The 72089-nt window shown below is 36.4% G+C and overlaps 2 protein-coding genes and 1 pseudogene across 2 annotated transcripts in view; all 3 read right to left on the bottom strand.

Moving 5' to 3' along the window:
- LOC120269935 (WAT1-related protein At2g39510-like) overlaps window positions 1-690 on the bottom strand; it is a 2227-nt gene extending 1537 nt beyond the window's left edge. Inside the window, exons 1-2 of the mRNA XM_039276913.1 lie at window positions 456-690; window positions 1-367 (exon numbers count right to left, since the gene is read on the bottom strand). The exon at window positions 1-367 is cut by the window's left edge and continues 22 nt beyond it. Coding sequence (XP_039132847.1) covers window positions 1-367; window positions 456-635 — 547 coding nt within the window. The 5' untranslated portion in view covers window positions 636-690. The remainder of the gene's footprint in view (window positions 368-455) is intronic.
- A 30530-nt stretch (window positions 691-31220) lies between these two features.
- LOC120270244 lies at window positions 31221-37677 on the bottom strand (annotated as a pseudogene).
- Window positions 37678-56495: 18818 nt separating this feature from the next.
- Window positions 56496-58158, bottom strand: LOC120270245 (WAT1-related protein At5g07050-like). The gene is given in 8 exon segments (XM_039277264.1): window positions 56496-56688; window positions 56820-56972; window positions 57041-57202; window positions 57300-57360; window positions 57363-57523; window positions 57605-57721; window positions 57814-57876; window positions 57953-58158. Coding segments are annotated over 8 exon segments (1116 nt in total).
- Window positions 58159-72089: the final 13931 nt, after the last annotated feature.

The raw sequence follows: 72089 nt of genomic DNA on the forward strand, positions 1-72089 counted from the left end.
GAAGCATGATGAAACCGGAAACAGCATGCCGATATGTTATGTAAACATGAGGATTCAGTCCTTCATTAAACGAAGCTTCTGTGATGAAGTTGAGAAATGTGTAGCCTAATTGAATTAGAACCATAAGAAGATGTGGCTTGAACTTCCTGTACATGCTTCTAACATCTCCAATTTTCAAAACCATTGTTGCAATTAAGGATAAGGATGAAGCTGAAGAAACACAGAGAGGAGAGAAGAGAAGAGAAGAGAGAAGGAAGGGAAAGTATTCTCTATTGATCATCTCCTTCATTTCCTTACATATATAGTCTATAATGACCCATAACAAACTCAACCAATTCATCCTTGCATCCTTTCCACAATATTTCAGCTGATTTCATAACAACCATGCACACACCACAACCGAGTCATTAACAGACTTAAACATAACTAAGATTCCACAAAGTCCGTGAGCTTACTATGTTTCTTGGGCACTTGTCCGCTTCGCCGGGATGCGTCACTTGATCGGGATCATGTTGATATGCAACATGTGCACTCCCATCAAAAATCACCTTGTCCTTAAGGGGATAATCCGGAACATCATGCCATATGTGCGAAGCGATTAAAAGGTTGCATTTGTAGGGGAATGGTGCTCCCATTGAACAAGCACTTGTGTAACTAGATGCTAATTGATAAATTTGGTGCTACATCAAAGCAAATGGCGGCTTCACCAATAGCTAAGTGATTTGTTAGTAGCTGCCCCCCATTAGAACCCTTCACAATTGGTAAAAGTTTGAATTATCGGTGATAGCATATTTTTGAGTGCACAAACAGTGGTTGTGTATGTGGTCTTAGCGCCCATGCATACGTGGGTCCCACCCCACTTGCTCCGGCAAGACTTGTGCATGCCCTTTTTTATTCTTAACAGCCTAGCCGCTCATCTTGGCCCTCAAAAAGAGAAGAATGGCTTCATGATGGGATTTTTTTTATAAGAAGAACCACAAGGGCTAATATATTGATAATAAACTCAGAAGAAGTACAAAGAGCTAAGCAAGAACAAAGAAATAAGGAAATCAGAACAATTGAACAAGGAAGCTAATATATCTAAAAAAGAGACCCAGACTCTTTGAAAGCATTCATAATCCAATGAGGGAGGTCTCTTCCAAAGAGGAAGAGACTTAAGGAAGAGAAATTGATTCCATAAGAGGCTAATTGGACAGTCGGCTTCATGATGGGATGTTGATCAATAAAGTCTGGAGATAATGGAGCCACCATGGTACAAGGTCTCCGTGGCACTTAATTAACTTGTATGGTAATGAATAATTGTATATTAATGTTATGAAAGTTACAAATATATAGCTTTACATGGGACTGATTATGGTAGGTATAAAAACAACAAAAAATAAAGCTAATTGATAGCCTAATTGACACACCATACAAGGCTATTTTAGGAATCTAAATCATAAACAAATCTCCCTAAAAATGAGCCCTAATTAACCATGAATCTTGCAACACTCCCCCTCAAGTTGGCTTGAAGATGTCTTCCATAGCTCACTAAAATTTTGAATTGTCCCTTGTGTAGCCCTTTGGTAAGGATATCTACTATCTTAATTGTAGTTGGTACACAAGAATGACAAATCAACCCACTTTCAATTTTTTCTTTGATGAAATGTTTGTCAACCTCAATATGCTTGGTTCTATCATGTAAGATCCTGTTGTGAGTGATTGAGATGACTGTCTAGTTATCACAATATACTTTCATCGAATGAGTCACAAGGATTTTCAAATCTTCAAAGAATCTTTTTCAACCAAATTACCTCGCTAATCTTATGAGCTAGAGATCTAAACTCTGCCTCTACACTACTCCGAGGCACAAAATTTTGTTTTTTAATCCTCCATGAAACTAAATTTCCCCCAACAAATGTATAATAGCCTAAAGTAGAATGTCAATTAGTAGGATTACCAACCCAGTCTGCATCATATAGACTTCTGTTTATAGAATGTTATTCTTCCTAAACATAATACTTTTTCCAAGACTTCCTTTTAAGTATCTTAGTATTCTATAGGCTATATCAAAATGTTTTTGTCCAGGTGAGTGCATATATTGAATAACCAAGCTCACTGCGAAAGCTATGTCTGGACGAGTATGTGATAGATAGATTAACTTTCCCACAAGCCTTTGAAATTTCTCTTTATCAATAATGTCTTCAGCTTTATCAGGATCAAGTTTCAAATTAGCATCAAGGAGAGTATCCACCACTTTACAACTGATAGACCTCTAAGGTGTGTGAATATATGAGTATAAATATGCAAATAATATTACAATTAGGCTGTGAATACCGCAAGTATCCAGGTTATCAAGTAATACCTTATAGGTGAATACGAGGGTCGTATTTCCCCAGGAACGGTGAGAGGCTCCTATTACTTCCTTTTTGCTTAATTAAAAGTCTAAACGTTTACGTTCTTTCTTTAGTCTACTTCTATAATTTATTAAACAATACAATGGAGGATAGTTAAGTGTAATTGGAAGGAGTTTGGGAGATAGTATGAAGATTCCCTTAATGATTACTTGTGAAATAACATTAAAAATAAAAGACTAGAAAGAATAAAGAATTACCAATAAGGAATCACAAGTAATAATCAAGATGAATTTATATGAAATTCCCCTCGAATTGGGGTCCTCTAATGGATATACAAGTATAGATCAATGAATAGCAATCATCTAAAGGAAATTAAATCAAAAGAATTCCTGGACTAACTCCCTCCAATATGGTCTCCGATGATTGAGGTTGAGTAGATCCAAGATCGTCAAGGGAACGTTGAATCTCTTCGCGCACACTCAATTATTGATGCACGTTGAATTACCCTTGGAAAACTTGCAGGAATCTACTGAAATCTTAATGGAATTTGTCTACAGCCATGTAGGTCTCCAGAAATCCGGCCACCTCCTTATTTGGCAAAAAAATCCTCCTCGAAATAAAAAAAACCTAGGGTATTTATAGGATCAAATCCGCTACCGCCTCACCACGAGTGTTGTGATGCCCGTGGTGAGTAAGTTATTACTTTGGCTCCAAGTCGGGTCTTGGCATGGTTCTATGGGCGTTGTGTGGGCGGATCATGGGCGTGATGGGTTCACAGTGACTATTGTGAGGCCGTTGTGGCTTCAGTGTTGGTCCTAGTGATTCCACGCTATCACAACTTGATAATGGCAGTGTTGAGTGTGGACAATGGCTGTGGTGATATGTCACCACGGCCGTTGTGAGTAGTGGTGAAATTTTGATTCAGCAATTTGGTCCAGGTTTAGGGTTTAGGGTTTAGGGGATAAAAAGAGGTGTATGAGTGATAGGTTTTATTATTTAGGGTTTACTTTAGAATGCCCCAAATTTGCTTCTTTTGCCCTAAAACATAAATAAAGGCCGTGGTGAGCAAAAGAATGAAATTTCATAACAATTAGGTGCTAAACATGTCAAATTCCATACCAAATGTAGTGTAAATGATATCGAAAATATGGACTTTCTAGCACTTATCAAGAACTAAGAAGACCAGTCTTACTAAGGAGATCAAGGATATACTTTCTTTGGTTAACAAAGATATCCTACTTTGACCTAGCAAACTCCATACCAAAGAAGTATTTTAAAAACCCTAAATCCTTAATCTTAAAATCCTTGGCCAACATCCCTTTTAAATCTGCTAATTTTTTAGAATTATCTCATATCAAGATTATATCATCCACATAGACGATTAAGCTAGAGATCTTACTCTTCTCCGATAGCTTATAAAACATCATGTGATAAGTTGGCCTTGATGATAACTATGGCTATTCACTTATTTTCCAAAGCGTTAGAACCAAGCTCTCAACGATTATTTGAGACCATATAGGGATTTTTTTTTAAGTTTCCACACTTTTTCTTATCTCAACATCTTCTCAAATCATGGAGGTAAGCTCATAAACACCTCTTTCTGTAAATCACCATTCAAAAATGCATTATTGACATCTAACTAGTATAATTGGTAGTTATAATTAGCTGCTAAAGATAGTAACACTCGAATAGAATTTACTTCTACAAAAGGAGCGAAGGTTTCTTGATAATTGATTTCGTAGGTTTGGGTGAAACCTTTGGTGACTAATCTCACCTTGAATCTTTCAATACTCCCATCTAACTTAAACTTCACAGTAAACCCCCATTTACACCCAACTGTTCTTTAATCTTTTGGTAGGGCAACAACTTCCCATGTCCCACTTTTCCTTAGAGCATTCATCTTTTCCATCACTGCTGATTTCCAGTTAGGGCCATCAAGTGCTTCTTGTATGTTTCTAGGAACAAACAAGTTAGACAACTTAAATATAAAGGCATTATGTTTCTTAGAGAGTTTACCATGGGACATATACCTAGTTATAGAATGAGAAGTACATGAATGTTTTGCTTTCCTGATAGCTTTAGGAATATCTAGGTCATTAAACTCAGTATTAGGTACTAATTGAGAAATAGGATAGATATTTGATTTATTATGGACACAAGAAGTATGAACAGGAGGGATGTTTTGAATGCATTGAGTAGTTTTAGGTTCTGTTATTGGAGCAGATGATTGAACTGGTGCTAAAGGAACCATAACTTTCTTGCCCTTTTGATGAACCTTCTTCCTTGAATACGTAAGGAGCTCTTTGCCATGTTCAGTTAAAACCACAGGTATTATTCTCCTTTGTCAAGGATTCAGGAATGTTTGGTAGAATAAGTTTAGGATCACTTATTTCCTCTCCACGAGTAATCTCCTTTTTATTTAAAAATCCGTTTTCAGATGTAGAACTAGTATTTGATGTAGTAGTAAAGTAAAAAAAATTAATAGTTTTAGGTAAAGGAATAGTGGCAATATCCAAAAAATTTCCTTATCTAAGGTTTCCCCTTGAAGAGAAATTTTTTGAAAGTACGGTTAGTCTCAAGAAAAATAACATCCGTATAGATTACTTTTTTTTTTTTGGTCTTCGGATTGAACAACTTGTATCCCTTTTTATTTAGAGCGTAACCAATAAAAATACATTTTTCTGCCCTTCGATCAAGTTTAGATCTCCTTTTATTATTCATGTGAACATCTGCAGTACACCCAAATATTTTTAGAGGGAGATTTGAAGAAATGTGTGATGTAGGATTTTTTTAAAATAGTTAAGCGGAGTAACATAGTTTAGAATACTAGTAGGCATACTTTTAATAAGATAAGATGCAGTTGAAATAGCTTCTCCCCATAGGTACTTAAGATCATTCATCAAAAACATAATAGCTAAAGAAACTTCAAGAGGATGTTTATTTTTACTTCAGCAACACCATTTTGATGAGATGTATCAACACAAGTAGTTTGATGATGAATTCCTTTTTTAGTGAAAAACTTCCAAGAGTTCCATTAAAATATTTAGTTCCATTATATGTGTGAAGGATTCTAATTTTGGTTTCAAAAAATGGTTTCAATCATCGGTAAAACACCTTAAATAGTTTTTTAACCTCAGCTTTTTTTGACAATAGGTAAACCCAACATAGGCGAGTATGGTCATCAATAAAAGTCACAAACCACTTTTTATTTGAAGGTGTATTAATTCTTGATGGTCCTCAAATATCATTGTGAAATTAAATAAAATGGTTTTGACACTTGATAAGCTTGAGGATGATAAACAGTTTTTTGACTCTTAGATAAAATGTAGTTTTCACAATATAATTTAGAATAATCCAAATTTTTAAATAAATTAGGAAATAATTTTTTAAGATACGGAAAACTAGGATGCCCTGGCCTATAATGGCAAATCATAATTAGATCCTTAACCGAGGTAGAACCAATACAACTAAAGACTTAAGCTCCTTTATTATTGGAATCTTGATCTTCAACAAAGTAGAGGTCATCAATCAATTTAACATTGCCAATCATCTTCCACGAGCTCAATTCCTGGAAGGTACAATATGATTCAAAAAAGGTAACACAACAATTAGAGTCCTTGGATAATTTGCTAAATGATAATAGATTACAAGTAAGTTTAGGAACATGTAAGACATTCTTAAGGTAAATATTTTTTGATAGATTTATCATTGGTCATATGGTCAAAGGCCCCTAAATCTATGATCCAAGGAGTGGAATGAATAAATGAGTGATAAGAGAATGCCTTAAAAATACTGTGTACTTGTGCAACCGAAGCATTAGGAGCACTAGATGAACCCGAGTTGGCTTTCAGTAGCTTCAGGAGTGTATCAATTTGCTCTATGTGAATACCAAAAGACATGTTCTTTGAGTAAATTTTTTTGGGTGGGTAATGAACTTTGGCTTTATTTCAATTTGAGCACTAACTTTAGATTTGTATCAAAATGAGTACTAAGTTTTGGTTTAATTTCACCGGAAGGTAATTGGGGATTTTTGGGGGTAATTTTCTTCGTTGAGCACTAACCTTTGGTCATATTTCAATTTGAGCACCAACATTCAAAACGTATCAAAGTGAGCATTAACATTTAATTTGATTACATTGGTGAGACTATTGGGGTTTTCTAGTGAGAATTCAGTGACGTTGACTTCATACTCCATGCCATCTTTACCCTCATAGGCTGCCACATTAGTAATTTCTTCACATGTGTACTTCTTCTCCATGTCAACTGCCACATCAGCCTCTTCACCCTCTGTTCTCATCATTCTTTCCCTCTTTTCGCCACCACTTGTTGATGTGGCAGCATTCACGTGTGAAGATGAGGTAGAGTCCGGCGTCCACATCACTAAAATCTCACCAGAAACCCTAACAGCCTCACTAGTGTAACCAAATTAAATGTTAGTGCTCACTTTTATACATTTTGAATGTTGGTGGTCAAATTGAAAAATGCCCAAAGGTTAGTGCTCAACCAAGAAAATTACCCGATTTTTGGAGAAATTTTGGGTGATGTGGACGCCGAAAAAACTTGCTTGGATGCCTATAAACCATGTCATCAAGACGCCAGCTCAGCAACTTAGACAAGTGACATAATTTGGGCATGTAGGATGGACACATCATCTTCTTCTCTCATTTTTCCCCTTTCCAAATACTGTAGCTCTAAAACTTCACCGGTGTGTCAACCGAGCCACCAACGTTCGACAGAGTCCGATAACACCAACACGTCAGATGCCAGACACCAGTGGTCATTTGTAGTTGATGCTTTACACCATTGCTATAACTGGATTATAAAATCCTCCGACTCCCATACCAAGTTTTTGACAAGTTTGAATTATTAATTTTAACCTAATGTTTAAAGTAAAAGTCATACAGGCTGAAGGTTTCCAATAAAAAAGAGTAAACTATTGTAGGAAAAAGGATTAAACTTTCTTCACATAAAATGATAGTTACAAAGTGATCTCAAACTTGTATATCCAGTACATCAACTCCAATGTGAAATTTTGGATGTAAACAAACTTGGTTAGCTAATGAGAATGTTTCAATCTCAATCTCAATCCCCAACTTACAAAAGTAAATAAAACATTGGATACCTAATCCTCATGGCTTAGATGATTTTCCAAAAGGATCATTCCAGAGTGTAAGTGATACTTCCCTTTGCGTAACCGCAAGTGCACGGGTCGTACAAGTAGTAAAGTGTCCAAATAGGTCTGGTAGTCTAATCCACAAGGACTGGAAAGCTTTCAGTACTCGTCACTCTTCTAATATCTAGCAGGATAAAAAAAAGGTAATAGAAGAAAATGGATTAATGACTCAAGTAAATATCGGACTAGAAGTGAATTGGGTGAGGAACACAGAGACAGAGTAGTGCCCCAGACTAATCCCCTCAACAAACGTACTGACTAAGCAATGATTAAAGGTACATCTCCTTGGACCGTGGTGACCACCTACGGAGGGTTTAATAACGTACGCCCTCACTCAAGGCTCGGAGTGGACTCAACCCCTTCCCTAATGTATGCCATAGCTAAATGGATCATTCAGTCACCATCTAGACTGCGAATGGACAATTAAGGTTAACATGATTCTTGACTAGCAATTATAACTATGAGAAATATGCACGCCAAATCAATGCTCACGTAGCTAGCGGCAATTCCCATGTTGAGTTTTTCAACATACAAACATCAAGGCAATTAACACATAGATGAGCAACCAAGATAAATAAGAGGGAGACCACAAGGAAACTCAATAATCAAAACAAGTAAGTCAAAACATTCACAAGTCGAGGTTCTTAATCTGGGGCACCAAATGACTGTTAGCCCCTCATAGTTTTACAAACACATGAAAGACTAAGGAAAACAAAAGAGAAAGAATCCATGAAAAACTCCCTTTTTACTTCCCAAACAACTCCGACGGTACTTCGATGAAGTCCTATCGACATTGTTCTGCTCTACTCAGTGTCTTAGAACCTCAGATTAGCCTCCAATCCATGGAAGATGAAGCCCAACCATTGCCTCCAAGAAGATCTCGAAGAAACCCTAGCAAAAAGTCCCCTTGAAAACCTAACTTTGGGCCTTAAAAGGCATTCCCAAGGCAAGCACGGTTGTGCTCTTGTTGAGAAAGTCTTTGGCACTGTTTTGGCTTGAAAAAAGCAAAACCTTGTAATCTGCACGGGTAGAAACATGGGCGTGCTTCCCATAAGCATGCCCATGTTGTAGTACTTTTGTTATAGTATCCTTGTTATAGTACCATGCTTCTCTTTTTCTGGAAACACATATAATTTGTACGGGGTGAAGCATGGGCTTGCTTCTGATAGTGCTTCCCATGATACAGTCCCGTGCTTAGCCAGATGAGAGTTTTCCCATAAAGTGCATGAGCATAAGCATGGGCATGCTTCGGCCCGTGCTTCCTCTGTAGTTTGTATTTCAGCTCTGTTTTGCGCATGATTTGTTCCAAAATTCATTCTTTCATCCCAAGTCCTAATTTTCTACACAATTAAACACAAATACCCTAAGTAGCATTGATTTATACCAAAATATATGTTAAAAACAAGCAAATCATATAATAGGGTATGTAAAATGTCTATATAAAATGCACTCATCAGTAAGTTGTGATATTGAGACATACAAGCAAAGCACACAAATTTTTTTTTCTCTATTCAATTAAAGTAATAAGGCCTTTAGTCTAGCTGTGTCAACACCTAAGGTCATAATGCACAGAGAGATTCCCCATCTCCCTCCTTTTCTTTCAGGGAAAGATTGCCTCTATTGAGGTGTATTCATAGTTTATGGTGATTTGTTTCCATGATCAACCTTGACCCAAATTTTACATCCCTCTATTTGGTTAAAAAAGGATTGGCAAGAGTATAAACATGGTATTATGAGTACGATATGCACAAACAAATAGAAATCACAATTCTTAGAATCCAATAAAAAAAAATCATAAAAATATGAGAAGCAAAAGATAAAACTAGACTTTGTGAATGAACCTATGCACAACTAATCAACCCAACCTTTTCGCATGAACATAAGCTCCCACATTGTTCTAAGTTTGCAGGCATAACCCTATTTCTTAAACCCATATTTTAGGCACTTAAACACACTAAAATCAAAAGGAAAATTTCTGAAATCTGCCACCCTAATGGTTTCAAGGCAACAATATCGGAAAAAGGGGGAAAAGGGAAGAAGAGGGGGATTGGGAAGGTGATGTGTCCATCCTACATAGGCAAATTATACCACTTGTCTAAGTTATTGAGCTGGCACTTGGTGATGCAAACTTTGGATATCAACACAAGCTTTTAGGTATCCATGTCACCAAAATTTCTCTGGAAATCCCCATTTGCCCTGCCTGTGAAATGAAATTAAATTTAGTGCTTATTTTGATACAAATTGTAAGTTAGTGCTCAAACTGAAATAAGGCTAAAGTTCGGTACCCACTAAAAAAATTTAAGGTCACCTCCGACATGATGGTGAATGCTAAGAATTAGGGTTTTTTTTTGTAGAATGAGGGGTGACTAGGTTTTTTTGTAGAATTATACCACTTGTCTAAGTTATTGAGCTGGCACTTGGTGATGCAAACTTTGGATATCAACACAAGCTTTTTAGGTATCCATGTCACCAAAATTTTCATTTGAAATCCCCATTTGCCCTGCCTGTGAAATGAAATTAAATTTAGTGCTTATTTTGATACAAATTGTAAGTTAGTGCTCAAACTGAAATAAGGCTAAAGTTCGGTACCCACTAAAAAAATTTAAGGTCACCTCCGACATGATGGTGAATGCTAAGAATTAGGGTTTTTTTTTTGTAGAATGAGGGGTGACTAGGTTTTTCTCCATGAATTAGAGTTCTTGCTTTGATACGAAATTAACTTTGTATGGTAGCTAGTGAATAATTAAATATTGATGTTCTGAAATGTTACAAATATATAGCTGTACATGGGGTTGATTATGATAGGTATAAAAACAACAAAAAATAAAGCTAATTGACGGCCTAATTGATAGCCTAATTGACAACTATACAAGGCTATTCTAGGAATCTAAATCACAAACAAATCTCACTAAAAATCAATCCTAATTAACTATGAATCTTGCACCACTCCCCCTCAAGTTGGCTTGAAGATGTATACATGTATAATAAATAGACTATGGTTGTGGTTACAACTTCTATAGAATAAACTAAAACTATAATAAATAAAATGCTACATCTCAAGGTTAGCTACTTTTAACTCTGGCTACAGTCTCACTAGTTGCCTACTTGGGCCTTTTGTTCTTGTAGTTGAACAAAACTTCACTTAGTTAGTAGTTGATATTTGATTTAAAAACATAAATAATATCATTAATAAATAGATGAAACTTGAAGTAAGAATATGTATAAACTTAATTTCTATTAGAGCATAATATGCTGAAAATATAGAGTGAAAAGTAATAGAAAAACTGATAATATATGTAATTAGCTAGTGCAATAAGTATTTCACACACAATACATAGCAATTAGCTAAGGTTTGTACACACCCATCCTTAACACCTCTAATGATACCCTAATAGTTGATAAACTAATAATTGTCCAATTGTTAAGCTGGTAATTGATAAAGGCTAACTAATAATTTGATAATCTGTGTCACATGTGTGTGTTGGACCCTTAAGGGCAAGACACCCAGTACTATGCTCCAAAAGAGTTTGGGTAGGGGGTTTTCAAGAAAACTAGATTTTAGAAATTCTACCGTCCAAAATGTGATACTAAATGTGGTCTCAAGACCTTAAGGCTCATATCCCAAGCCCTACCATAACAAGGTGTATCACATGAAGGTGTATACCTGACCTAAATCCCTATTAGCCCATGATTTTTTGAATAAAACATCTTTTTGCAAAACTTATAATCACATTATATTAGTATGTAGCTACAATTACATTGCTATTATATAAAAACTGGAAAAGTTGATATATAACTGAAATAGTTAATATGAGAACTAGCAGTAAAACACTGATCAATTGATAAAAACAACATTTAATATGTTACAAAATCTACCATTACCAGTTCATCTAGTTTCTTGGGATTTCTAGCTTGACTAGGTTCCTTACTAGAGATCACTCATATTTCCTGGACCCAGTCCTATAAAAAAATAATAAATAACCAACAATTGACAACCAATAACTAATAACCGAACTATACACAGGAGCAATATAAGAAAGCAACTAACTCATTTAATTGGGCCTACACACTCAGTCGGTCTAAAACTGACTACAAATACTTTAACCAACCTCAAAATTGACTTAAACCAAGATAATTGGGCTTGAATTACCTCTAATTGGGCATAAATCCACTTAATTGAACTAAAGGCTTATTTAAATTGGCTTAAGAATTTTTTTTTTTCAGTTTGGTAGAAGGACTTTTAAAAAAATGTTTTTAGAGTAAGTTAAGTGATTCTCTGTTTTTTATATTTGAATAAGTTCATGCAGAAGTACTTTTTATATGCATGAAAATTTGTTTGGATGTGCATTCTTAAAAAGACTTTTTCAATGTCAAATTACTAAAATGGACTTGGGAGTTATTATAATAACAACACTACTACTACTACTACTAATACTACTACTACTAATAATAATAATAATAGGGTTGTGAAAAGATTGGGGAAATTCTTTATTTGATAAGGGTAACTTAGTAATTTAACAGCCCCAAAACAGTTTCTGACAAGCGTTTTTTCCAGAAGCACCACATGTACATGGTTAGCTTTTTGGGAAAATAGCTTTTTCAGTTTTTTCCGGAAAAAGCTCAATACAAACATGTTTTTTTAAATCTATAAGTGCTTAACTTATAAAAAAAACATTTCTAGAGTTTTCAGAAACGTATCCAAACAAGCCCTAAACCCACTTGAACTAGCTTGAGCCAACTCCAATTGAGTTCACTCAACTTGAACCAAGACCATATTTCTCAGTAACCTTCCTGAACTGGGTTGGTTCAATTAAAGCCAAACCTAATTAGACTGGTTCAGCCCAATACCACTGAACCACAACTTGAACCAAGCCCAATCAAGTATTCAACCCAATTGAACTCAATCTAAACCAGCTTCAATTAAATTGATTGAACCAAACCATTTTCAGCACCAATGAAACCCACCAATTGAACTTAACCAATTCAACCAAGCTCAAGCCTAAATCCAATTAATAAACTCACTTTCAATTTGATGAGCTCAATTTAAACCAAGGTGATTGAACTTGACCAACTCAAATAGATCAATTTTGAACCCAACCTCTAAACACGTTTCACCACCTTCTTAACCATCTTTAGTCTTTCTTAATCCTTCAAATCTTTAATAATTTATCCTCATCTCCCACACGACCACCTCATCCTCTTCTCTACCACCATCACATGAAGCATATTTTAACCTTTATACTTGCCACCTTTCTAGGGCAAATAAAACTCACCACCAACTCCATCATCCCTTTTTTACCTACACCACCGTTATAGCCCTCATCTCCCAAGCATGCATGAATCCCCACACATAAAAACAGCCATCAAGCCCTCATCTCTCAAAACCTCAACACCACTCATGCATGAGCCAAATATGCGCACTCCATGCTTTGCAACCCGGCTTCCTCTTGCCGTACGTGCACGAAATTTCCTCCTGAACCATTTCTCACCATGCAAAAATGCATAAGGTCATGCATCTCTTACTCTTTAATTATGCATGCTTCATGCATGCATATCATTTATACCTTCAGCTTCTTTATAATAGAGAACCATCACACCCACAATTGCAAGCTTCCCTTCTCCTCACAAACATCACCACCTATAGGCTATAGCATCGTCCTTCTCATCCTTTCAAGCCACCAACACCACTTCCAGAACAACCTCTACTCTCTCCCACTAGCTTAAAATCAAGGGAGATCATGGAAAGAAAATCAAACTAAAACCATATCTTGATCTCCTAAGACTTTATTTGTTGACGCCTGCCGGATTGTCTCCTCCATTTCCTTCACTCTCTGATTCTCCCTCTAAGCTCCACGAACCCTAGGAAATGAAGTGAGAAACTTCTCAGGGCTTAACCTCTGGCTAAGATTAACAATCCAAATACATAACCAAGATGGTAATTAAACAAGTTAAACCAAAACTTAGGTTAAAAGCATACTCATCCTCTCACAGGGGTGACTCAAGGATTAAGAGAGTGAAACAACCACTTTTTTAGGCCCCTCAATTTTGATGGATTTTTTAAAACCTTATCATTGTAACTATAATAATGATTTGTTATAATAAATTGATATTTAAAATTTTTAATATAGTACCTATTCGAAGCCTTATTAACGTTTAAACTTTAAAATTTTTAAATTTTATTTATCATTGTAATATAATTATTTTTCATAATAAATTGATATTTAAAATTTTAACTTAATACTTTATCGATTATATAACATTTATTAAGTAAAATCCCTTATGAGTTATCATGTCAGCATGTAAAATAAATTAACAAATATCTTATATTAGTATTTGTTTTAAATTTTTTAAAAAAATAATTTTGATTAAGTAATTAAGAGTCCAATTTCAAAGTTTGGCTTTAGGCCTGAGTCCCTTGATCACTCATCAACTCAATAATTCACCTTCTGCCAATATTTCGCTTTTTCTCCTCAAATTTCCTTGCAGTCCCTCTCTAAAGAATCATTACACCAAGGTCCTAATTGATAATTCATGAACAGTCCCTATTTTACATAAACCTTCTCATGCAGATCTTTGAAATTCCAAATCAATCCTTTGCTCATCAAAATCATTACCAAGAAGCCATTGAAAGATTTAGAATAAATTCTAAAATAAAATTTACACAAATCCTTCAAAATTCGGGAAGCTACAACTCTGCCCACGAAAGGAAGCGTGACCATTGCTTTTAATGATTGATGTTGAAGTAGCATAAGTAGTCTTCAAGACAATGATTTAGAACCTTTGTTTGGCTGTCGGTTTGTGGATGATAGGTGCTACTCATTGGCAAGGCAGTGCCTTGCATTTTAAACAGTTCCTTCCAAAAATTACTAATGAAGAATGGGTCATGGATTGATAAAATATAGAGTGGACGACATAAAGACGGATGATGTCGTAAATAAACACTTCAACGACTTTTAGAGTAGTATATTGTGGCTCGAGGGTTAAAAAAAATGTGCTTGTTTTGATAGTTGATTCACCACAATGAGTATGGTAGTTTTGACAACAGAGGGAGAAAGAAGAGTAATGAAATCAAGCGAAATGGAATCCTAGATCTTACCAGGAATTGGCAAGGGTTGTAACAATCCTTGAGGTGACTTGTTAAATGGTTTGGTGGTATGGTAGACACTGTAATGGGAGACATAGCACAAATTGATATCTAGTAACCGGGTTAATAGAAGTTGTGAGCTATGCGTTGATAAGTTTGTTTACCCTAAAATGTTCCCCAACCGGAGAGTCATGAAATTTAGAGATAATAAGTGGCTGGAAGGCAAACTCAAGAGGTATAAAAATACAAGCCCTTCATGGAGTTGGATAGAGTGGACACTGATGAATTAAACTTGTAGAATTGACGTAATGGATCTAAAAAAGCAATAATGAGTTGTGAGATCATCTAAAAGGCATGAAAGGAGGATGAAGAGAGCTACGAAAGAGTATCCACTAAGCCATTGTAAGATCTTGGTTTATAGGTTATTTCAAAATCATAATGATGGATCTTCGTTGGCCACTTGTGCTATGTTGGAGTCTGAATAGTTTGTGAAACAAGTGACTAGAGGCTTTGATGATTAGTCTGTGTGAGCATAATGGGATAGCAAAAATGATCAAATTGCAAGCTAAGTCTTCACAGGCATTTCATTGAACACCTTGTGTGCATGGCTTGTGGCAACACCATATTCATGCACCTTAGTGTACAAGCTACCAGAGTACAAAATACATGAAATATATAGCTCACCGGAGTAATCAATGTCCCAAGAAAACAATCAATATATCAAAGAACATCATATGTGTCATATCGACACCAAGCACAATCATCCATAAGAGCAAACAAGAGCCATTAGAAAAACCAATAGATAAATGCAAAAGAGGTATGGCAAAGGAAATACGAATCATTAACTAACACCAAGATTTATGTGGAAAACCCTTTCGAGAAAAATCATGGGCGGCGATGAGGCGATCAATCCACTATAGAGATGAAGCAATACAAGATGGGAGGCAACAACAATGGAGAGGCTCCAACTCCCCAATCTCTCTCACAAAAAGATGGATTTGAAGCACTCAATTCTCCAAACTTTTCTCTCAATCCCTAGTTTTTTTAAGAAACCCCAAAAAACCAGCCAATCTCAACCATCTTGGATTGAAAGATGAGCTTAGAAAGATATTTTTTAGAAAGCCCCCCAAAGTTGCTAAATATTAAAAATAGCCCACTTTTCCATCCTACTACACATATAAAAAAGAAAAGAAAGTGAAAGAGGAGCTGAACATCATAGTTTGAAAGGTAAAGCGGTGCCCAAACAAGTATTGTCTCTATTTTTGGACCATTTTGGTGACTGCAACCATCTTTCGAGCATGGCTAACATCGATTGCATCTGGTGAGTCAAATAATTGGTGAGTCAAATAATTGATGAAGAAGGTCAATGAGTACCCACTTTGTACGAGGATAGCACCAACCATTGTGCCAAAAACATCTTTTTAAATAACAAATGGAAGAAAATATTTTGGGAGTTCTTCCATAGCGGTACTGTTGAGAGCCTCTTTTATCTACTAGAATAGTAAAATTTCTATTAGAGACCAGACAAAGGAATTTTTTGTGTAGAAGGTTCATCAATGGGGTAGTGATAGTTGAATAGTGCTGTATGAAGCTTCCGTAGTACCCAGTCAAATTGAGGAAGCTTTGAAGACTCTTTTGTGAATCTGGCAAAGGCCATTCCTTGATTGTTTAGATCTTATAGAGATTAACTAAAATACTATTGTCAAAAATCTGATGGCCATGATAATCAATCTCTACTTTGTCAAATTCACATGTAGTCATTTTCATGGACAAGCAGTGTGATTACAAGAAGTGAAGATTACTCAGGAGGTGTTTAATATAAGAATCCTAGGAGGAGTTGTAATTAAGAATGCCTTCAAAGAAAATGAGAACAAATTTTCTCAAAAGCTGCCAAAAACATGGTTCATGAGAGCATGAATGAAAGATGGAGGGTGTGTTTGATAACAAGAATGACATTACTTGAAATTCGTAGTGGTCTTCATGGGCGCAAAAAGTCATCTTCTAGATGTCCGAAGGATGAATACTCACTTGGTGATAGTCAACTTGAAGATCTAGTTTGGAAAATACCTGTGCGCCACAGAGTTCATAAAGTGTTGTGGTTACATGCACTGAAATAGCAGAAAAGTGTCTATGGAAGTTACTGTAGCAAAACATTGTTCACAATAATGTAGCAATTTGCTGTTCATGCATAAGGCCTCTATACGGTCAGGATGTCGACCGTATGACTTAGTAAAAACTCTTCAGAAAATCTATACGTCCTGGAGGCTTTATAACCTATTGCAAGCTCTAAGGAATTTCTATACCGACCTCTATATGGGCCGTATGGCACCCATATGCATCCAAAACAACTCTGAATGGTTTCTATACGGGCTCAAGACACTCCTAGGTCAAGCGCAACCCTCAAGAGTGTGATTACAACCCCTTTTGTGAACTAGAAGTAGGTAAAGACCACAAAGATGACAAAAATGCAAACATACAATACAAGACACCAATTTTAGCGTGGAAACCATTAGAATCAAGAGAAAAACCATGGGACTCCTTAGAGCCTCTTACAATGCTTCCACTATGTCAATTAATGGAGTTTACAAACATTCATCATCATCTTCACACAAGATGGAAATAAAGACTCCAAGAAGAGATAAAATGGGAATCAACCCAAAAAGAGTAGGTGTCTTACTAGCAAGGTTGCACTTCTCACGAATGTGATGAAGTCCGGTGGCGATCACAGGGGAACCTTCTTGCCAAGTTTGCCCTAATTTCCTTTTTCTTCTCCTTGAGCCCTTGACATTCACTCTCTCTTTTCTTCTCATTCCACACCTTTCTCTCTGTCTCGCTCTCATCTCTCATCCCTAAGAATGAGAGTTTTACATAAATAGGATATTCACATAATATTACCCTTTTACCCTTAACATTCCATTAATTGACATAGCTTCTTTTTTTTTTCTCATCATGGGCTTGGAGCCCATTTATTCCATCCAACCACAAATGGGTTGGACCTAACATAAAGCAAATCTTCATTGGCAGGAATTAGGAAAAGGTCCTTGATGGTGATGGTGTTAATGGCGTGATAGTCCACACAGAGTGCTATGAGCTATCTTTCTTTTTTAACATTAGAATCGAGGAAGAATAAGGGCTCCAACTTGGCTGAATGACCCCATCAGAGAGCATCTCACCCACCAACTTCTCGGTCGTTAACTTCTAGAAGTATGGATACAGATAAGATTTTATAATGATTGGAGAAGTGTTGGGTATAAGCAAAATCCAGTGGTCAAGAGCTCTGGATAGAGAAGGGCCGATTGGGTGAGCGAAAACTTCACTAAATTCCTCTAATAGGGAATGAGGCCTGAGTGAAAGGATGATGGATCTTCAAGGCCAATTTTGGAATATAGATTTTGGTCTTGGGCTTGGATTGATAAATGAAAATATTGGGCTATTGATAAATGAAAATATTGGGTTTGGATTGATAAATGAAAATATTGGGCTATGAAATCTTATCTGGTTACCATCAAGATTAAGATTCATCCAAAGATATTGATAGTTGAACACAATTGGTTTGAGTAACCACTGGACCCTAAGCACCAAATTAACACCATACATTGGCAGGAGTAATAGATCCATTAGGAAAATAATCTTATTAATCTTTAATAGTACTTGAACAAGGTTCCTCTATAGTCCATTAAATCAGTACTGGCCACTGTCACCTTGAGATGGCTTGATGGATGGATCGAAAGGCCCAGATTATTAACTAAATAGGTGTAAAATTAATGCCCATTAATGGATCCGATTAGCTTGAGGGTAGAGGGCATTGGATGTCTTGTTAGAGCATGGAAAGAAATACATGGGTGTGTCTCCACAATGGTGTTTGGTGGAGATGGTGTGGATTTCTCGTGGGTTTCGGTTACCAGAGGGGAAATATCAAGTGGGATTTCAATGGAAAAACTTATAGCTAAAACACACAACAAAAACTCTACAGATCAATAGTCTCAGCTATATTAAGCTACTAAATCTCCAAATCAACATAATTCAATGGAAAAAGTTCCATTTCATCAAACAAACAACAGAAATGAGTAGATCGGAAGAAAATACATTAAAAAAATAGTAAGATAACTTGGGAATGGATCCTTTCCGTCGCTGGCCACCGGAGAACTCACCGGAGAACCAGAGAATAGACCTAAGTCTCTTTCTTCTTCTTCTTGCTTGCCTTCTCTTTTCCCTATCCCCATATTTTAGTCCCCTCTTTTCTTCAACTCAGTCACAACCAACTCCGATCACTTACCTCACCCCCTCTGTCATGCCCTGAACCCAGCTCTATGGACTCGGGACGCCGACAAACGGCCGTACACCTACATGGCCGAAACCAAGTAGACATACAAGGCCTCAAAACCGGACCCAAAACAAAACAAAGAATCAAACTCAGTAGATTGCAAAAAACAATACAAACTTATTCAAATAAAACATAGGCCCACAATAAACGGGACTTATTATATGCTAATACTCGACGATTGCTTAACGATCCCCGCTAAGCTATCTGCCACTCAACTCTACTCTTGATTTGAAAAGATATTAAACAATAAATTATGAGCTTGACAGCCTAGTAAGCACCCACTAAAAATTATAGGGATCATTCACAAAAATAATAAATTATCAAAATCAAAATCAGAAATCAAATTTATTTCAAATAAACACAGATGTCAAAACCAAGCATATAGACCCCCCAAACAACTATTGCCAAAACAAAATAACAGAAACTCATATATTTACCCTCGGTGACCCGAGCCAGATTTATCAGAGGCCGTTATTCTTTACCAACGGAACTGTGCGAAACTATAGTTTCTATATCAGAATACATGTCGATATGGTCAGTGTTTAACCCCCAGTGACATGGGTTATTGCAAAGTTAGCTTAGGGATTACGAGTACTGTGTCAAAATATTTCATGTTCACAAAACAATAAATTATCAAAATTCATATTCGGCAAAATGCAAGTTATTTGCGGTCGTGTGATCCCATTTTTATCATATCAAAATAAACCAATTATTTTGATCCAAACATGAAATAATTTTAAAAAAATATTAATAATAATTAATCAGAAATTAACTAAAAGATATCTGAAATTCAGAATTGAAGTAATACATATTTAGATAAACTATCGAAACTTTAGAACTTAAATAATCAGAATTTAAATAGATATTCAAACCTTTCAGATAATTCTAATCCAAAATAAAATATCACTAATTCGAAATTACAAATAATTTAAAGTAATTCTGAAAATAATAATAAATAAATAATTCAAAATATAAATCAGAATAATCAGTATTTTTTTCTCAAAAATCCCAAAAGTTCACAAAACTAGAACTTTCAAATACATACATATAATAGGATTTATACGTGGGATACTTACCTGATTAACACCCCAAAAATACTCCCAAATCTTACACCTTTGGTATGTCCTATATTTGGGAAGAGATCCTATTAGCTTTCAAATAACAAATCGAGGCTAACAAGCAATAGTATTAAACAAAAAGATTTTTAGAAGGGTACAAATGCAAAATGTTCAACTATTATTCTACACTCCCAAATATTGATTATTGCGAGGGTACAATAGCAATTACCCACTCTAAAAGCCATATCAATAATTCCAACATGATCAATGAGTTTAAAACCATCATAACTTCACATACACTTTTTCAAATCACAAATTTTAAAATTCTGGGAAAAATAGACACCTAACACTATGACATATCCAAAATTCACACAACTTGGAATACTACAAAATTTATAACATTCAATTGGATGTCCAACTATTTCTGCAGGCTTGTAATTTAGACGTATTCATTTCAAATATGAATATCTCTCAATATAAAATTTCAAAAGCAATAATATTTTACATGCAGTTAGATAACTCAGTAATGCATGACTTTCTTATTTTATGCTATACCAGATACAACATCTAAGACCATGAGAAACACCAAACAAACTTTAGATTCTGTATAGTAATATCATTGTGCACAACTACACTAATAATGCTATAACTTTTAAACAACTCATCCAAAGAATCTAAATTTTTACAGGTATCTAGAAAACATAAAACTCTATAATTTTGTTATATTACTCTTCTCCAAATTCCATTTATAAGACCATTAAATTGGCTAAGCAATATTTATGTTTTCTGCAGAAATATTATTGAGCACACCTATAGAAATCTGATCATATCTAATCAAAAACTCTTCAAGGGCTTAACAGAAATCCTGTCCACGTCACCTGTGTCTAAAAATTTATAATTTACAGAATACTACTCAAAAAATTCTGAAATTTTGCAGGTATTTATACAACGTCGAAGTCTACAAGTTTCTTATTTAACTCTCCTCCAAATTCGGCCTCTAAGACCTCTAAAATCGAAGAGGAGTTTTTGCCATTATTAAAAATGAAATTTTAAACCTATAATCTCAACTCAAACAAGAAGCCAACCTTGCCCATCCATCGCTAATATCCGACATTAACATATCAAGATCTAAAAAAAAACAATAATAGTTGTACAATATTTTTCAAAGGTCTGAGGAAAAGGGTTCTTACCTCATTAATAGCAGTGAATCAACCAAACTCGTGACTGCGGGATCCTACACTTTTCCTCATCGCCAATACCACTCGGGAAAGAAGGAGGAGACTAGGTCTTTCTTGTTTTCATAACGGTGATCTAAATCGGAAGGAGTTGAAGAGGTGTATAGGGTTTTGAACTGAAAACACAATCAACGGCTAGGATTTAGTTAAGTAATATCAATGGCTAGGATTAAAATTATAAACAACGGCTAGGATTAAAATCACATCAACGGTTAGGATTTAATTAAGTGGTGGGGCTCACACCCTCACCGTTGGACACACTATCACACTCAGTTACGAACCCATCCAGGTGTGTGTTCACCTGACGCTCACGCCCACTTCTTCTTCTTCACCAAGTTAGATCAACATTTTCTTTCTCATTGGCTGTTTCTTTTTTTAAAATTCCTGGACGCATGCACTACACATGAGGTTGGTTAAATATCCTTTCTTTTGGTGCCATTTGAGATTGATTTAATTCCCTATCCTTTAGCATCATCTTTACCTTCTGGCCAACATTCATAACAACTATGACCCCATTTGAGTCTAGGGTGGTGTTAGATAAGGGGTTGATTTGATGAACAATAGCCGGGCGGTAGGGAGCTTAGTCATTTTGCATTTGTCTTCAACTAATTTTGCCATACCCATGACTTCATGTAATGTTTGTGATTTAAGGAGATAAAGATTTTTTTTTGTATATCTTTTCATAGTACAGAGAGAAAACAATAAGGAGATTAGTGTTGCTCAGTTTAGAGATGCTCTTGGATAGATACTCAAAGTAGATAAGGTAGCTAGTCAAGTGCTACTTGAGTTTATAGAGTTGGACTTCATGGTTCACCAAGGAAGAAGGACCGAATTGAAAACTTAATTTGCTACAAAATTTCTCCTGTAGCAAGCTGGAAGATGGAGTGCATCCAATGATACCATTGGAGAGCCGGTCCCATCATGTAAGATGTTGTGATGGTGAGCTTTTGATGGTTGGTGATATGAAGGTAAGTGAAGAAATGTTTAATTTGGAAGAGCCGTCCCAAAACATTGTTAATGGATAAGAGTGGAATTTCTAATTTTGGGAAACAAATGATTGTTGATGGATATGGGAGCCTGGGTATCTGTTGTCCTGCTTATGAATGCTGCAAAATAAGCAAAGGAAGCAAAGGTGTAGATGATGCTACCTTATCCAATTTAGTGAGTTTGACCATCATGTTGGCCATCAATGTTTGCTGATACAAGAGGGACTTTTGCAGCATCTCAAATGCATTAAAGTGCTATATATGGTGGAACAAAGTGAGTCTAGCTTGGAGAGGATCACATCATGATGAGCCAAGTGGTCATCTATCAGGGATAACTACTCATCTAGTGCCTTCGAGCAAGTCATCATCTCCTCTGCCATGTCGGTGACTAATTTTGCTCTCAACAAAAGCACCAAATTGTTGCAGTTGAGTAGTCAAAATAGAGAAAAAGAGTTGGGATAAGGATGGAGTTGGAGAAATAAAGAAAGAAGAATAGAGAAGAGAGGAGAAAGAAGGGAAAATATTCTCTATTGATCCTTTTCATTTCCTTACATATATAGTCTATAATGACCCATAACAAACTCTGCTAGGTCATCCTTCCATCATTTTCATAACATTCCAGCTGATTTTATGACAAGCTCACACACCATAACCAACTCATTTATAGACTCAAATATTAATAATATATTCAACAAAAGTTTGTGAGCTTACCAAGTTTCTTGGGCACGTGTTCGCTTTACGGGGCTAGTTGCTTCTACATCACTTGAACCAAGATTTTGTTAATTTGCAACAACCATTGCTAGAGTTTTTTCATATCCTCAAATCTTTCTATTGAAGGATGATTAAAATCTCTCTCATGTGGTAACTTTGTATTGGTTGAAGGGGAAATCTGCATGGATAGTGAAGTTTAACAACGTTTCAAGACATGTTGTCAGTTATATTGGCAGTTATGTATAGTTGTTTATTAGTTATTGTTTCAGGATGTAAGCATTTGTGAAAAGGCAGGTTTGTTATCTATATAAGTTAATATTTCGTGTAACTGTGATGTATTGAATTTAGCAAAATGCTACTCTTCCACTTGAATAAGTTTTCATTGCCTCTATCATCTTCTTCTTCTTCATTTACACATAAAATTGTGCATTAGAGCCTTTTTTAGAGATCAACTCATCATGGCAGTAAATGGTACTTCTGTGAGTGTTTCTCAATATACTCTTCCAACCTTTAAGGGTGAAAAGTTATGAGTTTTGGAGCTTAAAAATGAATACCTTGTTTCATTCTCAAGACTTAGGGGATTTGGTGGAAAAGGGTTATCATGATCCAGATGAAGAATCACTGACGGAAGGAGAAGAAGAAGAAGAAGCACTCAAAGGCTTTGCTTTTTATTCAACAAGCTATGACGGAATCAATCTTCTTAAGAATAGCAATTGTTAGTATATCTAAACAGGCTTGGACTACTTTGTAGAGAGAGTTTCAAGGCTCTTCCAAAGTGATAAATGTGAAACTCCATACTCTTAGGCAAGAATTTAAAACCATATATATGAAGCTTAATGATATGGTGGAGGATTATATCTCAAAAATGGTGGTAGTCATTAATTAGATGCGGGCATTTGGTGAGAATATCAAAGATCAAAATATTGTAGAAAAGTTGTTGAGAAATTCTTTGATCATGTTGTGACAGCTATTAAGGAGTCCAAAGACTTGGCACAACTAACAATTGATGAACTCAACAGTTTTTCCTTATGATCATGAGGTAAGGCTGAACAAGTCTACATAGTAGACTGGAGAAAAGGCATTTCAAGTAAAGGATGGATGAAACTAGTTTAAGAGATGTTAATAAGATGGCAAGTAGAGGCCAAGGCATGGGACTTTATAGAACTAGAAGTTGTAACAGAGGGAGAGGAAGAAGTGTAGAACAGAGGCAACTTTATAGTGATCAAAGAAGTAATAAAACAAAATTTAGTGTCATAATTTTAGAAAATATGGGCATATGAAAGTAGAATGTTGGTACAAAGATAAAACTATGAGTTTAGCTAAAAATAGTGGTGAAACTAACTTGTTTATGGTATACTATGATACAAGTGACTGGCCAGAAATTGAAATCATTTGTTTTTAGCTATTCATTTTTTTCTTTTCTAACTCTATGATGCTTTCTTCTTGGGAAAGACTTTCATAGCTCTTATTCCCAAGAAGGAAAATCCTAAATTGATTTCCAACTTTAGACACATTTCTCTTTTCAATGTTTGTTTTAAAGTTATTTTAAAAATCTTAGCTAATCGGCTTAAGCCCTGTCTTCCTCTGCTTGTTGGTAAAGAGAAAGTAGGTTTTGTTTCTGGCTGCTATCATTTTGATAATATTATTGCTTTGCAAGAAGTGGTTCATTCTTTTGAGAAGGATTATTATGACCCCCTAGGATGTTAGTTAAAATTGATGTAGAAAAAGCTTAAGACACTCTTAGCTGGGTTCCAATTTTTGCCACTTTAACCAAAATGAATTTCCTTTCTAATTGTATTTCTTGGATTAAAGCTTGCATCAGCTCAACCTTGTTCTCTTTTCTAATTAATGGGCAATCCTCACCTTGGATTAAATCTTCTCGGGGAATTAGGCAAGGGGACCCTATTTCTTCTATCCCTTTATTCATGTCTCTCAAAATTTATCGTTTATTCTTAATTTTGCTATGAGACATAACATGACTCTTGGATTTAATCCCAATATACAGTTCAATTTCAACCATCTCATGAATGCTGATGATCTTATTCTTATCTCCCATGCCTCAAGGAGAACTGCCAGGAATATTAGATTATGTCTTTCTATTTATGGGAGGATTATTGGTTAGACCCAATTACACTAAATCTACTGTTTACTTCCCTTTCTGGTTCAATAAAAGAGTCACCAAGAGTATTTGCTCCATTCTTGATTTTCCTACTGCTTCCTTTTCCCTTAATTTCCTTGGAGTCCTTTTTCCCTAAAAGGTTGCTGTGTTTTAATCTTTGGTTGAAAAAATTAAGCGCCTCTATTTTAGATAGAAACTTTCTAAACTCTCTCCAACAGTTAAAACTGTCCTTATTAACTCCTCCTTGCTTTCTATTTCCACTTATTACCTTTCTGTTTACCCTATTTAGGATTCCATTTTCCATGATATTAATAAGATTATTAGGGATTTCGTTTGGTATAAAGGTGGTAATCGAAAAGGCATCCATGCTGTTTCTTGGGATGATCTTACTGATTGTAAGCCTAAGGGGGGTCTTGCTTTTAGAAACCTTCTTCTTACAAAGCAATCATTGATCGTAAAGAATCTCTTTAAGTATAAAAATTGTGATGATTTTATTTGGGTTGACATTTTGCATCACAAATATGGGTTGATTAGTTTTTGGAAAGATTCAATTCCTGCTTGTTGCTTTTGGTTCTTCCGAGGCATGTGTCATGTTGCCTTTAGGCTGGGGCCTCAGTTGTGGTTAAACTCTATGAATCCAAACCAGACTTCTTTCTTATTTGATCCGTGGTGTTATGAAATCCCTTTAGCAGTAAATCCTACGTACCTGAATATGAGTGTGAATTTAGAGTCTTGTAACATCACTAATTTTATTGAGGATGACAATTGAGTTATTCACAATCTTTGTCTGTTGTTTGGTGAAAATTTAGATTGCTTTATTCCGACTTGGCAAAGTTGATTTGAATGCTATCAATAACTTGGTTTGGCATCCTAAGTCTCAATGCACCAAAATTTCTTTAATGGTTTATAAGTTCTTGAATGAAAACCATCAGGCCCAGGATAATTGGATTGGTTGGATGAAAATCTGGACATTGAAAGTCCCCCCCCCGGTGCCAAACATTTTATGTGGCCCATGTTTAAAGGGAGAATTGCTACCTATGAATATCTTTCTTCTCACAATTTGGGTCCTCGCAACCTTTGTGCTATGTGTGTACTTCAATATGAATCAATTGATCATTTGATGGTTTATTGTGCTATTGCTCAATATATTTAGCACTTGATCGGTACTCATGTTGGAACTTGCATTAACTTTCAAGATGGCTTTGGGATTGGCTGTTGGCTCATCAGTAATAATTATTCTTTATATATCAATTCTATTATTGCAATGATTCTTGGTTCTTATGGAAGTCTCGGTGTGATCAAGTATTCAGGAATATCAATGCACATAGCCATAATATTTCTTGTAGGAAGTGATTGAATATTATAAGACTCTTGCAATGCAATTCGGCAAAAGCTTAATCCTCAATAACTTTTCAAATGTTGATGGTCCTTTCTTATTCATCTCAATCGCCTCAAATGATGTTGACAAGGTAAGTGTAATCGGCTTTTTGATAGTTAATTCTAATTATGTGATCTTGATGGCAGGATCCTGCTCTATTCTTGCCAACTTTGGCGTTGAAGCTAAGTTAGAAGCCATCATCATTGCTACTCATGTTGCTATGATTAATGGTTTTCAATTGCGAAATCTTCTCATGACTAATCTGGAAATCAGTAAAGCCCTGAACTCAAATCATTTTGTGCATAATTGGAGGTTGAATGGTTGGATCCATTTCATCAGACAGTGCAATCATCTTGATGGGCAATACTCTTATCCACACTATTCTAAAAAACTGGGCATTTCCTTCCTTTCACCTTTTTATTCATGGTGTTAATTTACATGCTTTAACTCTGTATTTCCAGGGCCGTGACCTTCTCAATTGGATCATGAAAGGTCTTTACGGCTCTAGGTTTATCTTCTAATATCCTTGCTTCTGTGCAGTCTGTTGTTAGTTCTTTAGTTTCCTCCCTTCCTTTGTATTTTGTTTGTTCTTTTTGTTAATAAATAGCCGATGGACTCCTTTCTTAAAAAAAATGCATGGTTAATTGATAGTGCATGCAGGAAATAAGAATCTATTGAGAGACTTGGATGAATAAAAAAGGTTGAAAGTTAAGTTTAAAGATGATAAAGAAATACAAGTAGAAAGAGGAGAAGCTATGGCTATTTCAGCTTCATGAGACAAAATAAAACTCCTACACAATTTGCAATATGTGCCCAATTTAGCACATAACTTGTTGAGTGTTGGATAGTTGGTTCTCTGAGGGTATTATGTTCTATTTTCAAATCAAACATGGTATATTAAGGAGGAGATGTGTAGCCAACAAGTATTCAAGATGTAAGTCACAACAAAAAAAATGTTTCCACTTAAAGTATCCAACATGGGAAATCTAAGTTTAATTACCACTAGATATGTGACCAGGAGGAGGCCCGTTGAGTAATTGAGAGTTTGAGCCAAGAGAACTTCTAGAAAGGCGACCTATTATGGTAGAGAAAATACTGTTCTTGTTGAAATTAATGTTTAAGATCAATATTCCTTCAAAGAGGTATAGGCTGAGTTTCATAATCCTCAGATCCATTATATTCGTAGTAGTTAGTCATTAATGCATTTTAGATGGCACATTTTCCGGAGATTGCCTAGTGGAACTCGGTAGAGCACCTTGCTATTCAGGGCATGATTAACAATTAAGCTAAGCATATCTGAAACTAGGGTAAAAAGAAGTGTGGAATGTGGGTGTCCCCATCTTAGGCCCCCAAGGTATCTATTCTAACCATAGTGTGAGACATTGATGAGAAATTTGGCTTTTGAGGAGATTAGGATTGACTTAATCCAGTCAATCTATTTTGTAGCAAACCCATAAGCACTCAGAAAATCAAATAGAAAGTCCCAGTTTACCATATCAAAAGCTTTAGCAAAGTCAGCTTTGATACCATGTCCTGGTAATCGACGTTTTTGAAGACTAAAAATAAGTTCTTCAATCACGGTAATGGTGGCAAGATATATTGCCTTTTAATAAAAGTGGATTGTGAAAAATTGATTAGATAGTCTGTGACCCTTCTGAGTCTAATTGCAAAAATCTTTGAGAGAATCTTTAGGGATGAGTTGATGAGGCTAATTTATGTGAAATTTGAGGGATTATCAAGTTTTTCTCTTTTCGGAATTAACAATCCCAATCATTGAAGGTCCGAGAGTAAAAACCCATGTGATTGGATTGTAGTGAGTCATGTTCAAATACACCAATCCCATTGATGTATTTATGACACTTGTTCCCACTATTCCATAGTGTTTTAATTGTCACTCTTTGTAAAATTTTATGCTATACAAATCTATACAAATCTTCAATTCCCAATTAAAAATTCTTCAATTTGCGAACTATTTAAGTGTATAACTACTAAACCATTCTAGTGCCCTTTTCCTTATCCCATAAGAAGCAGAGGGTTTAACTTAATACACATGAACTGTAATATTCAAAAGTTATTAAAACACTAACACAAGATTTATATGAATATAAAAAATTTTCCTATTATTAATAATCAAAAGTGTATAATAAATTGGAATTCTCTAATACTAGTATCTTCATTGGCATTTGAGGGTATATTCCTAAAAAATCTAAGATCTGACCCTCTTCCCATCTTAGATATTAACCTCTTGGACTCCTTGACTAAGTAGAAGGTTTTAAGGTTATGGAGGAGGGCTAGCTTTTTCAATTTGATTGACCCAAAACTAAATTTGGCCTAGTAATGCAACCTATTTTTGAGGTGTACTAGCTTCTTTGAGAGCACAAACGCGCCACAACCTCTCTTTACAATGGTTCCACCAAGTTTGGATTTGTTTCCCAAGAATGGGGTCCATACACTAGGCTTTTTCAAATTTAAAAGTTTTGATTTTGAATAGATGACCACCAAATTCTAACCTAATGGGTGTGTGGTTTGAGGGTAATCAAGGTATACTGGTTTGTTGCTTTATGGGAAAAAGAGTGATCCACCGTAGGTTAACAAGAAATGGGTCCAATTTAACTTGATTGGGTTTGCTTGACTATTGCTACAAGTGAATTTCCTACCAAAGATGTGTGAGGTGTCCAGCCCTATTTGAAGCTCTAAGATGGATGTATAACTCAATATTGAGTTTGTGCGGGAATTACTGTAGCAACGAGGATGCAGAGAAAGGCTGTAAACCTCACGGGCTCCATGCGGCCCGCATGGAGACCGTGAGGCTCACTGAAATTTTTGTTTTCTGCCAGATATTGTAGCAGATATACTGTAGAAAATTTATTGCATCAATGGTATTATAGCAACAGTGAGAGAATTTCTAGTTCTGGGAATTTCATGCAGGCGCCATGCGGCCCGCATGTAGGTCGTATGGGTTACTGTAGCATCCCGAATGAGTTACTTAACTCTTCATTCTCTCTTCAATGAATAGTGTATTCTTTGAGGTTTTTTGAGAGGGAAAGAAAGGGAGAGAGGGCTACGGGCAAGGGCTTCAAGATCCATCAAAGGGGAAGCCTTGAAGGCATCCTAGAGCTTCGGATCCGAGCTTGTGAGCTCAAAGAAGAAGAAGTGAAGGTATATTTGTACTCTTCTTCTTCATTCTTGTAAACCTAAGCTAAGGGTTGCAAAGAAGGTGGGGAAGGTTGGTAGGGCAAGTTGTTTATTATCTTGTTGTGTGTTCTTATTTGCTCAAGAGAGGCTTGTTATATGTTTGTATGGATTGATTAGCCGGATTAAGCTAGGTTGTAGCTTAAGGGAGAAGAAGAACACTGTAGCACTTCCCATACCAATTGAACACTCTAGGTCCTTGTGGTTTCTCTTTGTAGTGAGGAGTTTTCCCACAAGGATTCTTCCTGAAAAATGGTGTACATTGGTTTTTGAATGAGAATTGTGTATTTGCTTGTCGTTTGATCCAAAGGGGATGAATAGTGTTGACTGCCAGGTTTTGTCCGTTGTGTGTTGTATACCCCGGGCTCCCCAACAAGATGGAGGCTCAACCAGTTTTAACTATCTCAAAATGTTTTGGGCATTTTGCATGTCAACTAGATTGGGGGTATCATAATTCTTATCATATAGTACAAACATGGCATTAAAATCCCTGCTTTCACTAAGGCAGTTTCTGCTGCACCGCTTGGTTCATCTGGAAAGCAAGATGCAATTATATCTTCAAAAATGAAGTGCCTAATTTTAATATTATTGCTTCAAGAACTGTCACTCATGCTAAAGAATTCCTCTCCTCAGCTAAGCCTCAGCCAGGTAAGAATCTAATTATCTCTATTGTCTCCATTGCTGATGGTCCTTTTATTTTTACTACTGCCAGCTTGGCATGATGAGAATGCCGAAAGTGGAGCGGGCTTCTTTGTTTCAAACTCAAGACTTTCCATCATTTTGGCGGGCTGCAGTTCTTTTAGGGCCTCCTCCAAGATTGATGTAGAAGCTAATTCTTTGGCAGTGGCTCTTACTAGCATCATCAACTCCAATATTTCAGTCTAGCACATTTTCCTTCCTTTTCATGATCTTCTGGTTGCTATCAATGCTGGTCAATACTTAAACGATTGGAGATCTGATCACTGGATTGATACCATTTCAATGTCTGCTCATGAATTTCAGTTGGAAATCCTAGGATTCATGTGATTCTAAGAAACAATGTTGGAGCCGCCTCCAAGCTGGCATTGCATGGGTCTAGTTTGCATAATATCTCTCTATTTCTTCAAGGCCGGGACTTGCCTAAGTGGATCATGAAATCTTTTGTGCGTGATGATTTTAATTTTAGTTAGCTCTTTTTCCTTTCTATCTTGTAGCGTAATGATGGTTTCCTGTCTTTCTTTGTTGATCTACGTTTCTTCTTTTTCAATAAATTAACCTTCATGCTCTTTTTTTTTTTTTTAAAAAAAAGAAAATCTCAACATTAGACCCAAGGTAATTGGGTATGACAATTCCTTTTCTCAGCCAAAAGTCTGGTTTAAGGAGAGGGGAATTGGGTTCGTAGATAGCGGTTAACATCCAAGGTTAACATCCAACTAGAATGATCATTAACGTTGGAGAACTAGATAGAAAGACAATAGGTGGCGAAGTAGATCACCTTCACTTTAATCAGCGAGTTATTCCACCGAATTATCATTTCTCTTAAAGAACCTTGGGATGGCTTGAAGCAAATTCATCAAGTCTGGAGCCAACTGAAGAATCTTATGTCAATATATTTTGTTGGGCATATGTGTGCATATATATATATATATATATATATTCTCTTATGATATCAGTAAAATACTGTCATATCTAGGAATGTATTTTTGATGGTGAGGCAATTGAAATACAATGGAGCTTCACTTTGAAGAAATGTAATGGAGTCTGAAAGTATATGATGCTTAAGCTTGTGGAATGCTCTTCGCAGTCACACTTTCTTCATAACAATTTCCTACTATATCTTGGCTAACTTGCTTTTCATACTCACAAGCAAAATCAGAAATATCTGGGATCCTTTCTTTGTTTTCCTTGCCCCACAAGAACAAGTAAAGACTGATGATGACGATAATTCCTCCCAATATGCTGCAAAGCAGAATAAGACTGTTCAGCAATTTGCATCCACTAGTATATATAGTAGACAAAGCAAAAGAAGACAGTTTAGAAATTTGCATCCACTTGTATAGCAGACAAATGAATTTATAGATGTTTAATACCTTCCCGTATACAATCGTTCACCTAAAACAAAGTATACAAATGAATGAAATTTATAGATGTTTAATACCTTCCCGTATACAAATGAATTTATAGATGTTTAGTGCCACCATTATTGTTGAAAGAGGATTGAACATTGTTACAAAAACAGGTCCTTTTTCTTCAGTGCACCACAACTGAATGAAAATTATCAAACCAGAGCAAACTATTCCTTGCAGAAAATGAACATTGTTGTCTGCTGATTTCTGCCTATTTCTGTTGAAAGTACTAGATTTCTTACCCTATATAAGATGCTCCAGAGCTTTATGTCAAACCCGACAATCCATGCCGCTGGTTTATGCTCTACACATGTTGTGAAAATTGCTGACTGTGCTCCTCCGATAAAGCTCATCCATGTAGTCAGTGAAAGTTGAGCCGGATACTTCTTCAGTGTGAATGCCTGCATTGCTCATGAAAGATCAAGCAAAACAGCAATTGAATTTATAAATAAAAAAAAATTGTTATATAGTGACAGTCAAAAATCCGTCATGAAAACCTCAGTTTCTGTCACTATAGCCATTTTCATGCTATAGCGACAGCTATAAACCCTATTGCAACAGTAAAATTTTCGTCAAATTATCCCTCGACGCTATAGGTTTATATTGACAAAAATTAAGTCTATTGCAATATCCCCTTGGCATATACTGACAGCATAGAATATGTTGCTATAACTTATACTAACAGAAATGTCCGTCACTTTATCCTTATTCTTAAATAATTCTAAAAGTTTTTACTGACGGATAATATCGTCAGTATAGCTATAGGGATGAAATTTTTAAAAGTTTTTAGTGACGGATAATACCGTCAGTATATCTATAATGTTGAAATTTTTAAAAATTTTTATTGATGGATAATACCGTTACTATAGCTTTAGTGAAGAAAATTTTAGAAGTTTTTACTGACGGATAATACCGATAATACCGTTACTATAGCTTTAGTGAAGAAAATTTTTTTATAACTTTACGGCCAAAGAAGGCTTCTGAATCAATTGCAATGTAGTATGTTTACTTTGTCACTGCATAGCACAATTATTGCCCGCCTTGCTTTGCATCATGAATCCTATGTTATTTAATTACAAAACACAATTAAAACAGTAAAACAAAACCCAATATCTAACAGTAACATAGTAAATATCATATAAGAAGACAGAGACATAACACTCACATTGATAACTCAGCAATCTTTGACAGCATTAGGCCATGAAAATTTTCAAACATATTACTACCAAGTGTATGGGTAGTGAATTTCATCAAAAGAAATCAACTAAAACTAGAAGCTATCACCAGTCCTCTCGCAAGTCCAGCATCTGAAAGAACAGAATCTTGAAATGTCAAAGAAGAATTCTATGCAATTTAAGTATAATAGCACAAAAGAAATTAAACATAACCAAAACTTTAGAGTCTAACAGTACCACAGTATATATCCGAGAAGAAATGTAAATCCACAAGTGCCACATGCTGCTTTGTGGAAATAACACTCTCATTGATAACTTAAGCAAGTTTCATGACTCTACAGCATGCAAAAGTTTCAAACATATTACTGTCAAGTGAATCGATAATGGAATGCAACAAAGAAATAAGTTAAAGCTAGAAGCAGTCACCGGATCATTTCACAAGTGAAAGTGTCTCGAGAGAAGAATGAAATCTGAAAAATGTAGACCAAGAATTCCATGCTATTGAAGTATAAAACACATGAAACATTAACCGGAACAACTTACATTATCAGCTAACAAGTACACCAAATATCCATAATATATGTAAATCTGCAGGCACAACATTATGTTCACAAGTCGAGTGTCGATAGAAGAATTGAAGCTAAAAATGTAGAAGAACCATTGTTTGGAGCTCCTCTGAGTCCAAGAACGGAGGTGACCAAGTTGTATATCTGAGTATTCTCAAATGGTGGAACCTTCCTCCCTCTCTCAAACTGAGGTCCATGAGCCACAAAAATGCTTTCTCATTGAGAGCAATGCATTGTCATAGCTATGGTCCCCTCCGCATATATTACTCATCGGTCTCTTTGGCACCAATTTGTACCCCTCATCCACAAGGCCGACAATAGGGGGAATCCGATAGTGATCTCCAAAACAATTAAATAATGAATGACAAAAATACATCTCAAAGCAGAATACATCTCTGATATTTCTGCAAAAACGAGGAAAGGTTCCTTTGTCTCAAACAGAATACATCTCTCATATTTTTCTAACTTTATTCTTTCATCTGCTTCTAGTTTCTATAATAATAATAATAATAATAATAATAATAATGATGAATGACAAAATCTAGACAGCTTTTCATGCATGAGATATAAAACTTCATTAACCAATGAGCAAAGGAATATAATATATAATATACCTAACGGACACATGAAAAAAATATGATCCGAAGCCTTATGATCTGAAGTTTGAAAGATATATGCTCGCTATAATGCTAAGTTGTAATATTGAATGAACAAGAGATAAAAGCAACGACAACTTGCCGACTCCCTAAACAATATAGACAATGGATTGCCAATTTCTCCTACTAGCTAAAACAGATAAATAATAAGCAAGATTAATTTAATTGGAAAGGTAAGCGAGTTATCTCCGGTATCGCCTTTTTAGTTATCAACTTCAATATATGATCATCCCACATCATCAATTGACAAAAATTTCGGGTCGAGGTTAAGTCGCATAAAATTTTTAAAAAGCAAAGACCAAAGACCATCACTCTATCTAACAAAAACCACCACATAAAGCGATCGATGTGGCATCCATTTTTCCATTCTTCTTAAAAAAATTTCACCAGTAAACTATACATAGATATGCAACTTACCAGTCAAACAAAAAACCTATCGTTAATCCAATCGCTAAAATGTACTCAAGAAAGCTAGTGAATTTCACGTCATTAACAAAATATACAAAAAATCAGGCTTTCAATTCCCTTCCAATCTTTCCATTCAACAAGCAAAACACACAAACCAAATGCAATCATCCAAATGAAAGAAGAAACCACTATCCATTACCAATTCATTTAAAAACTAGGATTTTAAACCACTACAACAGTTCCACGCCTACAACTCAACCAATTCATAGGACACTCCATGACCCGGAGCGAACAGAAACCCTAAATTTTCAAGCACAACAACAAAATCCATCCCAAACGCCCTAAAAAATTTCCATTTTTCAACAAATCCAAACAATCCAGTCCCCAGGCCACAAGATCTTCACAATTACTAAAATCAATCTTTAAAAGAGAACAGAACCCCTATGCAACACATGAAAAATCTCCAAGAAGGGCAAAAAGATAAAAAAACCTCGAAAAAGAAAAAAATCAAGATCCAAATCAAAAACAATAAATTCAACCTAAAAAACCCAAAAAAATAAAAAAATCCAGACAAGAAACATCACTATTCACAGCCCTCATCAAAAAGGGGATCGATAAGACGAGACCGGTTGATCTAGTGCTAGAAACACGCCGAGAATCAACACCGATAGAGCAATCGGGAGATCGGGGATTTAGGGGCTTACATTGGCGGGATCGTGAGGGCGGTGAGGGCGGAGCAAGAGAGCCGAGATCGCCGGGAAGAACCAGTGGGGTCGAGAACCAACCAAGTCCTCTCGCCTTCCCACTACCGCTCATCACTCACTCTCCCACTCATCATCACTCACACACACATCACTCACTCTCTCTCTCTCTCTCTCTCTCTCTCTCTCTCCATCCCTCAACAACCATCACTATCGGCCTCCTCACTCCATCCCTCAACCACCATCACTACCGGCCTCCTCATCTCCATCTTTCTCTCGCTCGCCTCTCTCTCTCCATCCCTCAACAACCATCACTACCGGCTTCCTCACTCCATCCCTCAACCACCATCACTACCGGCCTCCTCATCTCCATCTTCACTGCCCTAAACCACTACTCTCACCGGATAGAAATGCCCTAGCTAATGGAGTATGAGGATTTATACCTAGATTTTGATTGTCCGGCCGTGACGGAGTTTTCCGAAGACCTTCGTTCGCGCTTGATTCCGACTGAGAGGATGGATGCATGGAAGGGTTCAGAGAAAGAGACTGAAGGGTGAGCTGTTGAAGAATTATTTAGACATTTTTTTAATATGTTAAACCAGTAAAAGATTAGGGTAAATTTCGATGTTAAATAACTAGATTTATAAATTTTAATGAATTATTAAAATAATTGTACATGTAACACATTCAATTTTTAAAACAAATATAATATATATTGTCTAAAACATAACTTTTATAATAATTAATATTATTAGTAAAATAACAATTAAAAAACTATTTTTATAAATGTTTATTTTCATATATTTTAATAAAATATATTTTTAATATAACTACATATATTTTAAACATAACTATTAGCAAATGTCGAATTTATTCTGATATTTATAAAATTTTATTAGGATGAACCATTTATAGTTACACAATTTGACCGTCACTATATATAATAATCAATATAGCAATATTTATACCAATAGAAAAATAGGTGTCATTAAATGCTTAATTTCTTCTAACAGTTATAAAATTTCGTTAGTATAAATAGTCTATACCTACAAAATTTGACCGTCATTATAGATAAGCATTGATATTAGCTATACTAATGGAAGAATATGCATTTGTAAATATTTGATTTATTCTGATAGTCAAAAAATTGTGTTGGTATAAAAATTAGTCATAGAATATTTTTCTCTATTCGCAATTTTTAAATTATTATTGGTAAAAAAGTCTATAGCTACTGAAATTTGATCATCACTATAGATATATATAGTTATGGAATTTGATCGTCACTATAGGTAATAGGCATAATACAATAATAGCTATACTGACATAACTAAATCCGTCAGTAAATATCTAGTATTATTGGTAAAAATAGTCTATAGCTACGGAATTTGACCGTCACTATAGATAAAAGTCAGAATACAATAATACTATACTAACGGAGCGAAATTCGTCAGTTGATATCTTATCTATTCTGACAGTTCTGAAGTATTGTTTGTAAAAACAGTTTATAGCTATAAAATTTGACCGTCACTATAGATAAGTGTCGGTATATGGCAATTTTTTTGTAGTGTTAGCTTCAATTTTCTTTATCTTTGCTCATCAATTAATCAGAGTAGTGGGGATTACCTGCAAAACATACGACATAGACCATGTTATGCAGCTTGGCACACCAAGAATGGACCCTTTCAGCCAATTTTCATGGATTAAACTGCTTCCCATATGAATTGGCGCACTCCATAAGCTCCTAAAAGACTTCCCTTTATACAATGTCATTGGTGTAACTCCTGATAAAGATGCCAATGTTCCAATTAACTTTGCCATCCCTCGAGGATTCTTTACATCTAATTTTTCCAATCTACATGGAAACATATGGTTGACAAGAAAAAAAAAAATCACCGCCTATTTGTTTTCGAAACATTAAATAAACAATTGGCATACCTAAGTAAAATGGCAATGATAATGTCAAGGAGGAAACGGTGTTGACCATCGAAGCAACAACGGTCGGAGACGTATATGTCAAGCTCACAAAGTATGCGTTAAGAGTTAAGCTGACTCTGTGAATATTGAGTCATAGTCAAATTTTGGTTTTAAATATCGTATTGAACATCTTTTTAATTAATTACTTAGCATGAATCAGAATACTCACCTAAGTAATGAAAGAATGAATAATTCAACAAACAGTGTCCGTGTCAACCTTGGCCTTGTTTCCCTACGAGAGAAGAAAAAGCGATCTGATGGAGCTATATCGACAGAATTGTATGGATCATGAATATAAACAAAATAAACCTTCCAAGAAAAGTGGTGAAAGGAAGCATGATGAAACTCGAAACTGCATGCCGATATATTATGAAAACATGAGGATTCAGTCCTTGATTAAATTAAGCTTCTGTGATGAAGTAGAGAAATGTGTAGCCAAATTGAGTTAGAACCATAAGAAGATGTGGCGTGAACTTCCTGAAAATGCTTCTAACATCTCCAATTTTCCAAACCATTTGTAGAGTTTTTTCGTATTCTCAAATCTATCTCTGAGTATAATGTGCAAGAATACTGGTTATTATATAGTGATGAGTTCATTCTCTTTTTTTTTTTCTCTCTTTTTCTGATTATTCATATTGCACATTGATGGCAAAATTCACCACTTGGAAATCCACTATCAGGAATAGAACATTCTCTTCTAAAGAATCCAGGCAATTTGAAAGCAGAGCATACTATAGTGGAAGCTTGAACTGGAATTCCTTCAAGAATTTGTTAGAATTTTATAATTTGCATGAGTGGGCCCTATGTTGGAAGATGTGGACTTGCGTTCATGTGCATCTATGAACTTAGAATGGGTGTCAAAGGGTCCAAAAGCCCAATGACTTCACCATTCCTTCTCCTATATATGCACATGACACTTAGTTAGCAAATCCAATGTGGGATTTTTTTTTAGTTCCAACACCCTCTCTCAAGCTCAACTTGGTTGTTTTTCCTATTCAAAGTTAAACTTGCTTGGACTTGTACACCAAGCACCCGTGCCTATGTCTCAGAGGTCCATTCATATGCATCTATGAACTTAGAATGGGTTACTTGTCAAAAAGCTTCAAGGGTTAATGACTTCACCATTCCTTATCCTATATATGCACATGACACTTTGTTAGCTCATCCGACACAGGACTATTTTTCAGTTCCAACAGTATTGCCCGCTTGATCAACCTGTCTCCCAATTTCCAAAAATAATATGGATTCCATAGAGACAAAAAAAATAAAAAAATAAATAAATAAATAAACTTCAGTTTTCCAACTGATTAAGCTGAAACTTAATAATAACCTTAAAGACACAAACAAGAACTTCAACCTTTCCAAATGTTTTTAAGTATGAAAACTATTAATCCAACGGGCTTAAATATCTTCTAATAAACCATTGAAAAAACAAGAAAAAACTCCTTTATTTCGTGGAAAGGCAATGCAAGGTCAGCCTCTACACCTCCTTCACCGTCACTTCTCTCTGTAAAGGACACAACCCCTATCTTCTCTATCGACACAATCTCCACCTTCTTAGGCTTCCCCTAACCAAACTCAACCTAATAAACACCCAACTTTAGCAATATTGCCAACATCATTACACTCTCAGAGGCATATTTAACTTATCAGCTCCCTCCATCACTCCCTCTTCCAACCCTTTGATCACTTCCCAAATTGCCTCAGTCGTCACCAATCTTTTCTCTTCGACAACCTCATTTCTCTTAGCTTTAATGCAACATATGCTTAAATAATTGCCGAATTAATTTGTTGACAAGGCATGCTCAATTCTTTCTCTACAACCAGCGACGAAACCAAAATAGTCAGTCTTCTTAATTGTCTCTTTTCTTGTCTTAACCAAACAAGACCACATGTATCCGCATGCCAAAGCGTATTCCAAACAATTCGACAAAGTCTTCCTTTTCATCTTCTCCACCCTCTTCCCTTCCAAACACAAATGTAGCAAGAACTACATCATTGCATCCATGGGATCCCATTTCTCAAGCACATCACCACTCTTAAACTCTTCCAACTTATCCATGAACAATCTCTCGAGGCCTCTATCATCCCTCGCCTTACTTAGGTCTATAAAGGGGTAATACCATTGAAAAGCCAGTGAGCTCACCGATCCTATGAACCGCCGACCATGTCTTCATGAAATGAGTGTAAGTAGCACCATCACCAACACCATGATGCATTGTTGTTCCGATGCTAATGTCGGAGTTTGGAAAGATTGTGACTTGAATAGCAAGCGCTTGTCTTTTTAATGAGTTTAGGAAGCCAGACATGAAATCTTGACATCTCACTTGCATAATCACTAGAGAGCACTATTGGATGTGAGTCCTATGGGTCCTGCAACTTGAGTTGTTTATCATTTGTTTTGATTCCCATGGGTCCCCGGGTGGTCCCACATGTCTAGTACACTCAAACCAAACTACTCCATTTGGTTTAGTCCCACATCAGATAATGAGAGGTTTTTTGGTGATTTCTTTGCTATATATATGTATCCAACTAAGAACCCTTGACACACACTTACTTACTTCATCCTCTCACATTTTCCTTCTACCGGGTGTGGCTTTTGTGTACCTGGAAAACCTTGGTGTTCTTGTTCTTATTCCTTGATTTCTTGCCTAAATCTTGTGGGTGCGCTTAGAATACCTCGATGCCTAACGTGCTAGGCGCCAAGAGTTCATCCTTCTCGCGTTAGTGTATCCTAGAAACTCGGAGTGAGGTAGGCAAATCTTGTAGGAGGTAGGCCAATTCAGCGTTAGGGCAGTGCTTATTCACGCTACTCCCATGCTAGAGATTTATGAACTTTTAACTTGATTATTGCTGTATTTTCATGCTTGCTGCGAAATAAAAAAATATGGCATAATTTTATTATGTAGGAATTGCAAGTGATTATTATAGAAATTGTGGAATATTTTATTCTTAAAGAATGAGTGTTTGGTTAACAAAATAAAAAAAATTACGGAGACTGACCGGTCGATGACTGAACCACCATTGGACTGGTGGCCGGTGGCCGGAGGTTGGCCGGACCATCGGTGGACCGCCGGTGTGTCACTGGAGGCAGGTTGGACCACCGATGGGCCTTCGGCATGTCACCAAAAGGTCGGCCAGCCGGTGGACTAGTGGCTGGTTACCAGAGGCCAACCGGGCCCAGGTAGACCTCCGGCTAGGGGTGGCAATAATCTGTCCGGGTCCGTCGGCCCGATTTTGTTCGGCATGGAATAAACTGGGTTTGGACAAAAATTTTAGTAATACGGGCCGAGTCCGGACATAGTCATGGCTGTCTGGATTTAAATTCGGGCCAGGTCCGGTCCAAGAAATTTGGACAACCGGGCATTTATATTTTTAAAATTTCTTATATATATAATGTTAAGCCCACTTGCTTAAGCCCATGTTTTTTTATTGCTAATTAAATATAGTTCAATATTTAAATGATTGTTCATAATTCAAAGCCCAAGCCCATATATGATTGTTTTTTTTTATTTCTTATATATATATATATATATATATATATATATATATATATATATATGAATGATTGTTCATGTTTTTTTATACATTTCAAGCCCAAGCCCATATTTTTCTTACATATTTTTAAATTTCTTATATATATCCGGACAACCGGGCCTTTGTTCATAATTGTCATTGAAATGTATATTAAATGTCCGGATTTGAATGTATATAGTTTAGTATTTAAATTAATTTTAAATGTATATTACAAAATTCAAATAAAATTCGGACATTCGGACAACCCAGTTTTGAAAAAAAAACCGGGTCTAGGCAAGTCACACTTGTTTGGATTTAAAACCGGGCTGGGTCCGGGCATCTAATTAAGTTACTTACAATAGTAGTTGTCCGGACCCGGATTTTTGCCACCCCTACCTCCGGGGGGTCCTCGAAGGTAGGCCGGACCGCCGATGGACCAATGGCCAGTGGCAGGATAGGAAAAGAGAGAGAGACTTTTTATAATGAGAAAAATATTCCATTCTTAGTGGAATACTTTTTTATGTCATAATATCTATATTATGCTATAATTTTATACTCTAAAATAAGTACCCAAATAACCAATATGGCATAATTCTCAGAAAATATTAAATTATGGCAGATTGTACGGATTATGCCATAATTTTGGCCTATCCAAGTAGGCCCTTATTTGTAGTATTTGCATGCTATACGAAGTATATTTTCCTATAATATAATGATGAATTGTGTTCTTATGCATACTTTGTTTAGCTACAAGTGTATTTCTGTATTGTCATATTTCTACATGCATATTCTCTCATGCTATATTCTGTACATATAATACTGTAGAGGATATTTTCTTACCCAGAATATTGTAGACTTTATTCCTGTACGTAAAATCTTGTATGCTATATTTATGTCTGTAAAATTCTGCATACTATATTTTCATATGTATTAATGGACAGTATAATATTTTTTGCAAGTTTATTCCTGCAATTTCTTTCAATATTTCTGAATCCTGAAAACCTTAAACTTTTCTTGTGTCTCATTAGTAGCCATTGAACTTGATTAATGTACACTTCACACACATGTATGCACAATCTGATACCTCTTGTAGACTTGTCAAGAAAAACTTCATTCCACCCAAATGGCAAGTAAATGTGCTTAAGATGGGTGAACCCTCTTCTGGGACTCACTTTAGGTCAGTTTCTTTCATTCATTCTGTCAATTTGACTTATCAAACCTAGAGTGGTTTCTTGATTCTGGTGCTAACATCCACATCTGTGCTGAATGTTTCTAATTCTCCACTTACTGGGTCTTAAGTGAAGGATGTGTGACTCTTGGAAACGGGTTGGTAGCACATGTGCTAGGGAGAGGATGGATTGATTTGAAGATGACTTCTGTAAAAGTTCTCACGCTATTAGATGTTCCACATGTACCCGACATTAGGAAAAATTTGACTAGTGATTTCCTTTTGATTAAGTCTGATTATAAGATTATACTTGAGTCAAACCGCATTGTAATCTCTAGAGGTAATCTCTTTGTGGTAAAGGTTTTGTATCTGGTGGTCTGTTCAAACTCAATGTATGTTAGCTTTCTGTTTATCTGTTAATAAAAGTTCTGATTATACTTCTTCATCATTTATTGTCTTAAATGTTGAGTCTTGTGATCTTTGGCATGGAAGATTGAGTCATGTGAACTTTGGAACCATTAGAAAGTTGATGTACCTTGAACTGATTCCTAAATCCAAGATTGATCAAGGTTATAAATGTTAGTTATGTGCTTAAGCCAAATTATTCAAGAAACCATTTCCTCACATTAACTGAAACTCTGATCTTCTTGATTTGATCCACAGTGATATTTGTGACTATTGTAGACTTCCTAATAGAGCGGGAAATAGTTATTTCATTACTTTTATCGATGATCATTCCCGATTCTATTATACCTACTTGATCAAATCCAAAGATGAAGCCTTTAGCAAGTTCATGATTTTCAAAGCCGAAGCTGAGAACTAACTATGCAAGAACATTAAGATACTTAGATCTGATAGAGGTGGAGAGTATACTTCTAACACTATGTCTTTCATTATATGAACAAAATAGAATTGTGCATGACTTTACTACTCCTTACACTCCTAAGTCCAATGGGGTTACTGAAAGGAAAAACATGATATTGATGAACATGGTAAATGCCATGGTATTAACTTCTGGTGTACCCAAAAACTTGTAGGGGAAGGCTTTGCTCTCAACTCTCTTTATCTTGAATAGGATTCCTTTTAAGGACCCTAGCACAACACCCTATGAACTTTGGAAAAGAAGAGCCTTACAGCTCAACTACTTCAAAGTGTGGTGTGTCTAGCTAAGGTCAAAATCCTTAATCTTTGAACCTGGAAGATAGGTCCCAAAACCCTAAATGCAGTGTTTGTAGGGTTCAGACAGAAAGAGGGACTTAATTACTTTGACACCTACTCACCAGTTGCTCGCACCACCACCATTAGGATTCTTGTAGCACTTACCTCTGCTTTCAGTCTTGAAATCCATCAGATGGATGTAAAGATTGCTTTCCCAAATGGTGATTTAGAGAAAGAAATTTAGATGGAGCAACCTAAAGGCTTTGTTGTCCCTAGACAAGAGCACAAGGTTTGCAAACTTGTAAAATCTCTTTATGGACTTGCAAATCTGTTGCTACACCTTTTGATCCCAGTGTACACCTTAAGAAAAACAAAGGTGAACCTGTGAATCAAGATCTCTATGCTCAGATCATAAGATTCCTGATGTATCTATCAAACAAAACCAAACCTGACATTGCATATTCTGTATCTAGATTGAGCAGATATACTAGTAACCCAAATCAAGAACACTGGTTTGCTCTTGAGAGGGTTCTTAGATTCCTAAAAGGCACTATGTCTTTTAGATTGAGGTATACTAGATTCCCTCATGTGGTGGAGGGATATACAGATGCTAACTAGGATATTTGACTCAGTGAATCTTAAATCCACCTTGGACCAAGTATTCCTACTTAGAGGAGGAGCTGTCCAATGAAAATCTGCTAAGCAGAAGCTCAATGCTAGGATCACCATGGAAGCTGAATTGATTGCGCTTGATTTTACATGTACTGAGGATGAGTGTATTAGAAATTTAGTTTATGAGATTCCTCTTATGTCTTCTCCTATGCCTCCTATTATTATACATTGTGATTCTAAATTTTCTATTAAACTATGCAAGTGTGAAAGTACTAATGATAAAATGAACAGACATATGCGGTTTCGCCACAAGATAGTATGGAGACATCTGAAGCACAACATTGTGAGCATTAATTACATAAAGTCAGAGCTAAATCTAGTGGATTGTCTAACTAAAGGCTTATCGAGACAAATGATAGCTAAGGCATCGAGGGGAATGTGGCTTATCCTGTAAAGGTCAATAATAATAGTGACCCTACTTCTTTGAATGAAGATCCCAGGATAGAAGTTACAAGGGGAAGCTATTGATTGGTTAACTGGGAGAGCACCCTGCATATATTTTGAGATATGTATATTTTATTACCCCATTGCTATGATGAGTGCTCTCATGTAGTGGTTTAAGGTTGGGCATAGCTATTAATGAGATCAAAGGCTGGTTAAGAAAGATATTATATTCTAGATATCTCTGGAGATCTCACCTATGTGGAGATAGCTGTTAGGCCTTAGTTATGAGAGTAAGTGGGCCAATTCTCTAATAATCTCCATGAAATGATATGAAGCGTGTGGCCAATAACGCACCCACCCTGTTTATCTGAGTGAAATCATGATATCATCATTAAAGTTGAATTATGATTCAAGGAGTTGTAGTTTAAGAACTCTGTTCACTACTGTCTCTATTAGTTGAAAACTCTGATGAAGGGTTAAGGTTCAAGTCTTCAAAGACACCTAGCTTGATCTAGTGAAAACCCTAGATTTAGGCTGTTCTTACCTTTAATTTTCTTTTGATCATATTTGACCATATTATGAGATTCCTTGGTTTATTTCTCATTGTTGTTGGTCATACTTAGGTTATGAGTGTAGTGGCGGATTGTTGGATGTGGGTCCTAAGGGCCTACAACTTGAGATATTTATTATTTGTTTTGATTCCCATGGGTCCTAGGGTGGTCCCACATGTCTGGTACACTCGAACCAAACTGCTCCATTTAGTTTAGTCCCACATATGATATTAAGAGGGTCTTTGGAGATTTCTTTGCTATATATATGTATCCAACCAAGAACCCTTCACACACACTTACTTACTTCATCCTCTTAGATTTTCCCATCTCCTGGGTGTGGCATTTGTATACTTGGAAAACCTTGGTGTTCTTGTTCTAATTCTCTAGTCTCTTGCTTGAATCTTGTGAGTGTGCTTGGAATACCTTGACGCTAAACGTGCTAGGCACCGAGAGTTCATCCTTCCCGGGTTAGCATATCTTGGCACTTGGAGTGAGGTCGGCAAATCTCGTATGAGGAAGACCAATTTAGCGTTAGGGTAGTGTTTATGCATGCCTACCCCATACTAGTGATTTATGAACTTTTATTTTAATTATTGCTGTATTTTCAATGCTTGCTAAAATTATATCTTTGATCTCTAGAGAGGCAGTAAGCACTGCCCTAAGGCTGAATTGGCTTTCCTGGGGTAGGCATTAGGGCAGTGAATGAAGTCATAGAAGAAGACACGTTGAACTGGATGGAAGTGAATGAAGATGACATCAAAGAAGGTGGATGGAACTTGGAAGAACTTTGGTGGTGTCGCTACCGGCGAAGGGTGGAGGAGAAATATTCCAAGTTTGGAGGAGCTGGGTAGCGGGTAAGTGAAGTGGAGCCATTGGAAGAGAAAGTGAAATGATGCTAGATGTTTTGAAGGCTGCTGAATGATGAATGGTGGATCTAAAACATGGAAATATATGTTAGTATATGCTTTTTTGGTTTATTTTGTGGACTGTTCATAGTTTTTCAAGGGCATGCAATTTTGCAAAACCTTACAATAATGCTGGTGATATATATATATATATATATATATATATATATATATATATAAATATGTTGGGTAAACTATCTCAAAACCCCTTTAATTCTTCAAATTTCATTAAAGAATTGTGATTGCCAATGACCATTTGATCTATTGGTGTTAAATTTTCTATGCAAAGTATTCATTGTTCGTTGAGAAAGTGAGTTCCAATTTTTGTCGGCGTTGGGTAAGAACACATGTGTTGTTGAGTTTGTGGTTATGCTTCACGCATTAGCCAGGGCATGGCACGTGGCTTGTCCACGTTCGTAAAAAAAAATCTTACGTTTTAAATCATTCATAATAATTAAATTTATTTAAAATTATTAATATATCATTTCTTTCTTGTCTGTATTTGTTTCAGAGGCACCGATGTGGGCACCTAACAATAGGTGCCCACTTGTCAAGAGCACCGTGGTCACATTTGTGTAAGCGCACAGGTGCATGGTCGTTGGTGGGTGCCCCAACACACACCAAGGGTAGTTTTGGTCTTTTAAAGAATATTTGAATGAGTACTAAAAAGAAAAAAAAAATGCCTGAGTGGCACTGAATTATACTTAAATTTATTTTATTAATTAATTTAATTTATTATATTGGAAAAATGGAAGGTTGGTTGTAGTTATCTTGTTTAATTTTGGTTAAATTATTGAAATAGTCACCCAATTATTCACTTATTCTTGTTTAACTCACTGAATTATAAACATTTCAATTTAAATAACCTAACTTTATATTCATGTTTAATTGAGTCACCTGGGCTAACTCCGTTAATTGATAGTGGGTGTTCTATTATATGATAGGGAATAGGGATACGTTCTTAGACTTGGATGAATCAAAAAAGTTGAAAGTAACTTAAAAGATGATAAAGAAACACAAGTAGAAAGAGAAAGAATTATGGCTATTTCAACTTCATCATGCAAAATAAAACTCCTACACAATGTGTAATTTGTGCCCAATTTAACACATTACTTGTTGAGTGTTAGACAATTTGTTCTCTGAGGGTATTATGTTCTATTTTCAAATGAAGCATGGCATATTAAGGAGGAGATGTCTGGCCAAGAAGTATCCAAGGTATAAATTGTTAGCCCAAATCAATGGCTCACCAAAACAACAACTCTTATAAACCATTAATCCATCCCATGTGCTTAAACAATGGCTTATTAAACCATTTGCTGGCTTTTTAAACCATGAGCTTAATTCATGGATTAGTGTCCATGTGTTAAAGGAAAATGGTGGCTTCTCTTCTCCTATAAATAAGATGAGGTTCTCATTCCATCCTTACACAACCAAGTGAAGAAGCAAAGTGAGAGTGAGGAAATTAGAGAAAAAAGAAGAGTGAGAAGTGTGAGAAAATAATTTCTGAGAGAGTTAGTCTATTCTCCTAGTATAAGAGAGAGTACTGGTTTTCTCCTTGTTATTAGAGAGAGTTTCTTCTATCCTTGCCCATGGTTTTTTACCCTAATTATTTATGGGTTTTCCATGTAATATCTTTGGGTCCTTTATTTTTTAGCATTATTTTTATTTATTTTGCTACGGTACTACTATATTTGGTCCTACATTTTACAACATAAATCACAACAAACAAAATATTTCCACCTAAAGTCTCCATCAGGGAAAATCTAAGTTTGGTCACCACTAAAAGAAAGCTTCCATACTTTGGCATTTAAGGTATGGGCATCTTAATGCGAAGGGCTTGAAGTTACTAAGTCAGAAAGATATGGTGAGTGGGTTGCCAAAAATTGATCAAATTGCAATTTGCTAGAGTTGTGTATATGGCAAACAAAGTAGAAGAGCATTTCTTACTGGAGTAATGTGGAGAGCTTCATCACAGCTTGAACAAATCCATGCAAAGATGTGCGGCCCTATGTAAACAAAATCAATTGGAGGGAGTCACTATTATTTATTATTTACTAATGATTATAGCCGAATCAATGAATTGGTTATATTTTCTTTAAGTCAGAGGTCTTTTGATTGTTTTTGAAGATTCAGAGTACTTATGGAGAAAAAATGTGGAAGACCTATAAAATTTCATTATACAGATTGAGGGTGAGAATTTATATCATCTGAATTTTCGAGATTACTGTGATGAAAATGGAATTCAAAATCAATTAACTACTCCTTATACTCTTAAACAAAAAGGGTCTATAGAAAGGAAGAATAGGACAATAATAAAGATAGTCAAAAGTATGTTAAATGAGAAGGGTTTGGGAAATGATTTATTGGTCAAAGCTGTAGCAACAGTAATATACTTACTAACTTACCTCCAACCAAATGCTGTATAAAATAGGACTCCCTTTAAAGCTTGGACAGTATGAAACCCTCAATAAACACATTTAAAAATCTTCAGTAGCATTACATATTCATTGATTAATGCACAAAGTAGGTATAAGTTGGATGAAAAATCTAAAAAATTTGTCTTTGTTAGCTATTGCAATGAATCAAATGCATACAAATTATTTAATCTTGCTGTTGGAAATGTGATAGTCAGTAGAAATGTAACATTTGATGAGGATGCAAGTTGGAGTTAAAATGAAGATGCGGACAAAAAGCAGAAAATATTAGTAGAAGTTTTAGAAGATCTGATTCCATCTAGTGGAACAACTACAAATACTTCAATAAGTCCATTTAATGCTAGTACTTTACCACCTTCAAGATGCATTTCCCAAACAGAAGAGTCACCATCTCTAAATGTTAGAGCATTGAGAGAATTATATGAATCATGCTTCTTTGCTCTCATTGTCACTAATCCAATCATGTTTATGTAGACTATTAAGAAGCAAGAGTAGCAGGATGCAATGAATGAGGAAATCTCGACCATACAAAAAATAAAATAAAATAAAACCTGGGATTTTTTAATTTAACAAAAGAGAAACAAATAAGTGTCTTAAAGTGGGTATACAAGATCAAATATCATTTAGATGGCACAATACAAAAGCACAAGGCTCAATTAGTGGCAAAGGGCTATACACAGGTGCAAGATGTGGATTTTTGAAGACTCTTTTCCCCCTATTGCAAGGATTGAAATTATGAGGCTGTTTCTTGCTTTGGTTGCACATAAACAATGGCCAATTTACCATCTTGATGTCAAATTTGCATTTTTAAATGATGAAAAACAAGAGGAGGTCTTTGTTGACAGCCAAAAGGTTTCCATAGTACAAGGCAATGAACACAAAGTATATAGATTGAAGAAAGCTCTATAAGGTTTGAATCAAGCTCCTTGAGCTTGGTACAATAGGAGTGATCACTATTTTTTTTGCAACATGAGTTTCATTGAAGTGATAATGTTCAAATTTATATATGAAGTGGCAAGGAGACGCATATTTGCTATTGATTTGTCTCTATGCGGATGATATTATATACATGGGATCCTCATAGTCATTAGTTAATGAATTCAAGGTAGGCATGATGAACATATTTAAAATGAGTGACTTGCAATTATCGCATTACTTTCTTGGCATAGAAGTGAAGAAAGAAGAGGATGGTATCTTTGTTTCTCATAAATATTTTGCAGAAGGATTGCTCAACCGTTACAACATGCATTAATGTATAGAAGTTTGATTGGAGGTTTTAAATTATCTTGCACACACAAGTCTAGATATATTATTCTCTGTTAGAATGGTATTATTATTATTATTATTATTATTATTATTATTATATATATATGAGCAATCCATCCATGCATAATTTTGGTGTTGCAAAAAAAGAATTATGTGCTATATCTCTATAACATTTGACTTCTATCTCAGGTATGAAAAAGTTTGAAATTTTTCATCAATTGGTTACTTTGACAACTATTGGGCTGCACATTGTAAGAGAGAAAAAGTACATACATCCGACAATGTGTTTGCATTAGGATCTTGTGCAATCACATGGAATTCAAAGAAATAGCAAATGGATTTTGAGGACTCTATTCTAGAAAAATGATGTCCTCTTAGGCAGTTGACTAAATAGGTTCGAAGTGTGGGATTCCTCGTAGTAGTTAAATTATATCACTTTGTCTCCACACTACAGAGTTGCCTTGGAAACTTTTCACAACCATTTTCCAAGTAGAGCATTATTGAATTCCTCTTGGTTTAGTATACTTCATCCCTTGGTTCCTGGATTTATTGAGACATTTCTAACTTACAAGCCACTATTTAGGATAATCAATGTTAGGGTCGGATGAGAGGAAGCTCCATTGATACTATTAGTTACTTTAATCGCCTATCCTGGGAGCTTCAAGATGGGCATCCCATAGGCAGTAGTCGAGGAGGGAACAGAGTTGATTGAGGTTAATCAACTACCTTAGAAAAGAAATTTGGGTTTCTAGGTGGATAATTTGGACCTTGTCTTCTCAATTAGTTGTTCCTTGTCTTGCCATCTAGGCCATCTACCCGAAATGATGATTCCTAAATTTGTGACCAAGAGGGCAAATACTATTCTTATTGAAATTAATAGCCAAGGCCAATATTCCTTCAAAGAGGTGTAGAATGAGTTTGATAATCCTTAGATCCTTTATACTCGTAGTAGTTAGTCATTAATGCATTGTAGATGGCACATTTTTAGGAGATTTCCTAGTGGAACTTTGTAGAGCACCTTGCAATTCAGGCCATGATTAAACATTAAGCTAAGCATATATGAAACTAGGGTAAAAAGAAGTGTGGAATGTGGATGTCCCCATATTTGTCCCCTATGGTATCTAATATAGCCACAGTGTGAGACATTGATGAGACATTGATGAGACATTGATGAGAAAGTTGGCTTTCGATGATATTAGTATATATTGACTTAATCCAGTCAAACTATTTTGTTCGAAACTCATAAGCACTCAGAAAGTCAAATAGAAAGTCCTGGTCTACCATATCAAAAGCTTTAGCAAAGTCAACTTTTATACTATGTCCTGGTAATCGATGTTTTTTAAAGACTAAAAAATAAGTTCTTCAATCATTGCAATATTGTCAAGATATATTGGCCTTTAATAAAAGTGGATTGTGAGAAATTGATTAGAAAGTTTGCGACCCCTTTGAGTCTTTTTTGCAATAATCTTTGAGAGAATCTTCAGGGTTGAGTTGATGAGGCTAATCTGTGAAAATTTTGAGGGATTATCAAGGTTTTTCATTTTGGGAATCAATGGGATGCTAGCCCAATTGATCCTCTTCAAGTTAACTAATCTATTATAGAAATTTTCACAAAGTGTAACTAAATACTTTCTAACTATGGACTAGTATTTATAGAAGAAAAAAAGAGGAAATTCGTCTGGTCTAGGCTCCTTGTTCAGTCCCAAATAGTAAGTGGCTTATTTATTTATTTATCTCATCCAATGTGAAAGGGTCATCTAGGTGAGAGAGATCAATTTTATTCTCTGCTTGTCCTATAATAGCATAATCTTGGAGAATTTGAATTAGGAGTTACATCTGGAGCCAAATTGGGTACAAAAATGGGAAGCACAAACTCAATCAATCTTTTCGAATCCTTTCACTACCATATCAGAATGTAGGATAAAGGGGGTGTAATTCGATTAGCCGGACCTTTGCAATCTCATGAAAATAGTTAGTATTTTTTGTCATCCTCCTTAAACCATATAACTCTAGATCACTGCTTCTAGTATAGCTTTTCTTAACACAATAAGGAGTCTAGAGCCATTCTTGTTAGTCGCAAAATATATAACAAAATCAGATGCAAGCAGAAGCAGGGAAAAATTATGACATCCACTAGCCAATAAACACTATATTTGAATTAATTTTATTAAAAATCATATTTGAAAAATTACTTCTAATATATAAACTTAGTTACTAGGATGGTTCTTGATCTCTTAGCATCGAACAAAAGTCGCACACCTCTATATCACACATTGGAATCGAGAAATAGCCTCCTCTTCCTCTCCAAAATAGAAGCTAGGATTAGAAAGGGAGAGAGAACCGGTAATAGATCTCATGAGAGAAAAGAGATCGGCAGCTAAGGTTACAAAGGGAGTCATATTTATATGTAAACCTCATTAAGTATAATTACCATTATGCCATTACGATGGCACATGATTTACACATGATTTCAAAAGAAAATTTTATCTACAAGTCTTTACAATTTTGATTAATTATTCGATTCTATCGAACTTTATTCAAAAATTTAAACTTAAGACAAAAACTAGACTAATCCCTTCATCCCATGAAGTAAAATAGTAAATTTCATTCTAGGTTCATCCCAATTGGCAATGAAGGATACCAAAGGTTGTGGATGACATCTAGACAGCTTTGTGGTCCAACATCGTAGCCCAATTAAACATGAATGAATAGATCATTACTAATCTTTCCAATTATGATTACCATACTCAAAGGTTCTTGTATCCAAACTAAGTGAGAGCCATGAAAATCTTCAAAGTCACTAAACTTGATCATACACAAGTAACCATAGTAGAGTAAGAGTACTAAACTTAGCTTTGTATCTCACACGATTAGTTTGCCTAAATTAGGCAAGGTCTTCTTATCTTACATACTCATGATTACGTAGGATACTAACTCATTTACTTGCAAGAGAACAAATTCCTTCTTGGATATCACTCACACTTGCTACTTACTTGACATAATCGCATTATGAGATTAGCTCTACCAAAGGGTAAATTTGGCATAATTGCTCTAGTAATAGACTAGATGTCACAAGAACATTGTAATCATGATATCTCAGTCTAACATCCACTCATATAATCATAATCAACAATCCTAATCATTGAAGGTCAAAGTGTAAAACCCATGTGATTGGATTGTAGTGAGTCATGTTCAAATACACCAATCCTGTCAATGTATCTATGACATATGCTCCCACTATTCTATACATATTTAACTACCACTCTTTGTCAAATTTTACACCATACAAATTTATACAAATCTTCAATACCTAATAAAAAAATTCTCCAATTTGTGAACTTTTTAAGTGTACAAGTACTAAACCCTTATAGTGCCCTTCTTCTTATCCCATAAGAAGTATAGGGTTAACTTAATACACATGGACTGTAATATTCAAAAGTTATTAAAATACCAACACAAGATTTATATGAATATAAAAAGCATAGCTTATTATTAATAATCAAAAGTGTATAATACAATTGGAACACTCTAATACTGTCACGCCTCGACCAGCAGGCCTCAAGACGTGACAACCACAGCGACAACCCAAGGAGGGATACACCACCACTCAACCCTCAAGTCACCGCAAGGCTAACAAAATCTCTAGAATCATCAACACTGAAACAACATAAATAGGATAAGAAAGCTCAAAGAAATGTAGGGGAAGCACCAACAACATAATCAGATAGAAGGGTTTAAGAAATATACGATCCACATGCACCATAATGGTTCCAAGAAATAAGCAAACTAACAACCATGCAACAGAATACAAACACACTAGTGGATTAATATCCTTATACAACATACTCATACTAAAAAAATAAACATACAAGATATATGAAGTGGGTGTAGAAAGAAAGCTAGTGAATGCCTAACACTTTGCCTTGCCGCCACAATACTGAATGCTAGATCTTGGAAAGAAGGGAAATGGTAAATAACCTAAGTCACTCAGTGAGGGGTTAGCACAATCCAACTATGATATATAAATAAAAAAAATCGAAGAAATCAATAAAACCAAGCAATTACAACATAGTACATACAGATTAGAACATTTTTGCATAAATACAACATAAAGAAGAGTAAAGTAACAATAGATAGCATCCAAGAACTACTTTTGCTCAAATGAGAGTGTCCACGATTCAAAAGCCGAGGATTTGCTTAAAACAAGTTTTAACAATTCTAACATATAAAATACTTCATTAAAATGATAGTTCAAGAAATCATACGGGATATCACATTTCAAGAGTTCTTTGCATGGAAACATCAAATTTTTCAAAATACAAAATCAACATCTCAATCATCAAGTGGTGGTCTAGAACTTCTCTAAACTCTAGGCGAGACCGTGGCTAAGTCTAGAGCCGTCAAGGATCTCATGCCATTGACGTTGACCAACCAGAAATCCATGTTGTAACTCCCATTTTTCGATGTATATCCAATCAAGGTTCTACGCGCCACTTGAACTGAACAGTAAACTCGGGTCTTCACCCCACCTCAATAGGTTAACCGTGAATACCACCCACTGCAGCAGGGAAGGACTCCGCTCGATCACCATCAAAACCTATATAAGCTCAAGAATACAATGTAAGTAAAATACTCCAGAAGTCCAGATCCTAGACAGTATCCCTACCGGGATTGAAACTCAATTCCATAAGTGCCGATGGTAAAACCACAATAGTATATAAACAAGGTTTCAGAATTCATTAAATCTTGAATATAAGCATGATCAATGACATATGATTCAAATAACAAACATTTCATAAAACAACAATAGCATGGAAATCTTTCCAAACCTGTTAAAAACCTTGGTTCAATAGAATAAGCCATGAATAAGTGTTATTCATACGAATAGAATACGTAAACAATATATATATATATTCTATTAGAATTATGCAATTATATAACCCACTCAAAACTTAGGCGAGAAAACCACGAGTGTGCTACTCCTCCGTGGCTCCTTGGCTCGAGCCGAGCTTTCACCGCCTAACCAACTAACAAAAACCCAAACAAGAACAAGAATTAAACAAGGCAACCCAAGAAAGAAACCCTAGGTCACACTAACAAGCAACCCTAAATCGATCCTAGGGTTAGCTTAAAACTGGCTTCCAAGATTCTGAATAAACTCCTAGGGTTTTTGAGCTTCACTCTAAACCAAACTATTTAAAGAAACACCCAAGTTCCACCGGTACTACAATAATGCTATAGTGGCCGAGCAACAGGATTCAAGAACCCTAGCAAACAAAGGATCATGGATACAATCAAACAATGGAGCAAACACAACCCAAATCAAACTCTCAACTTTTCAAAGCAATGATCAACAAGAAGAACAAAGATTAAAGCAACATCTAACTCAAGATCATCAATTCTCCATATTAACAAAGAAAACCAAGGAGGAGGAGGAGGCTTACCTTGAGGATTCAAGGATTACAATGGATGAATCTTGGCTCAAAGGTTGGAAGAACACCCTAACAAACCACTCTTCTAACTTTGATGGAAGCACAATGAAGAAGAGGAAAAAAAGGAGAAGAGAGGGGAAGAAAAGGAGGCAGCCAAAACAACCCAAAAGAGGCTCAAAAGCCTTAAAAATGAGATAGGATGTGCCCTACGGGCGCCTTGTAGGAGCACGCCACCCGCAGGCGCCTTCTTGGGCATTCCTGCGGGCGTGAGGCACCCACCTAGGCTCCCACTTGGCGCAGGCGTTCGCCTAGGCATGCTTGTGGGTGCGAGGCCCCCGCATGGGCTCTCGCAAGGCGTAGGCATTCATCTAGGCACACTTGCGGTCGCAAGCAGCCAATAGGGCGCAGGCAGCCGGCAGAGTTTAAGCGCTCGCCTGGGCTCACCTACCGACACAGGTGGCCCGCAGGGGCATGCCTGGCTCACCTTAGTGCACCCTACGCTAGTCTGATAGGCATAGGCGCCCTGCGGGGGTGCGCCTAGGAGCACACATCGCCCTTCTCACGGGCACAAGAGGCCCAATAGGTGTCGGTTCACAATTCAGCCTTTAGACCAAACCTTTGAAGGTGAGCATGCACACACACACACCACCACGTAAGACAAAAATCAGGTTGAATGCGCCAAAACAGACTCAACCTCAACTATCAAATCTAACAAACAAGCTCGAACCATAATTCGAGTCTGTACACAAAAAGGGGAGAAACACCACAAATACCAGTACCTTCATTGCTTTTTGAGGGTATACTCTTAACAAATCTAAGATCTAACTCCCTTTCCATCTCGTCACTTGTTAACCTATTGGACTCCTTGACTAAGCAGAAGGTTTTAAGGTCGTGAAGGAGGGCTAGCTTTTTCTGTTTGATTTAATCCAAAACTAAATTTGGCCCAGTTATGCAAACTATTTTTGGGGTGAACTAACTTCTCTGAGAGCTCAAATGCACCACAACCTTTCTTTATAATGGTTCCACCAAGTTTGGATTTGTTTCTGAAGTTGGACCCATACACCACGCCTTTTCAAATTTAAAAGTTTTGATTTTGAATAGATGCCCCCAAATTGTAATCTGAGGGGTGTGTGGTTGGAGTGTAATGAGGGTAAACTGGTTTGTTGCACTATGGGAAAAAGAGTGATCCACCTTAGGTTAACAAGAAATTGATCAAATTTAACTCGGATCGGGTCGGCTTGACTATTGCTACAAGTGAATTTCTTACCATAGAATAGAGCCTCAACCAGTTTTAACTCTCTGAAAAGGTTTTAGGAGTTTTGCATGTCCACTAAATTGGGTGTATCATAATTCTTATCATCTAGTACAAACATGGCTTTGAAATTTCAACATTAGACCCAAGGTAATTGAGTATGACAATTACTTTTCTCAGCCAAAAGTCTGGTTTAAGTAGAGGGGAGTTGGTATCGTAGATTGCGGTTAACATCCAACTAGAATGATCCTTAAAGTTGGAGAACTCGATAGAAAGACAATATGTGCCCAAGTGGATCACTTCACTTTAATTAGTGAGTTATTCCACCGTATTATCATTCCTCTTAAAGATCCTTGGGATGGCTTGAAGCAGAATTCATCAAGTCTGGAGCCAACTGCAAAATCTTATGTCAATTATTTTTGTCGGGCATACATATATATATATATATATATATTCTCTTATGATATCAGTAAAATACTTTCATATATAGGAATGTATTTTTGATGGTGAGGCAATTGAAATACAATGGAGCTTCACTCTGAAGAAATGTAATGGAGTATGAAAGTATATGATGCTTAAGCTTGTGGAATGCCCTTCGCAGTCACACTTTCTTCATCACAATTTCGTAACATATCTTGGCTGACTTGCTTTTCATTCTCACAAGCAAAACCAGAAATATCTGATGATCTCATTGGGATCCTTTCTTCGTTTTGCTTGCCCCACAAGAACAAGTAAAGACTGATGATGACAATAATTCCTCCCAATAGGCTGCAAAACAGAATAAAACTGTTCAGCAATTTGCATCCACTAGTATATATAGTTGACAAAGCCAAGTAAGACAGTTCAGAAATTTGCATCCACTTGTACACCAGACAAATGAATTTATAGATGTTTTATACCTTCCTGTATACAATCGTTCACCTAAAACAAAGTATGCAAGAAGTGCCACCATTATTGTCGACAGAGGATTGAACATTGCTACAAGAACCGGACCCTTTTCTTCAGTGCACCACAACTGAACGAAAATTATCAAACCATAGCAAACTATTCCCGGCAGAAAATGTACATCGTTGTCTGCTGATTTCTACCTATTTCTGTTGAAAGTACTAGATTTCTTACCCCATATAAGATGCTCCAGAGCTTTATGTCAAACCCGACAATCCATGCCGCTGGTTTATGCTCTACACATGTTGTGAAAACTGCTGACTGTGCTCCTCTGATAAAGCTCATCCATGTAGTCATTAAAAGTTGAGCCGGATATCTCTTCAGTGTCAATGCATGCGTTGCTCATGAGAGATCAAGCAAAACAGCAATTGAATGTAGCTTCAATTTTCTTTATCTTTGCTCACCAATTAATCAGAGTAGTGGAGATTACGTGCATAACATACGACATAGACCATGTTATGCGGCTTGCCACACCAAGAATGGACCCCTTCAGCAATTTTCATGAATTAAACTGCTTCCCATATGAATTGGTGCACTCCATAAGCTCCTAAAAGACTTCCCTTTATACAATGTCATTAGTGTAACTCCTGCTACAGATGCCAATGTTCTGATTACCTTTGCCATCCCTCGAGGATTCTTTACATCTATTTTTTCCAATCTACATGGAAACATATGGTTGACAAGAAAAAAAAATCATCGCCTATTTGTTTGTGAAACATTAAATAAACAATTGGCATACCTAAGTAAAATGGCAATGATAAATGTCAAGGCGGAAATGGTATTGACCATGGAAGCAACAACGATCAGAGACGTATATCTCAAGCTCGCAAAGTATGTGTTATGAGTTAATCTGACTCTTTGAATATTGAGTCATAGTCAAATTTTGGTTTTAAATATCGTATTGAACATCTTTTTAATTAATTTCTTAGCATGAATCAGAATACTCACCTAAGTAATGAAAGAATGAATAATTCAACAAACAATGCCCATGTCAACTTGGCCTTGTTTTCCTACGAGAGAAGAAAAAGCAACTTGATGAAGCTATATCGACAGAATTGTATGGCTCATGAATATAAACAAAATAAACCTTTCAAGAAAATAGGCGAAAGGAAGCATGACAAAACTGGAAACAGCATGCTGATATGTTATGTAAACATGAGGATTCAGTCCTTCATTAAATGAAGCTTTTGTGAGGAAGTAGAGAAATGTGTAGCCTAATTGAGTTAGAACCATAAGAAGACATGGCTTGAACTTCATGTACATGCTACTAACATCTCCAATTTTCAAAACCATTTGTAGAGTTTTTTTGTATTCTCAAATCTATCTCTTGAGTATAATGTGCAAGAATACTGGTTATTATATAGTGATGAGTTCATTTTTTTTTTCCGACTATTCATATTGCACATTGATGGCAAAATACACCACTTGGAAATCCACTATCAGGAATAGGACATTCTCTTCTAAAGAATCAAGGCAATTTGAAAGCAGAGCATACAATACTGAAAGCTTGAACTGGAATTTCTTCAAGTATTTGTTAAAATTTTATAATTTGTATGAGTGGGGCCTATATTGGAAGATGTGGACTTGCGTTCATGTGCATCTATGAACTTAGAATGGGTTACTTGTCTAAAGGCCCCAAAGCCCAATGATCTCAGCATTCCTTATCCTATATATGCACATGACACTTTATTAGCAAATCTGATGTGGGATTATTTTTTGTTTCAACACCCTCTCTCAAGTTCAACTTGGTTGTTTTTCCTATTCAAAGTTAAACTTGCTTGGACTTGTACACCAAGCACCTCGTGCCTATGTCTCAGAGGCCCTTTCATTTGCATCTATGAACTTAGAATGGGTTACTTGTCAAAAAGCCTCAAGGTCCAATGACTTCACCATTCCTTATCCTATATATGCACATGACACTTTGTTAGCACATTCGATGTTGGACTATTTCTAGTTCAAATAGCATTGCCTGCTTGATCAACTTGTCTCCCAATTTCCAAAACAAGAATATGAATTCTATGGAGACCAAAAAAAAAAAAAATAAATAAACTTCAGTTCTTCCAATTGATTAAGCTAAAACTTAATAATAACCTTACAGACACAAACATAAACTTCAACCTTTCCAAATGTTTTTAAGTATAAAAAATTTAACTCAACAGCCTCAAATATCTTCCATGAACCCATTGAAAAAACAAGAAACGGACTTCTCCATTTCACGGCAAGGCAACACAAGGCCAGCCTCTATACCTCCTTCACTGTCACTGCTCTCTGTAAAGGGCACCGTTCCCATCTTCGGCATCCCCCAACCAAACCCAACCTGATAAACACCAAACTTCAGCGATCCTGCCAACATCATTGCCCTCTCCGAGGCATATTTATACAAATTTGATCCTCACACACTAATCAACTCCCTCCATCACTCCCTCTTCCAACCCTTTGATCACTTCCCATATCGCCTCAGCCACCACCAATCTTTTCTCTTCGACAACCTTATTTCTCTTAGCTTTAATGCAACATATGCCTAAATAATTTGTCGAACTAATTTGTTGACAAGGCAGTCTCAATTCTTGCTCTGCAACCAATGACGTAACCAAAATAGATAGTCTTCTTGATCATATCTTTTCTTGCATAAACCAAACAAGATCACATGTATCCGCATGCCAAAGAGTATACCGAACAATTCAAAAAAGTCTTTCTTTTGATCTTTTCCATCCTCTCCCTTCCAAACACAAATGTAGCAAGAACTACATCATTGCATCCATGAAGATCCCATTTCTCAAGCCCATCACCACTCTTAAACTCTTCCAACTAATCCATGAACAATCTTTCGAATCCTTTATCATCCCTCACCTTACTCCGGTCCAAAAATGGGGGTAATATTATTGAAAAGCCAGTGAGCTCACCGAACCGATGAACTGGTGACCATGCCTTCATTAAATGAGCGTAAGTAGCACCATCACCAACACCAACACCATGATGCATTGTTGTTCCAATACTGATGTCAGAGTTTGGAAAGATTGTGACTTGAATAACAAGCACTTGTTTTTCCAATGAGTTTAGGAAGCAAGACATAAAATCTTGACATTTCACGTGCATGATCACAAGAGAGCACTGTGTGATATGGGTTTTATGGGCCTACAACTTGAGTTTTTTATCATTTTTTTTAATTCCTGTGGGTCCCTGGGTGGTCCTATATGTCTGGTACACTCAAACCAAACTACTCCATTTGGTTTAGTCCCACATCGGATTTTGAGAGGGTCTTTGGAGATTTCTTTGCTATATATATGTATCCAACCAAGAACCCTTGACACACACTTACTAACTTCATCCTTTCACATCTTCCTTCTCCCTGGTGTGGCTTTTACGTACCTGGAAAACCTTGGTGTTCTTGTTCTTATTCTATGGTCTCTTGCCTGAATCTTGTGGGTGGGCTTGGGATACCTCGACGTCAAGTGTGCTAGGTGCCTAGAGTTCATCCTTCCCGGGTTAGTGTATCTTGGTTCTTGGAGTGTGGCTGCAAATCTCGCATGAGGGAGGCCAATTCTGCTTTAGGGCAGTGATTACGCACTCCTACCCCAGGTTGGAGATTTCTAAACTTTTATCTTGATTATTGTTGTATTTTCATGCATGCTGAAATTATATCTTTGATCTCTAGAATACTTGTTTGTAGTATTTGCATGCTATACGGGGTATATTTTCCTACAATCTAACGCTGAATTGTGTTCTTATGCATACTTTATTTAGTTGCAAGTGTATTTTTGTATTGTCATATTCCTGCAAGCATATTCTCTCATACTATATTTTGTACATATAATACTGTAGACCATATTTTCATTCACAGAATACTATAGACTTTATTCATGTACATAAGATCTTGTATGCTGTATTTCTGTATGTAAAATTCTGCATACTATATCTCATAGGTCAAAATATCAAATTGATCCTTGTATTTTGTGTTTTTCACCCTTCTAGTCCCTTTAATATAAAATCCACTCTTTTGGTCCACATATTTGCACATTTTTGACCTTTTTGTCCTTCCATTTAATGGATGCTGGTTCAGCCATTTGCTGGCATTGATGTGGCAACATTAACATTAAATTATTCATTAAAAACCCCTAGAAATGTAAAAAGTATTAATAAAAAATAGAATGAGAATTTGGATCCCTTTGAAGGGATCCGAATCGACTATCATCCCTTCCTTTGTCTTCAAACTTTATCTTGTAACCCCAACTCTTGGGCAAACAAATGTCAACCCAGTATGCCGACTATCTCCCCGCTGATCTCCATCCTCATGATGCTTGCGATAGAAGAAGGAATGCATTTATGTATATATATATATATATATTTCTTGTGATGCCAGGCTAGAAGGAATGCAAGTATTAAAACTACCAACAACCAACAACCAAACTGGAGAAAACTTGGTGAGCTCCACAATAGAAGAAATTGACTTATCAACACAACAGAGCATGACAAGTGATGTGCTTATAGAAGATCCTCAGCCTTGAAATTAGGAACTAGGAAGACTACATGATATTTTTCTTTTTCTTTTTTGAGAATGTGTATGCTTGTCTGAGATAGAACTATCTAATACTTGATGACTTCTAATGTTTTGTTCATTAACTGTGATATTGGAAGATGTTCACTCTTAATACAACTTTAATTATTGTTGTTATTTTGCCTTTAATTTCTTATAAGTTTAATATAAGTTTAATTGTTATTGTTCATTGACTGTTGTTAACTCAATGCAAACATGCTTACAGCTTAATAGAATAACCTTTACATTAACATAATTTTTATTGTCCTTTATACTTACAACATTGTTGAAAATAAAAACAGGATATAAGGATTCGATTTGATATGTGATGAATTTTGTCTTCACTTGTTCTAAAGCTCAGTAACAAACTTTCTTAAGTCCTGGATCCACTGCATAAAAAAAAAATAAATATCTGATAAATATTAGGATATCATCTAAATGGCATACCATACAAAGAAAAGGAAGTGATGTAAGAGAAATAAATAGCTGGCCAGAGAAGCTCTGGGTGACACCATGCAGTGGTGGGCAAGGAGAATTTCGCTATCACCAACATCACTAGGGTGGAGATCGGCGGGGGAGATCGTCGGCACACTAGGCTGACATTTGTTTGCTTGAGAGTTGTGGCTGCAAGACAAAGGTTGAAGACAAGGGGAGGGATGATAGCAAAGGGATCCAAATCCTCTTTCTATTTTTTTATTAATATCTTTTACATTTTTTGTTTTTTTAATGAATAATTTAATGTTAATGTTGCCATATCAGCGCTAGAAAATGGCCAAACAAACGTCCATTAGACAGAGGGACCAAAAGGTTGAAAATGTGAAAATACAGGGACCAAAAGGGCAGATTTTATATTAGAGGGACTAAAAGGGCGGAAAACGCAATATATAGGGACCAATTTGATATTTTGACCTATTTCATATGTATAATTTTGCATACCATATTTCTGTACATATAAATCTACAGTATAGTATTTCTGCAAGTTTATTTCTGTAATTGTATTTCTAAATTCTAAAAACCTTAAACTTTGCTTGTGTCACATTAGTAGCCCTTGAACTTGATTAACGCACACTTCACACACATGGATGCACAATCTAATACCTCTTGTAGACCTTCTAAGAAAAATTTCAGTCCATCCAAACCGTAAGTAAATGTGCTTGAGATAGGTGAACCCTCCTCTGGGACTCACTTTAGGCCAATTTCTTTCATTCATTCTATCAATTTGACTTATTAAAACCTAGAGTGGTTTCTTGATTATAGTGCTAACGTACACGTTTGTGCAGAACTTTTTTGGTTCTCCATTTATCAGTTCTCAAGTGAAGGATGCGTGACTCTTGGAAATGGCTTGGTAGCACATGTGCTAGGGAGAGGATGGATTGATTTATAGATGACTTTTGGAAAAGTTCTCACCCTATTAGACGTTTAGCATGTACCCGACATTAGGAAAATTTGATTAGTGATTCCTTTTTGATTCAATCCGGTTATAAGATTATACTTGAGGAGTCAAACCATCTTATAATCTCTAGAAGTAATCTCTTTGTCGGTAAAGGTTTTGTATCTGGTGGTCTATTCAAACTAAATATATGTGAGCCTTCTGATTTATTTGTTAATGAAAGTTATGATTATACTTTTTCTTCATTTGTTGTCTTGAATGTTGAGTCTTGTGATCTTTGGCATGGAAAATTGGGTCATGTGAACTTTGGAACCATTAGAAGGTTGATGAACCCTGAACTGATTCCTAAATCCAAGATTGATCAAGGTTCTAAATGTCAGATCTGTGTACAAGCAAAATTACCCAAGAAACCTTTTCCTTGTATTAATCAAAACTCTGATCTTCTTGATTTGATCCATAGTGATATTTGTGATTATTGTAGACCTCCTAGGTAGTTGACTAAATGGGTTCCAAGTGTGGGATTCCTCGTAGTAGCTAAATTGTATCACTTTGTCTCCACATTACAGAGTTTCCTTGGAAAATTTTCACAACCATTTTCTAAGTAGAGCATTATTGAATTCCTCTTGGTTTAGTATACTTCACCCCTTGGTTCCTAGATTTTTTGAGACATTTCTAACTTACAAGCCACTGTTTAGGATAATCAATGTTAGGGTCGAATGAGAGGAGGCTCCATTGATACTATTAGTTACTTTAATCGCCTATCCTGGGAGATTCAAGATGGGCATCCCTTATCAATGAGGGAACAGAGTTGATTGAGGTTAATCAACTCCCTTAGAAAAGAAATTTGAGTTTCTAGGTGGATAATTTGGACCTTGTCTTCTAAATTAGTTGTTCCATGTCTTGTCATCTAGACCATCTACCCAAAATGATGATTCCTAAATACGTGACCAGGAGGAGGTCTGTTGATCAATTGAGAGTTTGAGTGAGGAGAACTTCTAGCTAGAAAGGTGACCTATTGAGGTAGAGCAAATACTGGTCATTTTGAAATTAATGGCCAAGGGCAATATTCCTTCAAAGAGGTATATGATAAGTTTGATAATCCTCAAATCCTTTATAATCGTAGTAGTTAGTCATTAATGTATTGTAGATGACACATTTTCAGAATATTTCATAGTGGAACTTTGTAGAGCACCTTGCAATTCAGGGTATGATTAAACATTAAGCTAAGCATATATGAAACTAGGGTAAAAGAAGTGTGGAATGTGGGTGTCCCCATCTTTGGCCCCTATGGTATCTAATATAACCACAGTGTGAGACATTGATGAGACATTGATGAGAAAGTTGGCTTTCGGGGAAATCAGTTTGACTTAATCCAGTCAATCTATTTTGTCCAAAACCCATAAGCACTCAGAAAGTCAAATAGAAAGTCCTGGTCTACCATACCAAAAGCTTTACAAAAGTCAACTTTGATACTATATCTTGGTAATCAACATTTTTGAAAATTGAAAAATAAGTTCTTCAATTGTAGTGATGTTGTCATGATATATTGCCCTTTAATAAAAGTGGATTGTGAGAAATTGATTAGAGAGTCTGTGATCCCTCTGAGTCTAGTTGCAAGAATCTTTGAGAGAATCCTTAGGGATGAGTTGATGAGGCTAATTTATGAAAAAATTGAGGGATTATCAAGGTTTCTATTTTGGGAATCAATGGGATGCTAGCCCAATTAATCATCTTCAAGTTAACTAATAAATTGTAGAAATTTTCACAAAGTGTAACTAAATCCTTTCCAACTCTGGACCAATATTTCAAGAAGAAAAAAAGAGGGAATTCGTCTGTCTTGGCTCCTTGTTCGGTCCCAGCTGGAAAGTGGCTTTTCTTTATTTATTTATCTCATCCAATGTGAAAGGCGCATCTAGGTGAGAGAGATCAATTATATTCTCTACTTGCCTTATAATAGCATAATCTTGGAGAATTTGAATTAAGAGTTGCATCTGGAGCCAAAATGGGTATGAAAATGGGAAGCACAAACCTAGCCAATCTTTTCCAATCCTTTCACTACCATATCAGAATGTTGGATGAGAGGGGTGTAATTTCTATTAGGCCGACCTTTGCAATCTCATGAAAATAGTTAGTATTTTTTGTCATCCTCCTTAATCCATATAACTCTAGATCACTGCTTCTAATATAGGTTTTCCTAACACAATAAGGAGTTGAGAGCCATTCTTGTTAGTTGCATAATATATAACAAAATCAGATGCAAGCAGAAGCAGGGAAATATTACGACATCCACTAGCCAATTTTATGAACACTATATTTGAATTAATATCAATAAAAAGCATATTTGAAAAATTACTTCTAATACATATACTTAGTTACTCAGATGATTCTTGATCTCTTGGCATCAAACAAAAGTTGCACACCTCTATAGCACACATTGGAATCGAGAAATAGACTTCTCTTCCTCTCCATAATAGAAGCTAGGATTAGAAAGGGAGAGTGAATGAGTAATAGATCTCATGAGACAAAAGAGATCGGCCGCTAAGGTTACAAAGGGACTCATATTTATATATAAACTTCATTAAGTATAATTACCATTATGCCATTATGATGGTACATGATTTACACATGACTTCAAAAGCAAATTTTATCTACGAGTCCTTATAATTTTGATTATTTATTCAATTTTATCAAACTTTATTTAAAATTTAAACTTAAAAAAAAAACTAGCCCAATTTACAATTTCCCTTCATTCTATGAAGTAAAATAGTAAATTTCATTCTAGGTTCATCCCGATTGGCAATGGAGGATACCCAAGGTTGTGGATGACATCTAGACAACTTCGTGGCCCCACATCGTAGCCCAATTGATCATGAATGAATAGATCATTACTGATCTTTCCAATTATGATTACAATACTCGAAGGTTCTTGTATCCAAACTAAGTGAGAGCCATGAAAGTCGTCAAAGTCACTAAACTTGATCATAGGCAAGTAACCATAGTAGAGTAAGAGTACTAAATTTAGGCAAGGTCTTCTTATCTTACATACTCATGATTACATAGGATACTAACTCATTTACTTGCAAGAGAACAAATTCCTTCTTGGATATCACTCACAACTGTTACTTACCTAACATAGTCACACTACGAGATTAGCTCCACCAAAGGGTAAATTGGGCATAACTACTCTAGTAATAGACGAGATGTCACAAGCACATTGTAATCATGACATCTCAGGTCTAACAACCACTCATATAATCATAATCAACAATCCTAATCATTGAAGCTCAAAGAGTAAAACCCACGTGATTGGATTGTAGTGAATCATGTTCGAATACACCAATCCCATTGATGTATCTATAACATATGCTCCCACTATTCTATACTATTAAACTGCCACTCTTTGTCAAATTTTGCACCAAACAAATCTATACAAATCTTCAATTCCTAATAAAATATTCTCCAATTGGTGAATTATTTAAGTGTTTAAGTACTAAACCCTTATAGTGCCCTTCTCCTTACCCTATAAGAAGCAGAGGGTTTAAATTAATACACATGGACTATAATATTCAAAAGTTATTACAATACCAACACACGATTTATATGAATATCAAAAGCATTGCCTATTATTAATAATCAAAAGTGTATAATACAACTGGAATACTCTAATACTGTCACGCCCCTACCCGGGGGCCACAGGACGCAACAACCACAGTGACAACCTGGTGAGGGATACCCCACCACTCAACTCTCAAGTCGCCGCAAGGCTAACAAAATCTCTAGAATCAATGACACTGAACAACATAAACAAGATAAGGAAGCTCAAAGAAATGCAGGGGAAGCATCAATAACGTAATCAGATAGAAGTGTTTAAGAATTATACGATCCATACGCACCATAATGGTTCTAAGAAATAAGCAAACTAACAATCATGCAACAGAATACAAACACACTAGTAGATCCATGTCCTTATACAACACACTCATACTAAAAAAATAAACATACAAGATACAAGAATTGGGTGCAGAAAGAAAGCTAGTAAATGGCCAACACTCTGCCTTGCCACCACGATACTGAATGCTAGATCCTAGAAAGAAGGGTGAAGGTGAATAACCTAAGCCACTTAGCGAGGGGTTAGCACAATCCAGCTAGGATATACAAAAAAATAATCGAAGAAATCAATAAAACCAAGCCGTTATAATAATACATATAGATTAGAACATTTTTGCATAAATATAACATAAAGAAGAGTAAAAAAAACCATCGATAGCATCCAAGAACTACTTTTGCTCAAATGAGAGTGCTCATAATTCAAAAGCCAAGGATTTGCTTAACATAAGTTTTAACAACTCTAACACGTAAAATGTTTGATTAAACGATAGTTCAAGAATCATACATGATATCACATTTCAAGAGTTCTGATAAGTGCTTGTGTAATAGTAATATGAAGTATTATTTTCTTACAACGAGCATTACTTTTCTCAGATTTTATCGCTCATATATGTGTATTTGTGTTACTTTTGGGCATGTAGGGTTGTGGAGACAAGTATGGAAGAAAGAAGCCAAAGTAGATCGTGAATGCACATTGTTGATGAAATCTTGGAGTGAATAAACATGAAGATACAAGTTGTGCTCAAAGACATATGAGTGTGTGCCAACCTCCGTTGTGCTCGAGTGATATGCAAATTGGAGGGGCACAAAGGCAGTCACTCATGTGTTCCGACTTGTGCAATGCTAGCAAGATTGTTGTCAAGTGTGATTTTATTGAAGATGCAACACGATCTACCTCATGGGTGTGTGCTCGTTCATGTGGCCTCAATGAAAGTGTGGATTCGGGAGTATTTTGGCATAGTAATCGTAGCAAAGGGTTCTTTGTTAAATTATTGTAGCGATTCATCGTTCATAGGCACTGAAAAATCAATTCCTGCAGATTCACACGGGCGTGTGGAAATTCCACACGCCCGTGTAGATGCCCGATTCCAGCCTATTTAAAGCCACAACTTCAGCCCGTTTGGAGAATCCTTTTCTCTATCTTTTTCTCATCTTTTCTCCATCTTTGGAGGCACTTGTGGCTAGGGTTTGGAGAGGCTTTGGCAAGGTTTTTGGAGTGGTTCTATAGCTTTCAACACCACGTCCCTTCGGAAGATAGTTATTGGGGGAGCTTTTGTCGGTATCGATTCGGCGAGGTGTGCCCTAGGCTTGACGAGGGAGCCCTTGGAGAAGAGGAGGCTACTCCACAAGACCATCGATACAGAATACAAGGGAGTTTTACTTATGGGTTGCATGCTTTTACTTTTGATTTCATTATTGATTGTATCTTGCTCCATGGAGAGCTAAACCCCTACTGGGTACTTGGACTTGTAAACCCTAGGATGATATTGTTCCTTTGACCTTTCTATTATGTTTATTTAATTGATGTCTTTAATTGAGTTCTAATCTTGAATGCTTGTTGAATGGGTTTTCCCTTAGAGTGACACTAGGGTTGAGAGCCTACATTGGTAATCCTTGTGAGTGAGTGACACACCATGAGGGTTAGACAAAGTAAGATTGGAGAGGGTCGAGAGGGTGAGTCGAGAGGTAGCGGAATGTACTCTTTCCCCTCTGGTGTGATTTATCCTACCTCCTCATTCCAAGAGTTTTTTGTGGTCACAATAGAGTGAAGTGCTAAGAGACGAACTTCGCTAGGGCGGGGCTTAGTTGCGCAGGCAATAGAGTAAAGCGTTGAAGTAATCCTTAGTATCTGGGGCTTAATTGTGACTATGGGTCTTTCGTCTGGACCAAAGGGTTAGATCTATTTTAGGGAATAGGGTTTATCACTTGGAGTCCCTAGAGCTTTAAGCAACTTTGCACAGTGTGAGGTGTTGAGACTGAACGATTTCTCTGCCGGGCATAATGTAGGGTTAGTTACGGTTGACCTTAGGTTTGGAATCGTGTATTCTAGGATTTCCACGACTCATTAAGTATCAGTTAGGGGACATAATAGTTGATTTTGCACTTGAAGAAATAGTCCTAGGGGGAGCAATGTTCGGGTGTTCCACTTTCTATCGATTGCCTTTCCTCTCATTTTTTATAGCGTCTCCCTTTCTTGTTCTTTTTATTTCTTTTCATATTGATATTGTTCACACCACTATCGATCCATCTTCACTTTAGTTAAATAACAATCCTTGTGTTCCTGATCATTATTTCATGTGGATACGACTACCCACTCACCAGGGTATTATTACTTCGATAAACCCGTGCACTTTCGGTATACACGCAATAGGGTGTTGTCAAGTTCTTCTCATGAAAACATAAAATTTTTCATAGTACAAAATCAACATCTCAATCATCAAGTGGTGGTCTAGAACCTCTCTAAACTCTAGCTGAGGCTACAACTAAGTCTAGAGCCATCAAGGTCTTTATGCCCTTGACATTGACTCACCGAGAATCCGTGTGGTGACTCTTATTTCTGGATGTACATCCAATCAGGGTTCTACGAGCCCCCTAAACTGGACAGTAAACTAGGGTCTTCACCCCACCTTAATAGGCTGGCTGTGAAGACCGCCCACTGTAGTAGGGAGGGCTCTGCTAGGTTAGCATTAAAACCTGTGGAAGCTCAAGAATATAATCTACGCAAAATACTCCAAAAGTCCATATCCAGGACAGTATCCCTACTGAAATTGAAACTCAATTCCACAAGTGCTGATAGTAAAACTACAATAGTATATAAACACGGTTTCAGAATTCATTCAATCCCAAATTTAAGCATGATCAGTGACATATGCTTCAAATAACAAATATTTCATAAAACAACAATAGCATGGAAACCCTTCCAAACAGGTTAAAAACATTGATTCAACACAATGAGCCATGAATAAGTGTCATTCATACGAATAGAATACGTAAACAACATACATATATATATATATATATACATACATACATATATATATAGTCTATTAGAATTATGCAATTATATAACCCACTCACAACGTAGGCGAGAAAATCACGAGCGCCCTACTTCTACACCGGCTTCTTGCCTCAAGCCGAGCTTTCACCTCCTAACTAACCAACAAAAACCCAAACAAGAACAAGAGTTAAACAAGGCAACCTGAGAAAGAAACCCTAGGTCACACTAACGAACAACCCTAAATTGATCCTAGGGTTAGCTCAAAACTGGCTTCAAAGATTCCCAATAAACTCCTAGGGTTTTTTAGCTTCACTCTAAACCAAAGAATTTAAAGAAACATCTAAATTCTACTGGTGCTACAGTAGTGCTATAGTGATCGAGCTACAGGATTCAAGAACCCTAACAAACAAAGGATCATGGATACAATCAAATAATGACGCAAACACAATCTAAATCAAACTCTCAACCTCTCCAAGCAATGATCAACAAGGAAAACAAAGATTAAATCAACATCAAACTCAAGACCATCTATTCTCCATTAACAAAGAAAACCAAGGAGGAGGAGGATTACCTTGAGGATCCAAGGATTACAATGGATGAATCTTGGCTCCAGGTTGATAGAACACCCTAACAAACCACTCTTCTAACTCCAATGAAAGCACAAGAAAGAAGAGGAAGAAAAGAGAAGAGGGGAAAGAAAGGAGGCAGCCAAAAAAAACCCAAAAGAAGTCTTAAAAGCCTTAAAAATGAGGTAGGATGCATTACACGGGAGTTGTGCGGGCGCATGCCGCCCACGGGCACCTTCTTGGGTGTGCCTGCAGGTGCGAGGCGCTAACTTGGGTGCACTTAATGGCGCAGGCGCTAGCTTAGGCTCACCTGCGTGCTCAAGTGGCTCGCCTGGCTTGCCTAAGCGGGCTTGCACCAGCCCAAGGGGCATAGGTGCCCGCGAGGGGCGCTTGGGAGCACATGGCGCCCGCCTCACGGGCGCAGGAGGCTCCAATAGGCTTGGGCACTGATAAGTGCTTGTGTGATAAGAATGCGAAGCGTTCTTTTCTTGTGTTGAGCATTACTTTTCTCGGGTTTTAATGCTAATATGGGTATATTTATGTTACTTTCATGCAGGTAGGGTTGTGAGGCCGATTATAAGAGAAGAAAACCAATGTGGGTCGTAATGCACTAATTTGGAGGAAATCTTGCTAAGGTTCAAACGCGAAGATATAGGTCGGGTTCCAGATGCAGGAATGTGTGCCAACCTCCTCGTACTCGAGTTAGCACAACTATTTGGAGGGGCACAAGGGTAGTCACATTCAAGCATTCTGACTTGTGCATATAGAATAAGATCTCTACCAACATGTCCGTTATTAAAGAAGCAAGGCGATCCACGACGTAAATGTGTGCCCGTTTGCGTTACCTCGATGAAAGTATGGATTCGGGTGTATTTCAGGCCGGTACTGTAGCAGTGTATTGTAGAAAACACGTAGAAAAATACTGCAGCAGCACTGTTTACAGCCAGCCGAGAAAACAGCAAAACAGAGAATCCACACGGGCGTGTGGAAATTCCACACGCCCGTGTGAAAAATCCACAGGGGCGCCCACACGGGCGTGTGGATTCCCGATTCCAACCCTTTAAAAGCTTATTTCAGCCCCGATTTTAGCTTTCTTTTCTCCATCGAAAGGGCGGCGACTAGGGTTTTGAGAGGTATTGGTAGGGCTTTGGAGAGGTTCTACGGCTCCGACATCGCGCGCCGTTTGGAAGAAGGTTAGTGGGAGAGCTTTCGTCGGCACTGATCCGACGAGGTGTATCTTAGGCCGGACAAAGGGACCCTTGCGACGAGTAGAGGACTCTCCACAAGACCATCACCACGACTAACGAGGGGGTTTTTTATGGATGCTTTGTTTTTACATTCGATTTCATTGATTGTATCTAGCTCCATGGAGAGCTAAACTCTTAGTGGGTACTTGGGTATTTGTGAACCCTAGGATGTATTCGTTTCATTGAACCTCTTTATTGGGCTTTCAATCAATTGATGTTTATTGTGAGTTCCAATCTTGGAGACTTGATTGTATGAATACTCCCCTAGAGTGACACTAGGGTTGAGAGTTCTTCTTGGTAACTCTTATGAGTGAGTGACACACTATGAGAGTTAGACAAAGCTAGATTGGAGAGGGTTGAAAGGGTGAGTCGAGAGGTAGCGGAGCGTCTCCTTTCCCCTCCGGTGTGATCTATCATACCTCCACGTTCCAAGAGTTCTTTGCGGCCATAGTAGAGTGAATGGGCTAAGGGATGACCTTCCGCTGGGGCTTAGTTGCGAGTGCAACAGAGTGAAGCGTTGAAGTGATTTTAGCACTTAGGGCTTAATTGTGGCTAGGGATCTTCCACCTGGACCAAAGGGTTAGGTCTATACATAAGAATA

This window comes from Dioscorea cayenensis, chromosome 10, assembly GCF_009730915.1.
Source record: "Dioscorea cayenensis subsp. rotundata cultivar TDr96_F1 chromosome 10, TDr96_F1_v2_PseudoChromosome.rev07_lg8_w22 25.fasta, whole genome shotgun sequence".
NCBI classification, from domain to species: Eukaryota; Viridiplantae; Streptophyta; class Magnoliopsida; order Dioscoreales; family Dioscoreaceae; genus Dioscorea; species Dioscorea cayenensis.